Source organism: Aegilops tauschii, chromosome 6, assembly GCF_002575655.3.
Source record: "Aegilops tauschii subsp. strangulata cultivar AL8/78 chromosome 6, Aet v6.0, whole genome shotgun sequence".
NCBI lineage: Eukaryota > Viridiplantae > Streptophyta > Magnoliopsida > Poales > Poaceae > Aegilops > Aegilops tauschii.
The window spans coordinates 227,104,045-227,176,133 of record NC_053040.3 but is presented as its reverse complement, the minus strand read 5'-3'; the positions used below and the strand labels follow the sequence as shown (position 1 = coordinate 227,176,133).

General features: G+C 47.1%; 1 protein-coding gene across 6 annotated transcripts; it reads right to left on the bottom strand.

Moving 5' to 3' along the window:
- Positions 1-12,221: 12,221 nt before the first annotated feature.
- LOC109746133 (cyclic nucleotide-gated ion channel 1) lies at positions 12,222-59,737 on the bottom strand. 6 transcript variants are annotated; one of them, XM_073501337.1, is made up of 8 exons: positions 59,563-59,737; positions 52,338-52,483; positions 51,562-52,090; positions 50,706-50,918; positions 44,069-44,346; positions 43,840-43,951; positions 32,420-32,656; positions 12,222-13,210 (listed from the first exon to the last, which is right to left on the bottom strand). In XM_073501337.1, the coding sequence occupies exons 2-8, from the start codon at positions 52,364-52,366 to the stop codon at positions 12,512-12,514; spliced, it is 2,097 nt and encodes a 698-aa protein (XP_073357438.1). In that variant the 5' UTR covers positions 52,367-52,483; positions 59,563-59,737; the 3' UTR covers positions 12,222-12,511. The 6 variants fall into 6 exon arrangements, with proteins under 6 accessions (XP_073357438.1, XP_073357439.1, XP_020160849.1 ...); XM_073501338.1 differs by having other exon boundaries at positions 52,338-52,451; positions 59,563-59,729; XM_020305260.4 differs by having other exon boundaries at positions 52,338-52,451; positions 59,404-59,691.
- Between the last annotated feature and the right edge of the window lie 12,352 nt (positions 59,738-72,089).

Below are 72,089 nucleotides of genomic sequence, written 5' to 3'. Positions count from 1 at the left end.
TTTCCAACACTTCAAAAGTTGGGACCTAGACCAAAGGACAGGCATTGGTATGTCTTGTGCCTTAATATCAAGGCAAAATGATGTGATGTTCTTGATTCTCTTCGTCCAGAATATAGCCCTTCGCTTATCACAAATGCGACGAAGCTTATGAATGGTATTAAAAAAGCCTAGTTGATTGTGTACAAGGAATCGAGTAACCAGATCCAAGACTATGATCTTGTGTACATCGATGTGTTCAAACAGGACAATGGGTTAGTTTTGTTGGCTAGTACTCCATCGTTTTTTCCATCTAAATCCCCGGTAACTTAGTTGTGTAGCATTTTAAAAGTTCTTTGCATATCTTATTTTCTTTTAACACATTTGTTTTTCCTTACAGCACTGATTGCGGTTTCTTCGCGTTCAAGATCTTGGAGTTCTGGGATGGTAAAATATGTCGGCAATAACTCAGGAGCAGATCCCGGCGTTGAGGAAGATATTGACAAGCATGTGGCTGGACCATCCTCATAACAGATGCACGCAGTGGCGCTATCACTTGTTCAATAAGAAGTAATTGAGGTGAGAAACTTGCACCAATATAAGTTTGAATTTATGCTTAAGAACGATGATAGTTTATTCTCACTCACGTTGGACAAACGTATCCATGCTGAACAATCTGATCGCTTATTTTTCTAGGCTGATTACTATCACTTTTATACCTTTTTGGTGATAACTTATGCTATTCAGTGCTGATAACATATCTTATTTGGTGCTGATAACTTTCTATTTCATGATCTCATAACATTTTGTTTGCAAATAAAGAACGATAACTAATCTCATTCAGTGCTGATAATCCCCATTACATTTGAATGATAACTTGTCTGTTTTCAGTGTTGATAACTTTTCATTACATGGCGTCACGACATCGTCTACACAATAAAAAGGGTAAAAATGATAAGTAGAATTACATAGCAGACTGATAACTTGCACTTTAATGCCCAGATAACTTTTTTGCACTTCAAGTTGGTAAACTTATCCCTTCCGTTCTTCATTTGCTGCAACTTGAAGATAACTTTGTCTAGCATTTACCTGGTAACATATGGAACGCTTGATAATCTTCTCTTTTGGGTCTCACTTGTTTCTCAATGCGGGATGGGTGAGTCACAAGTGCGTTTATCATGTTTTGTTGACCTGCGGACTACATTTCCTCTCTTTTTCGGTTTTGCAATGTCAAATGGGTGCTGGAATCTTTTCTCTTTTGGACGCCCTTTTGTAGTAGACTTTGGTGGGTCTAGTATCACTCTTGTGTTTGATAATTGGGATCCCTTGGCATGTGAGCCCTGGAACAGAAAAGTATTGCCAGAAACATGCTAGACAGGAACGCTTCCTTGTTGCTCTATTGGGACACCTTCAGTGGCACTAGACCCTGGTGGTGAAGAAAACATTTCTGCTTCTTTCCCCTCATCTTTTTACTTTCTTGCTTTCTTTATCTGCCTCTTTTTTAGCGCATCCATGTCGTCTCTGAAAGCATCAACGTGTTTCCTTGCCAATGACATCCCTTCATCAGAAGTGCAAGCGTCCTTTGCTTGTTCCTTAAATCATTCTCCGAGTAGGGTTCCTTTTTAACCATGATCCGATGTTTCACCCTTACTTTCCAGGCGGACAACGCGCTGCTAAACTTGCCCATGGCGCGTTTGTTTATCTTCTTCATTGTCGGGTCTTGCCACGGTCGAGTATATTTGATTTCATCCCGACCCGGGAACAAGAATACATGGTGCAGCTTCCTTAGGAGGGAGTGCTCCATATTTGGTATCTTCTTTAGTTTCTCATCGTTGATGGTGGCGGTTGCCCGTAGGATGTAGCCTATTTGATTGTCGTAGCACGCGCGCGCTTCCGCAGACTCTTTTGGCTCAAAATTGTCGGAGTCCACTCCGTGACCACCAGTCTAGTAGTGTTGAGCTAGTTTGGGCATCGTGTCCTCTTCGGTTTCGGTTCGATACCGGCTTCGCCAGTCTCAGTGTCGGTCTCGGCGCCGGTGTCGGTCTCGGCGCCGGTCTCAGTCTCGGATGTGACAGGTAGGCACTGCAACAACCGTTGCTCCTCGAGAAGGTTCAAATAGGCGGCTGCCGCCTCGTAGACATTGCAATCACCAGAACCCTGTCCTTCATCATCCCTAGCCATGTTTCCTACGATTAAATCTAGTCAATTAACTCTAGACCTAATAAAATGAATAATGACATAAAAAGGCCTATGTTTTACAGGAATGTTGATTCATTCCCGGTGCGGCAAATCCCGGGCACTCGATATGTCCTAGTTTGTAGCACAAGCCATGCTAAAATTCACGGAAAATTTCGGCATGACCTTTGCTACAAAGTGGACAAATCGAGCACCTGAAATTTGCTGGAATGGAAATGAATCAACATTCCGGCAAAACATAGGCAACTCGGCTTCATTCTCTACAAACAACAAAAGGCCACCTGGGCACAATCAAACCATTTCAATGAAAAGATATAACATGACCACTTCAATGAAAGATATAATCAAGAATAATGGAATATGCAAATGAACATCAATGACATATATCATATAACATCAATCTTGTTTTTCGTTTATATAGCAACAATTACTTTAACCAAGTTTTTGAAAAGAAAAACAATTATGTTTTTTGTTTATTGCTAAATGCCATAGCTACTGTTTTTTATTTATAGCTAAATGCTTTTGTTTTTTGTTTAAAGCTAAAAGTCTAGGAAGGGATCATCTTTAAAATAAAACTTGTCTAAATTCTTTTCCTTGAAAAATAGTGGTCTTTTCAAAAACCAAAAACCTTTGCAAAATGACCTCACTAAACACTTCTCTGCCTAGGGCAGAACCCAAATTATGTTCTAACTATTCCTCTCTCACACACACACATTATTTTCTTTTCATCCAAATTGTTTTAGAGCAAATATTCTAACAATACTTGACCTTATTAGAAATTGCAATGGAACTCCATTTTCTCTAACCCTTCTGACCTCACGAAAATTTCCACAACAAGAACTTAGTACCTACACCCAATTTCTTAAAAAATATTCAGGTCCATAGTCCAAATAATTCAAATTTTGTTTCAATGAAATTTGGACCAGATTCAGGTCCATAGTCCAAATAATTTTTTATAGCTAAATGCTACTGTTTTTTTGTTTATAGCCTCTATTAATTTAAAGCTAAATGCTACTATTATTTATATACCCTCTCTTAATTTAAAGCTAAATGGGATTACTGTTTAGGCATTTTCATAAAAACTTTCACGAGCTAATTTCCTAAAAAAATTGCTAATTTTTTTCCTAAATGCTAAAAAAATCCTACTGTCCTAAACAAATCTAGGGTTCATATGAACATCATCACAGCAGCAACATATGAAATTTTCCCTAGCTAGCAGAGAGAGAGAGAGAAAGGAGGGTAGGGGAGAGGAGAGGGAGAGGCTTACGGTCGGCGGCGAGGGCGGGCTCCGGCTCAGGCGACGACGGTCCAGGGAGGGCTCGGGCGGCGGCGGCGAGGTCGAGGGCGGCGGCGGTGGGGTTGCGGGCGGGCTCGGGCGACGGTCGGCGTCGAGAGCGTGCTCGGGCAGGGCGATCGACGGCGGCGACAGATCGAGTGGGGGATAGGGAGAGAGGGGGGAAAATGACTTAGCAAAATTTTGAACGCGTGCGTGGTTAAGTCAAAATAGCAGTAGCACTGGTAGGAAAAAAGCGCTATAGCTAAGTTAGCTATAGTGCTTTTCCACCAAAACACGCTACTGCTATAGGAAGTAGCTATTTATTTTCCTTTTTCTTTTCCTTTTATCTAAGGAACTTAGCTATAGCGCGGGCATACAAAAAGCGCTACTGCTAAAGTAACTATAGGGCTTTGTGTGAACAAGCGCTACTGCTATGCCTTTCTCCTTTATTTTTCTTTTTCTTTTGTTTTTCTTTAAATTTTCTTTTTTTTATTTCTCCTTTTTTCTATTTCTTTCATTTTCATTTACTTTTCTGTTTATTTTTCATTTTTTTTCTTAGCAGTAGCGCTCTACACCAGAAACGCGCTACTACAAGGCACTTAGCGGTAGTGTGCTTTCCACAGGATCGCTACCACTATTCCTAGCCTACCGGCAACAGTGTGGGAATTATAGTAGTAGCACTTTTACCTGCAGACGTGCTACTGCTACAACCATAGCTGTAGCGCGCTTTGTTGACACGCGCTACTACTAAGTAGCAGTAGCGCTTTGTTCTGACCAGCGCTACTGCTATACCTCTGTGGTTACGTGTCCACACATTTTTCCCATGGTAATTGATGTTTTCTAGTGAAGTGCCCCCTGGTAATATAACCTACAAGATCATGGTAACTTGTGTAGACCTAAACATGGTAACTTGTTCTCACACATTTCATATGGCTTTCCAAGTTTGATGCATGGTAATTAAAATGTGTTTACATATTAGGTATGTACCAGTTAAGCTGTTGTTGACACAGTCTTTGAACGCTTTGTTTAGTGGTTTATCATCAGTCGTAAGCTTTCCAAGTTTCTCCTGTGCCTTCTTCATTATATGCCAGCGGCAATTTCTATGTATTATGTTCAAGAAGACCTCGTCGATTGCACTCCTCATTGCAAAGTCTTGATATGTGATGATGTTTTTTGGAGCAACACCGCCCATTGCGTGGAGGAAGGTGTTAAACAGCCACACAAAGTTCTCCTTTGGTTCGTTTCGAACGAAGCCACACCCAAACTGGATGGATTGACCATGGTTATTAATTCCAATGAATGGTGCACATGGCATCTTGTACATGTTTCTCATGTATGTCGTGTCGAATGACAAACGGCCATTATACTTTGCATATGCCTTGCATGATGCGCCATCAATCCAGAACAAGTTCTCAACCATGTCCTCATCATCAAGCTTGATTCTCCAGTAGAAATATGAATCTTTGGCCCTCATGTCTTGGAAGTACGCAATTGTGCTTCCAACGTCCGCGTGGCGGTGCTCTAAGCGGAACTTAGCTCATTGATTAGCAATGTCTTGTGTCGTGTAGGGTACGTCTTCAACACTTTCTTAGAACCATGACATCAGTTGCATCTGCCTCGCAGTCTCAATGTTGCATCCGTGCAGAACCCTCAAGAAGTCATGCTCCTCCTTCGGAACGTACCGATGTGATGATAAGATTTTTGTTAGGGGCTTTTTGATGAGGGGGTGATTGTGGTTGTCCTCGAAACGGGCAACAATCCACCATGCATCGTCGTGGGATAGGTACATGTGCGCTTCACATTCAGTCCTAACAACCTTCTTTTTTTCCTCTTCTTGACAATGTTGACTTGGTTTTCCACATCTTGCAGCCCATCCCTGTCCCTGCGTCGTTTGCCATATTTTGTACAAACTAGGAGCACCTTGCTTATAGTTCTATCAACCCTCTCTTTTTTAAATTGTTGCCTAATAGCAAAGTCAGTCTTGCGCCCGTAGATGTTGTAGCGGTCACATGCGCTCTCCAGAGTGTCAAATTTTGTCCCTTATAAAGGTGGCTTAGGTGTGGAATATGCCTCCATGTTGCTGTCTTCCATATCAGCGTCAATCCCAGCAGATTCCGGAGTTGCAGGTTCGCTTAGTGTTTGCTCTCCAAGGCTCCCAGCTCATGTGCTTGCATTTGTTCCACCACTGGGCAAGCTGTTGTTTGCGCTGATTGTTCGAGCACCTGCAATTTGACCTGGTAGATTAGGGAAATCTAGCATGATAAATAACAGTTTTCCATCATGGTAGTTTTCTGAAGAATCAGTGAATGCATTTTTTCTACCAAGGAACCCTGGTAATTTGCCTATATTGAGCTTCGTAATATATGAACGCCAATGTTGGTAAATTTTCAAACTAGGAGTAACTGGTAACATCGAAACACTTCTGCTGGTATTTTCAAACCAGGTACACTAGTAATACATGAACACCAATGTTGGTAATTTTCAAAACCAATTCACTAGTAAAGTATATAACTGTTTTTTATCCCATGATGATATATAAACACTAATGGTGGTATATTTATCTGTGTCCATGATGTTTGGGTAAGCAGAATTGTTGCTTGCCGTGCGCGCTGCATCGTATGTTCATGCATTCTCCCTCTTCCTGCATGTTCTGCATTATCTTCTTTGCTAGCATCCATTTTCTTTTTTTTGATGCACCTCCTGCTTCATTGTTTTTACGTTTGCACGTTAGTATACGTTTACACGTGTTCACTATTATTTTCGAACTCATTGTTTTGTTTATTCTTTACACAGATTTTTGAAGGCAAGAAACACAGGGGTGATTGGCAAGAACATTAAACAGGATAATTACAGTACAACATGAGCATCTCCATTAAAAGGCACCACTTTTCTTTATCCAATGGTAGTTCTTAACAAAAGTGGATGATAACTTTTACTATGTACAGATTGGGAACTTGTTTTCTTCATGCAATATAGCATTGTAGACAGAAAAATGAACCTATTGTAATGCATTTTCCATCGTAGGACTGTATGATTTTTGTGATCAATGAAGGTTCCTCTTTTCTTTATCTCTATTTACTTTTACATGGTAACACCACTGGTCTTTGTATCTGTAGCAAGGGGGGTATATGGTGGATAATCTGTTATGTTGCATATAGCTGGTAACAAATAGTGCGAGGGGTTGGTAATTTTGCACAGATTTTGATGGTTAGTAACTGTAATAGGCAGAATTATCAGAGGAGTTTGTTGATTCTGTTTCCATCGGGGGAGGGATGGTAATTTTTGCACAGATTTGAGGGGGGGAGGGGTAAGTCTTTGTAGTAAGCAGAATTTTTGAGAGATGTTGGATGATTCTGTTTCTTACCAGGGGGTGGGGTGATGTTGTCTGGTGAGTCGTTCACCGGATCCCTGGTAATTCCCACCGTCTAGCCTCTGGTTTTGATGTATGCAGAGTACTAGGCCTCTAGTGGTTCCTCCAGATCTGAAGGAGTGGTATGTTTTTGGTGTTGATTTGAGCAGCAGGGTAGGGGAGGGGCGGGGGTGGTGGGGAGGGGGGAAAGGTGGGATGTGGTACAGTGCGTCGTGGGGGATGGTTGAGTGCGTTGGGCTTCTTTCTGTTGGGCCTGGTACGGCGCTCGGTCTCGTGGGTGGGAAGGTGCTCGCCTTGTAGGAGGGGGAGGATCGTATGGTAGTTTTGCTATCGGGCACACTGTTGCCAAATATCACTGTCCTATTTTAAAAACTCACATCTAGTCTCGCATACCCCTCAAAAAATAAATCTATAGTCTCATGCAGCTTTCCTTTTAAAAATATTATCGTATCTATTGATTGCACGGGTAGTTACCAATCAAAGGAGATGAAAAATTGATCGTGTGCGCGCTAGAGTTGGATGTGTGGCTCAGTGTGTTCCCTTGATGCTTTATTTTAAGCTAATAAAATTCACCCTTTATTAAAAAAAGATAATTGAGCAACACAATTAATAGCGGAGAAGCTGAGCGTCTACATGCTATTAATATACATGATTAATTGGAGAAAAGGTATGGGCGCCCATTGGCCAAAACCAAGCTTTGAAAATTGCTCCAACTTTATCACAGCACCATTGGTATAATAAATTTAAGGGTTTGCTTAGGTATCAGTCGACTGAGACTTCGCGAAGTCTCCGTTGGCACCTGTTTTTTTTCTTTATTGTCCAGCCCATACCATGTCGCCTCCGGTTGCTTTTTGGGCTGCCATGTTTGTCTTTGCTTTATGTGTTTGTGAGCTGCGTTGGGCCAGAGATTGGGCAGTATTTTTGTTGCGTGCTGCTGCTCCATTGACTACATGTGGTGCATCGGCCGGATGTATTAGTTTGTTGTTCATGCAAAACAATTAACATGCGGTTACTATTAAATTTGTCCGGTTTTACTTTTCATTTTTCTCCTTTCATTCTTATTTATATTTTTTTTCTAGTGGCACTCTTATTTACATTATTTTTGTTGTAAGCATTAGTTCTGATATTTTAAAAAAATATGTTCATGCATTTTCACAAATATTTATCATGTATTTTTTAAAAATTAGAGTGCCATTAGAAAATGTACAATATTATTTAAAAATATTCATCATGAAATTAGAAAAATGTTTAGCACTATTTAAATGATGGTTTTACCTTGCATTTTTTTTCTTAGATTGGGTCTCATCTATTTGTAATTTTGCTATCATCCACACATTGACAATGGTATTACTAACAAAAGAAGAGAGCCCATCATATTCAGTTACACATGCGATGCACAGGTACAACTGATTGGTCTGGCATGTTTAAAAAAAATCAAAACACCTCTCTTCAAAGAAACAGAAAAATAAAAATAAAAAAGATATTAAATATGAAAAACAAAGTAAATAATGGGGTGTGGATACGGTCCAGTCGATTGAGATTTAAATAAGTCTTAATCAGCAGCAGGGCAACATGCATGTGTAGTCCGAGATGACACTTGCAAGTGTAGGCCTAGTGACAGGCATGCAACTATCCTTCTCCCGACAATACGCCACGGAGTTGCAGTTAGTAGCAAAACTTGCAGTTGCATGCTCAGTGTCAGAAATGCAAATGCCCCCTCCCGACAAGACACCACAAAGTTGCCGTCGCGTTGAAGACATGCAGTTGCAACCAGGGGGCAACACTTGCAGTTGCATCCCTAGTGGCAGACATGCAATTGTGCCAAAACAAAGGTCCAGTTGCAACCATGTTGGGTGACATGCAGTTTGCGGTCGGGTGCGGTGCTTGCAGTTACGGGGCTGTTGTCGGGCTTGCAACTGGTCCGCCCCTTCTCCCGGCCCCCCCTCCGACGGAAAAAAGTCCAGTCGCGGTTGGGCTAGAACACATGCAATTGCGGCCGCGTGCAAGAAAAAATATATGCTAATATTCTTGTACGCATAAACAAGTAAAAAATATGAAAATGCCGGTCCTATACAAAACAAAAGTCATGGTTTAAAAACCCGCTAACAACCAACATACCCACTAACATTTATGTCTACATGGTTCAAAAATCCCCACTCATCGAACAAAAAGCATTTCCTACATTATACAAGCATAAAAAACAAAATGCATACATAAATAAATCTACAAATAGAGATCTGGCATAAAAGAGGGGAAAACAAGAAGAAGAAAATGCAACTGAAGAACCCTGAGGGACGAAGACCCCGCCCCTGAGACGAGTACTCCACGGTAGTATGGTGTGTACATGGCAATTGAAAAGTCCAACAAAAACAATGAAAACGCCTCTCACAACCAGCATACCGCGCATCAATACCGAACACGACAAAAGTAAAAAAGAAGAAGAAACGGGCACTAAACAAGTCGGGGTAACACTAGAAAAGCAGTATTGCGTGAATCTTACGGAAACAACGATATATATATATATATATATATATATATATATATATATATATATATGTGTGTACCGGGAGTTCGGTTAAACTCAATCGACTAAATTTTAGCAATCCAGCTAATAAAATTTTAACTATCACAACCAATATTTACTTACAAAGCATCTGATGGATGTGCAACTAAAAATGATTAAGAAAAAAGTTGGTAGACAATTTCGTTGCTAAAATAGGGCTGCTAGAATGTTTGAAAATATGCTAAAATCAAATAGAATAAAACACAACATTAATAAGCAAGGACAAAATGAAAAATGAAAAAATAAATAAAATTAAAAAGTAGAAAAACAAAACAAAAAATATGAAACGGGACAAGCAAATAATAAATAAAAGAAAAGTTAAAGACTTATAAAAAGTAAATGAGAAGTAAAACAATAAAAAGAAGAAAAAGGTAAAGAAAAAAGAAAAATGAAAATGAAAATTTCTTTTGGGAAAAAGAGAAGCCACCGTGACTTCCTCTCTTGTAGGCAAAACTCACTTGTGTAGGGCGAGAAAAAGAAACAAAACTAAGTATTTTTTTGTAGGCTGACAAAAACAACTAAAAAGACACTTTCGGGAAACTTGGGCTGCACAGCAAAGGGAACAAGGCCCAGAAGAAAAATAAAAGAAAGGCTCTCTCATCTTCATCGGCCGGCCCGCAGCGACAAAGAAAAGAGCTCGTTCCAGCCGACATACACGTACACACGGATCTTAGTGCGGTCGACTGAGTCTTTGTTAAATCTCAGTTGACTGAGATTTAGCGTAGCCGTAAATTTAAAATTTAGGCCCCGCAAAAATAGATGGAGGACGGTTTATCTATGGTGTGATCAGAACTGTCGTAGAGAAATCATGCCAAAAATATCATATCTATAGCATGCTTTTTTGGTTTTCTTTTTGTGGAAACTGCAGTATGGTTTTTAATACACTGTTGATATGCATTTTTGCTAGACCTAGGCGTGCGCCTCCCTGCTGCCACTGAATGACACCATTGTGCCACACTGATTGACAGGCACACAATTACCTATCCCGTTGCAACTCACTTGCTAGCCATTAATCTTTTCCCTAATATAATAATTAATAATAAAGAAAGTACGGATTGACTTTGTCAGGTTCACCGTCACGGTGTTTTTCTAAAAAGTCCATGTAATTTTTCATAATAGAACCCGCACTCTTTTTGCCCCATGGAGTAGGTCCCGTCCGTCGCTGGACCGAGACGTGAGTTTGCTCGTCACCATGGCCCGCACTTTTTTTAAACGATTATTAGACGAGTAGCGAAAAATACTATTATTAGAACTCATAAATAGTCCCACCTCGCTCCTTTGCGTATAATTCAATCAATTTATATTCGCCAGCGATTTTGCCGTATCAGAAATCAACAAAAGTATGAAGGGGGCAGAACGAAGGAATTAATCCCACAAGAGGAGAAAGATCTGGGAAATCGGGATCGGGATAAGCACCATCGGCCGCGGGATCAGCTGGAGCAGAGGAGGCCGGACGAGCCAGCGGCGCCGCGCGGCAAAGCGGCGGCATGAGCAGCCAGAGAAAGAGACGCACGGGAGCTAGAGGGTTGAGAGGAAAATGGCAACGGCGGGTGGCGAGAAAAATTAACATAGTAAAAACCTGTTTGCTTTTGAATGTTAACACACACAAAACTATATATAAACAACCCTACTTAGATGCAACACTACACTTGCATTCAAAATAAATCCGTTTGCATTCAAATCTTTTAAAAATTCTAAGAATTTTTTTTGGATTAGTGATTAAACTCTCGAATATAGTATACAATAATTCCACCGTCTGTATATCCTGCTAAAAACACTTATACCATTCCTCTTCCATCCGATTTTAGTTCTAAGCAGTGGCGGAGCTATGGCAATGCCCGATGGGCCATGGCCCGCCCAGCCCATGCCATTTTCTATGTATTTTTGGGCCATGAAACGCAATCCTTATAGTTGTTTTCTACAGCTGGCCCACCCATCTTTCTGGGCCAAGCTCCACCACTGGTGCTAAGATGGAGGAGGAGCCATAAAAGCACATCTCGACGGCTTTCTCAACTTTATACTACATGGTCTAGACACCAACAATCCTTTTTTAAATTGCGGTCACTGAGCATGTGAGATAAAGAGTGTTTCAAATTCTTCTTGCTTTTAAAAAATCATGCTTTTAAAAATGCGTTAAAATACCAATAAATGTTCCAATTTTTTTAACAAAATCATTTAAAATTGATCACAAAATTTTCGAAATTCAAATTTAAAAACACATGTTCAAAAAATGTTGATCTCAAAACATGTTTCAATCTCTCCCTAATAATAAAGCACGGATTGACTTTGTCGGGTTCACCGTCATAATACGCTTCTTCCCATGAATTTACGCTTTCAGTTTTTTTCACCTATATTATTTTCTACATCCAAGGTGGTACTATTGCTTCTTACCAACGAAATTTCGTCCGCTCAAATCAAACACAAGCGACCAACTATTGTTCTCCAAAACTAATCATATTATTTGCTTTCTACAGGTACTATGTAGACTATTCAAAGAGGTCATCTTCATGAAACTAGCAGAGGATAGACATTAGGAAAAATGAGAGATGAGGTGAGTTTTTGTTGTTCACCATCCAATTCAAGCATCACACAAATTAAGCATTACTATTCAAAGGATGCAAAGTTAACCTGTTCATCCTTTCTAGAGGAATTAATAAGTTAAAATTTATGTCCCGTTGCAACACACGGGCTCTTTTGCTAGTAATAATATAACTGGTGGTCTTTCAAAATCGTTGGCTCTTTTACGGTGTACGACCAATTACGAACTTTGGTTCCCAAGCGGACTGTTTGCCCTACAAGCATGTGTGCTGGAACGAAGAAATGACCAGTTACATATGGAGTTTCCAGCCTAAAACATCATTCAAGAGTTTCATGTTTCCAATTCAGGTACGAATAAATGTGGAATGCTTATAGTAGATACCTTCAATATACAAACACAGCACATGTATAGACAACGAAAAGCAATGATACATTGAATTGCATTATATAAATTACAAGGGTGCAGAACAAGCGGTCTATCTATGTACAGCATCCAGTCATAAACTGAGCCGAGCTGGGAGAAGATGAGGGCACAAGAACAAACTTTACCAGTTGGGTTGTGACTTTCTGCTTGTAGCAGGGTATGTCAAAATTACTCTCCAACGGCAAAAAAGTTGGGTTCTGCCGGCTTCTGTAACAACCTTGCAGGCACCCTTTCCTGCAAACGGGCCTTTCGGGTAGCATTTCTCCGTAAGATCCGCATCATGTTGCCAGCAAAACGCGAGGCGTACAGTGCTGCGCCCAGACTGAGCTTGGTAGAGTCGTCACTTACAATAGCTGCTTGTAACCTCTTCTCCTTCTCAAACAAAGAATCCTCTAGCTTCTTTCTGCAATATCTGTGCCAAGCTGCCTGTATAAAACAAGCGGCCCAGGTTCTCCACTGTTGTGAGTAGAATCTAAAGGTATGCTGGAGCTGTTTGCTATGGAGTTTCCTAAACTGGGTGGCTACAAACTTCAAGTCATCAGCCCTCAGAACAAAGGCTTCAACTTCAGACAATGTCTTCACTGTTCTGGTTGAGCTGGGAAGGTTTGAAACTGCAGCGGGGTCAAGAGCCCAAGTGAGGAGCTCTTCACCGCAGAAGTCTCCACCTTTGAGAACATTGGAGTTGAAGAATCCGCTCTGTCCACCATTTGTCGTCATACTCTCGAGATATCCTCTCATAACAAAAAGCATTTCATTCACGGGGTCTCCTTCTCGAATTATGCAGCTGTCCTCAGTGTACAGCATGGGCTTTAGACGATCACACATTGCATCCAAGAGCTGCTCGTCCATGTTTTCAAACATTGGAACCTGCAAACAGGAGGGGAAGGATTAAAGATGAGAGAGCGAAGTAACCAAACTACGGGTGTGTGGCCTACAAAACAGACCACAGAAACATGAACTGTGAAATGTGCACTACACTGCAGATAAGAAACTATGGGGCCTACAAAACAGACTACAGAAATATGAACTGTGAAATGTGCACTACAGGCAGATAAGAAACTATGGGGTCCAGAACAGAACTATAGACATGTGCTGATGAATGCAGATCCAGCAATTCAAAAAAAGGAGGACATGAAGGCACTCCGATCTCGTTTGGCAGAGTTGGAGGCGGTTACCCCTCCTGAGGTTCCTCGACTGGTGCCTGGACTGGATCTTGAGGCCATGGTCGCCAAGCACCACTCTCGACGACCCTCCCATAGGACATAGAGTGGTGCCTGGCGAATGGGACACTTGAGTGTTGCCGTTTCTGGAGTCCCACAACTCCCAAAAAGTGGTTGAGGGTAGTGCCCAACGCACGAGACACCTGAGGTGTCCCACGACCCCCACTGGTCTGAGCCTTACTAGGTTCCTCGGACTTCGAATCTCGGCCTCGCTAGCTCGCCAAAGAGAGCTAGGTGAGGAGTGTGATCCTTCTCTTGAGTTTATTCAAGTAGGGAGTCAAAGATTCATATAGCCTAGGGGTCTTTTGACAAATGACCAAGGCTACCCTTGAGGAGGTGGGAGGGTAGAACAAGATAGTTTGGCGTCCTTTGGGCCATATGCCTCTAGTTGGGCTTGGAGATGTGTGGTAGCGTTGAAGGCTTCCTTGCTTGGGCTTGGGCTTCTTTGCTCCTTTGCCTACGTCTTTGACTTGTTCTTTTACGAGTTTCTTTCTTTGACTTGTTGACCATGATGACTTTGCTTGGACTTTCCTTGACCGGGGTGGCTCGCTTGGACCCATGAGAGCTTGTTTCGACTATGGTTGACCTCCTTGATTTGTGTTGATTGGCCTTGACTATTGTTGACCATCCATGTGGCGTGCCACGTACGATAGAGGGTCGGATCTTGAGTAGGGTCGGAGCCAATTAGATGCGGAGCATCCTTCGGTTATCCCCATAGACCAGACTTCGCCTACTCAAGTGCCAGGTGGACCGGTGACACGAGCACGTGCAAGAGCTCTCGAGACCGAGGTGACATCTCTCCTTAGTAATATTCCGTTATGACACACATGAGACATGGCTACTACCTAAAGTCGGAATGCTATGTGTGATTAGGTATGAAAAACACCCTCTTGGAGATGCTTGTGACAACGGACAAGTCCCCAAGTACATGGACGAAGGAGCACGACAGAAGGAACCGGAGAAGGCCTACAGGCCCCGGACCGGCCCCTGGAGATGTCAACCACAGCAGCAGCTCAATCGAAGACCACCTACAGGCACCGGACATCCGGCTCAGCCCCAGACATCCGGCCCAGCCCCGGAAATCCGGCACCTCCTATACAGAGAGCACCCGAAACCGGCCCCCGCCAGCCCGGACATCCGACCCGACGTGAAGGCCCGGACATCTAGCCCCTCCTGCCTGCGCGCAGTGTATCTGGGCCGAGGCCCACGTACCCCTTCGCCCCCTAGACTATATATACCCTTCCTCTACCTACGTTTTAGGGTTAGCATTGTGATAGCTCAAACTAGAGATAGAGCTTTGCTCATCCACTTGTACCCCTACTCCCATGGAGATCAAGGCCTCCATGTGAGAAGATCCCCCAAGTGGATTCAAGACCCCTTCATGGGAAGATCCTTCATGGATTCAAGACCTTCCCCTAGGATTGAGATGAGCTAGTGCCCCTTTTGTACCCCCCCTTTCTTGGATTTGGACCCTTGTTACCTCTTTGTGTCTGTGGATCTAGCACATGTGTGATTGGATCAAGTCTATCTGAGAGTTCTTGTGTTTCTCTTTGATTTGCCCTCTTTCCCCTTCCAAGCATGAAAAGATCAACCTATTAGGATTCCACCCTACATCATCTTGGATCAGAGCCACGTTGATTTACACCTTGGAATCTTCCCCTTCATTTTCTAGCCCAATTTGTGTGTTCTTGCCCAATTTCGAAAATCCCCACAAAAATAGCCCTACCAATTTTTTTTGTGATTTGTTGGTGTGATGATGTTTTGTTGGATTTGATCCATGGATTAGCTGTGTTACTAGTGGATCTAGCTTCCCTCCACTTTTCACCAATTTCCATCCACAAAATTCCACGAATTTTGCCCCAAATTTTTCTTTTTCCACCTAGTTCATCGAGTTCGTCCACAGATGTGGCGCCCCGGACATCCGGCGCCCGGCAGCAACAAACACCACCACCACACCATTGTTCACTAGATTTCACCATTTTTGACCGAAGTTTCCACCATTACTTCTGCATACCACCACCGCTTTCCACAACCACCACAGCTTTCCGCAACCACCACCGCTTACCCGCTACCACCTCCGACAATTTTGACACCTTTGTTTTGAGAATTTGAGTTGCGATTTCCATTTCCTAACGTATTTGGGCTACTTAGGGACGGTTTGACATCGACATCACCACCACTAATCTTCGCCAAGGATTCATCATCGACAACAACCACTTCACCATCGTGACACCACCAACAGAAAGCAAGGGCGGTAACCTCGACGACACCTTCATATACTCTCCCTTGCCATTGCATTGTTAACCCCGAGCCAAACTTTTGCGTCACTTACTTCTATTGCGTGCATATATCTTATTATCTCTTGTGTCATCATTTGTTCCCGCATACACCATTGCTATCTTGATTCGAACGTTTTGAATAAGTGGCCAAAGGACAATATCAAAAGAGCAAGAAAAGCTTTTAAGCAAAAAGAGAACAACGAAGCCTGTAAGCAAGAGTCGTAGTATCATACCATATTGCATACAAATTGCCATATTCGATCATCTTGGATCATCTTAAGAGAATCACCGGGAATCATACATATAGCATACTTGGGATAGAAGTCAGTTGCATTTTTGCTTTGTAGGTTGTGCACAAGTATCGTATCTCGTCTATTGAGCAATCGTGCTAGCGTCTCTCTAGTGTTGTGCAACAAGAGCATTTTCCGTGGATTCCACATTTTGAGCTCGTTCCTTGGTTGCACGACCCCATTTATCTATCCGTGTGTGTGTTTCCGTGTGCCACGTATTGCTTTGGTCTACTTGTTACACTTGCAAGTTTGTGAATCTCTTTCAACATTATTGAAATCTTGCTAACAATTGCATAAATTTTGTGCCAGCATCCTCACCATGCTACTCCAAAGGCTTTATTTGTGTAGGTGTGAGAATAGACAAGATCCGATACCAATTGTGCTATTTCCATAATACATTATTGAGTGATCATTGATCCATCTTCAACATCGGACAAGGTACATTTGGTCTAGTTCATTCCTTTCTTCCACTCACATATTTGCTTGAGATGATGAATAGGTCAAGTACTTCTACCAACCCACTCATCATCGAACAAGAAGAGGACCCGAACAACTACGTCACCAAGCATCACCTATTCGGTGCGCAAAGAGCTTTGCATTAAGAGAATGAAGCATTGAGCGACCACATCGACCTACTTGCTACCGACTTGCGACCATCTGAGCTACGTACAAGAGACTACTTCGACAATCGAAACTTTCCACCCACATGGAAGAGCTCGACGCTAGGATGTCTACTCAAATGGAAGAGTTTCGTGCTTTGATGGTCAACTGTTCTTCTACGACATCGTCATCATCAAGACGGTGCCACTCAAGCCGACATTCTTCGGAATCTTCTTCGGATGCAAGTCTTCCCCGAGCTCGTCCGCATTGTCGCCAAGACCATGAAGATCATCAAGCTCCACAAAACTCATTTCATGACAATGGTTTACAAGACAGCCTCCGGGAACGTGAGTGACATCGTCGTCAAGCTAATGATCCTACTGTCCAAGAGCCTCCAATACGCCAAGATCACCAAGAAAACCAAGACGGCGACACCCTACAACAAGGACGACAACCGCGAGGAACAAGGCCAAGAAGCTCAACGTGCCCTACGTGAAGCCACACGAGCCGTCAGTGAACACAACCGCTGTGTGCGCGAACAAGAAGAGGCCCTCCGACGAGAGCGACAAGAAAAAGCCGCACGCCTTGAGGAGCACCTAGAGTTGAGGAACCGTTCAAGAATTCCACACCCTCAACGTCAAGCTAATCAAGAGCACGAGGAGCAAGCTCTTGAAGATCATCCACGACAAGAGCGTCATCACCATCGCCACCAACACAATGAAGAGCAACGCTACGGCAAGCTCAAGTTCACCATGCCTAAGTTCTCCGGAAGCAATTATCCCGAAGACTTCCTTTCATGGGCATTGAAGGTTGATAAGGTCTTTCGTTTACACAACTATGAAGAAGAAAAGAAGACTGCCATGGCATCTCTTGAGTTCCAAGACTATATCCTCATTTGGTGGGAGCAAGTCATTGAGCGACGAGAAGCAAAAGGTGACCCACCAATCACAACATGGAATCAAATGAAGGATGTCATGCGAGCGCGCTTTGTAGCCACGTACTATAGCCGCGACCTATTCAAGAAATTGCAACTACTCAAGCAAGGCACCAAGTCCGTTGAAGAGTATTACAAGGAAATGGAGATCGCCATGATCCGAGCCAATGTCATGAAAGATGAGGAGCAAACTATGGCACGATTCTTGAACGGATCAACCATCCTATCAAGACGATTGATGATTTCCAACCGTATTCGAACCTCCTCGAGCTAGTGCACCAAGCTACCAAGGCGGAGCGACAAGTGCAAGATGATTACAAGTACGCCAAGTACTCTTCCAAGACCTACGGTTCATACACTCAAGCTTCAACGACTACGGCGCCTTCTACCCCGATGAAACCTACACCAAGCAACGGCGACAAGTCAAGTTTCAAGAAAGCTTCGACATCTTCAAGTCGTCCTCCTACTACAAGCAACCTCAAGCCGAGAGCTTCATCATCATCTACTCCAACGGATGAGACCATCAAGACAAGTTCCATTAAGTGCTTCACATGCCAAGGCCGAGGCCACAAGACATTTGAGTGCCCCACGCGGCGTACCATGATCACCAATGACGACGGCACCTATGACTCCATGAGCGAGGAAGAAATGGAAGCACTTGAGCACGTGGCCATGCACCGGCGAGTGAATGAAGACGAAGATGACCAAGTCTTTTGTGACAATGATTCTAGCCCCGCTCTTGTTATCTCCAAAGTCTTGACACTTCAACACCAGCAAGACGAAGACCAACGTTGCCACATCTTCCACACCAAAGCGGGCATCAATGGACGTTCTGTGAAGGTCATCATTGACGGAGGAAGTTGCCACAATTTGGTAAGTGAAGAGCTATGTTCCAAGCTACAATTGGTCAAGATGAAGCATCCTCGCCCCTACAAGGTCCAATGGCTTAGCGACTCCGGCACCATTCAAGTGGAGCACACCGTTCAAGTCTCCTTCAAGATTAGAGCATACGAAGACATATTGGAGTGTGATGTGGTTCCCATGTCCGTTTGCCACCTCCTACTTGGACGATCTTGGCAACTCGACCATGGCGTTATCCACAATGGGCGAACCAATCACTATAGTTTTCAAGATGAAGGGAAAGGACTACGTGCTATGACCCATGTCGCCAAGCCAATTGATCGCCGACAAGCAAGCATCCACCCATCACGGAGACTGGAGAGAATAGTGAGAGAGTGAGCCAGCAAAAGAAGAGTGAGTGTCATAAGCCAAAAATGAGTGCCTCCACGATGAGCGACAAGAAAAACTTAGTGCTCTTAGCTACCAAAAGAGACATGAGAGAAGTGTGTGAGAACCCATCTAGTGGCATACACTATGTCCTAGTATGCAAGGATGAAGCGGCACGGACTAACACCTCTCACCCTACCTTTAGTGTTGTCTAATTTATTGCAGGAATTCAAGGACGTATTCCCCGATGAGCTACCTCTGGGTCCACCTCCACTACGAGGCATCGAACACCGCATCTTCCTCATTCCCCACGCACCTTTACCGAACAAGGCACCGTACCGCGTCAACCCCAAAGAAACCAAGGAAATACAACGGCAAGTACAACACCTTATTGACAATGGGCATGTCCGTGAAAGCTTAAGTCCTTGTGCCATTCCGGTTATTCTTGTGCCCAAGAAAGATGGAAGTTTTCGCATGTGTTCCGATTGCCGACCCATAAATGCTATCACTGTTCGCTATAGGCATCTCATTCCACGCCTTAACGATATGCTAGATGAGCTTAGCAGAGCCACAATTTTCTCTAAAATTGATCTTAAAAGTGGCTTTTACCAAATTCGCATTCAAGAGGGTGATGAATGGAAAACCGCTTTCAAAACCAAGTTTGGCTTGTATGAGTGGTTAGTTATGCCTATGGGCTTATCCGAAGCACCCGACACTTTCATGCGTGTGATGCATTACGTTCTTCGCGAATATATTGGCATATTTGTTGTGGTCTACTCTGATGATATACTTGTGTTTAGAGAATCTCTAGAAGATCATGTCACCCATCTTAGAGCTGTTTTGCAGACTCTTAGAAACGAGCGCCTTTATGCTAATATGGAGAAATGCACATTTGGTGTTGCCAAGCTTGTTTTCTTGGGTTTTGTTCCGTCTTCTAAGGGTGTTCATGTAGACGAAGCTAAAATTGATGCTATTAAAACTTGGCCACAACCAACCAACTTGCAACAAGTGTGTAGCTTCCTTGGCTTAGCCGGATTTTATCGTCACGTTGTGAAGGATTTTAGCACCATTGCATCACCATTGCACGCATTGAGTAAGAAGAATGCATCCTTTGTTTGGGGACCATCCCAAGATACCGCATTTCATGGGCTTAAGAATTTGCTTACACATGCTCCATTGCTTGGATTGCCCAATTTTGATAAAACTTTCGAAGTGCATTGCGACGCTAGTGGTAATGGCATAGGAGGTGGGGACAATTCCATTTCTCCCCTTAACTTGAACCCACACCTGGCATTTACCCCTAAATTTCGAGTATGCTCAAAAATACCCCTGCGCTGTTAGGTGGTGTTATAGAAATACCCTTGAGCGCCGTTTCTGTTAGGTCAAAGGGGTTTGACCATGTGATTTGTCCAAAATGCCCCTGGATGGTACTAGTCCACATTTCGGTAAAGAAAAAAAAACTAAGTCAAAGTTAGACTAATCAACGGAGACTGGTCAAATTTGGTTTTGGAGGCCCACATGTCATTCTCTCTTTAAGGTTTTTATAACTATTTTATAGTTAGTAAAGGGCCCATGAGTCAGTGGAACACTTAACTGGAGGGTTAGCCTAAATCGCTTTTTAACGACAGCGGCTAAACGCCGGCGCCCGCGTGAAGGCACAACGGCGACGTACGGGAGGATGCCGGAGAGGTCTATGGGCTTCAGAGCGGTCCTGCGAGGCTGCAGGCATGAAGACGAAGTGGACTGAGTTGGTCGGAGACCGTGCGGTGGCCATGAGGATGGGAAATAGTGAGCTCGAGCGGCGGCGACGGGCGGCGCTCATGGGGAGAGGTTCTCGGCGATGCAGGGAAGCTCGAGGGCGCACCATGACATTCGAGAGGTTACCTTGGAGCTGAGTAACAAGGGGGAATCCTCCTAGATTCATGGCTAGAGGAGATCGGGCAGCGGCCGCAATCCACCGGAGTTGGGGAAGACGATGAGTGAGCCATCGATTTCGGGTGCCTCGGTCTGATTCATCCTACTGGAAAACAGATCGGGAAGTGCTCGATCTAATCGGCCGCAAACCACGCCTGCGAGCCTAAAGCTGGCCACCGCCGTCGGATGTTGGCCGCCGCTGGAGGTGAGCGAGAGAGAGAGACACAGAGAGGTAAGAGAGAATACAGTTTTCTTTTTCTTTTTTGGTTGGTGGGTCCACTTGTAAGTGACAGAGGGGGTGTGGGAGAGAGTTTTTTCTTCTTTTTTCTCGAGTAGGTCCCACCTGTAAGTGTTATATGCGTATAGGGGCAAAACTGGCCAGAAAATGTCCCGTTGCCAGTCAAACGCCTTTTGACCACACGGAAATGGTACGGAAGGGTATTTCTATAAGAAGCTTTGACGGAAGAGGGGCATTTTTTAGCACTCGAAATTTAGGGGTAAATGCCAGGTGTGGGTTCAAGTTAGGGGGAGAAATGGAATTGTCCCTAGGAGGTGTGTTGATGCAAGAGAAGCGTCCAATCGCATACTTTAGCGAGAAACTTTTCGGAGCGCAACTTAACTACCCCATTTATGACAGAGTTATATGCTTTAGTGAGAGTCTTGCATGTGTCGGAGCATTATCTTCGCCCTCGTGAATTTGTCATCCATACGGATCATGAAACGCTTAAATACCTTACAGGTCAAACAAAATTGAATAAGCGACATGCCAAATGGAGTGAGTTCATTGAGTCATTTCCTTATGTTATCAAGTATATCAAAGGTAAGAAAAATGTTGTGGCGAACGCTTTATCCCACATGCTTGTAACTCAACTTGAATTGAATGTCATAGGATTTGAACACATCAAAGACTTGTATGCGCATGATGTTTCATTTGTCCTTTATGCTAAATGCCTAACGCATCTCTCTTGGGACCAATATTATATCAACAATGATTATCTAATGAGAGCTAACAAGCTTTGTATCCCCGAGTCTTCTCTTCGTTTGTTGCTTTTGCAAGAGGCTCGCGGTGGAGGACTAATGGGACACTTTGAACGCGAAAAGACATTTGTTGCGCTTTCCAAGAACTACTTTTGGCCTAAGATGTTTCGTGACGTCTCACGCTACACCGACCGATGCTCTACATGTCGCAAAGCTAAGTCTAAAGCTCAATCCCATGGTCTCTATATGCCACTTCCTATTCTGTATCACCCATGGGAAGATATTAGTATGGATTTTGTGCTTGGTTTGCCTAGAACTCAAAATAGAAAAGATTCGGTATTTGTTGTCATGGACCGTTTCTCTAAGATGGCACACTTTATTCCATGTAACAAGATCGACGATGCTTCACATGTTGCAAATCTCTTCTATAAGGAAATCTTGCGTCTACATGGAGTGCCCAAGACTATTGTATCGGACCGCGACGTCAAGTTCCTTAGCTGCTTTTGGAAGACCCTATGCGCCAAGCTCATAATCAAGTTACTCCTCTCATCCGCATACCATTGCCAAACGAAGGTCACCAACCGGACTCTATCAACTCTCCTCCGCGTGTTGATCAAGAAGAACATCAAGGAGTGGGAAGAGTGCTTACGCATCGCCGAGTACGCCTACAACCGAGCAAGACATTCGACTACCGGCAAGTCCCCCTTTGAGGTCATCTACGGTTTCAATCCGTTGTTCCCATTGGACATTCTACCGCTACCTCTACAAGAGCGCATCAACATGGCCGCGAGCGCACGAGCGAGTTATCTCAAGAAGGTGCATCAAGATACAAGACAAGCAATCGAGCATCAAGTACACCGCCTTGCGACCAAGCTCAACATCAACAAGCAACCCATGATATTCAACCTTGGAGATCTTGTATGGCTACACCTCCGCAAGGACCGCTTCCCCAACGAACACAAGTCTAATCTACTACCTTGAGCCGACGGACTCTTCAAGGTGATCGCACGCTACAACAACAATGCATACAAGATCGACATACCGCGCGAAAAGTACAACGTGAGCGCTCCCTACCATGGTGATGAGGTTTTCGATCCGAGGTCGGATCTTTCCCGGGGGGAAGATGATGCAGAGCATCCTTCGGTCATCCCCATGGACCAACCTTCGCCTACTCAAGTGCCAAGTGGACTGATGACACGAGCACGTGCAAGAGCTCTCGAGACTGAGGTGACATATCTTCTTAGTGATATTCCGTATGACCCACGTGAGACATGGCTACTACCTAATGCCGAAATGCTATGTGTGATAAGGTATGAAGAACACCCTCTCGGAGATGCTCGTGACGACGGACAAATCCCCAAGTACATGGACGAAGGAGCACGACGGAAGGAAACGGAGAAGGCCTACAGGCCCAGGACATTCGGCCCCTGGCCCGGACATCCGGCCCCTGGAGATGTCAACCACAGCAGCAGCTCAGTCAAAGACCACCTACAGGCACCGGACCTCCGGCCCAGCCCCGGAAATCCAGCACCTCCTATACAGAGAGCACCCGAAACCAGCCCCTGTCAGCCCAGACATCCGGCCCGACGTGAAGGCCCGGACATCCGGCCCCTCCTGCCTACGCGCGGTGTATCTGGGCCGAGGCCCATGTACCCCTTTGCCCCCTAGATTATATATACCCTTCCTCTACCTACGTTTTAGGGTTAGCATTGTGATAGCTCATACTAGAGATAGAGCTTTATTCATCCACTTGTACCCCTACTCCCATGGAGATCAAGGCCTCCATGTGAGAAGATCCCCCAAGTGGATTCAAGACCCCTTCATGGGAAGATCCTTCATGGATTCAAGACCTCCTTCCTCCTACGATTGAGATGAACTAGTGCCCCTTTTGTGTCCCCCTTTGTTGGATTTGGACCCTTGTTACCTCTTTCTGTATGTGGATCTAGCACATGTGTGATTGGATCAAGTCTATTTGAGAGTTCTTCTTGTGATTCTCTTTGATTTGCCCTCTTTCCCCCTCCCAAGTGTGAAAAGATCAACCTATTAGGGTTCCACCCTAGATCAAAATTACTACACCAAAGTACATTCAAGATCTTCTTGCTCCTGCTGCTCTTACTATATGAGTGTGTTGTTGAGGCTTCGAGGGATCTCAGTATCCACCTTCCATCTTCATGCTTCTGACGATGAGCCCTCGTCTAATTCCGTCATGCTATCATCATCTTGTTGGGAGTCTTGTCTATCACGTTGTTACTCGTCCGGATATCTCATATGTTGTCCACACTTGAGTCATTTGTTTCTGCTACCACTTCAGTTCACTATAATCACCTCCTTTGTGTTCTACGATATCTTTGTGCGACGCTCACTCTACGTCATTTCTTCCCAAACTCTAGTTCTTTACAGCTTCAGGACTGTTCAGATGCTACTTTGGACTAGTGATCCTTTGGATCGCCATTCCACTTCTGCTTATTGCTTCTTTCTTGGTGGTTCTCTCATTGCCTGGAAAAAAAAACAGATTGCAGTTTCCCGTTCGATTGCAGAGGTTGAATTGTGGGTTATGGATCTTTTGACGGCAAAGGTGACTTGGCTACAATGGTTGCTTGAGGATTTCGGTGTTCTGTCACAAAGCATATTGTTCTTTGATGCTTCCTATGTGCGGTCCCATGTGCGGTCTCTTAATTTGTCGTGTAATATCCCCATTATATAAGGTTTTTTTCATGTTTTACACACATGCACATGTATATGTCTTAGCCTAGGCCCACCTGAAAATACAAGTTGTTATTTCCCTGATTGTGTCAACTTTCTCTCAGTGTGCAGCGACCTTTGCATAAGATCCCAGTAAACACCCTTGCTAACTTTATTTTTCTCGAGCACTAACGACGAGATACTCTCTACTCACCTATTTTTCCACTACAACACGTAATATACACCCCCTCCCCATCTCATATATAAAGGCCAAGGGCGGGATAGTAAATAGAATTAGAATACACAAAAATTCTAACAAGATATCATAGGGATACCCCTCCACCAGCCCACTTGTGGGGTTAGAGAAAGGGCAAGACATTAAGTGTAAAAACTCCCACAAGGGGACTCCCCTTGTAAAATTCCAATCCACCACCTATACACAGAGGACCACCCCTCACTTGAGAGGGGGGGGGGGCAGCACTAGACATGAGCTCTCACTCACCTCTTGAGAGGTGAGAGGAGAGCACGTGACCTGCTAGGGGCGGGACGCAACTTCACCTAGTCAAGCACGGCCTCACTAGTGAGGTACGACCGCCGGAGCGGGGCACAACATCCTGCAACGAGGTGGAATTTGACTTGCCAACAAGAGCACCACAAGCGGTGAGGCACCCCGAGCGAGCGGGTACAACGCAGGTGGCTAAGGCACAATGAGCAGGCGGTGCGATGTAGTTTGCCAAGGCACCCCGAGCGAGTGGTCGCAACACAAGTGGTCGAGGCACCCCGGGCGAGAGGGCCCAACGCTACTACGCAGCCAAGGCATCGCGGACAACAGGGTGCGACACTATGCAACCAAGGCACCACAAGCGAGAGGGTGCAGTTGCGCACCCAAGGCACCATGAATCGACGAATGGGGGTGGGGGCGAAGGAAAGGAGCATGGAGAGGCTATGTGCTAAGGCAAGCTGCATCATCCCCGGAGCAAGGGTAAAAATACAACCTCGGGAGCCATCATGGTTTTCAAGGAAATCCGACGTGATGCCAGGAGCATCACACCATACGAAGGGGGGGTGAATAGAACAGTTTGCACAAACACTTCTCGTGGAACAAGGCAAAGTAAACCTAGGCCTCAACCTCCAACAAGGCACTACCTAGGAAGACCTGATCACTACCCAGGTGCCCCCTAAACTACCATTCAGGTGTACCCGACTATCAGTCGGCCCCCAGCTACCGCTTGCCTCTAGTCTAGCGATCACCGAAACAAAGGGAAAGAGAGGGTTTGGGTTTGGGGACAAAAGCACACGAGATTATTTTTGCGATGTGTACAAGCGCACAGCTTTTCTGTTTCTCGTTGATCCTTCTATTTGCGAATACAAAGTAGTGGCCATAACAGCCGAAGCCAAACACCTGTGGCAATCCTTGAGGCTCGTGCCATCCCACAAGCATAATCATGCGGACATGGACTAAGCTATCCCCACAAGTCTGGCTGACCCGTTCTGTCGCGCCATCCCACAAACAGGCTAACTGAAAACCACCGATGGAAGCAGCTAACCAACTATCTAGGCACATGACAGTCAATGTGCAAACCTCTGCCATGCCACGATTATTGAGCGGAAAACTCTGCCCAACAGAATAACTCTATCATGGCATCTAAACTATATGCTCTGAAGAATGCTAAGTTTACTGCAACATTCACTCCCTAAACTTTGTGTCCAGGGTTTACCTCAACTATGTCGATGCCTGAACGAAGCTAATGAAGTCGAACGTCGCCCAATTGCTAGGTGTGCATGTCTGCGAGTTGGTGTTCAGTCGCCACGAACTCCAGCTCAATTTTCTTTGTCTCCACACAATCCCCGATGAAGTGATACCTCAACTCGATATGCTTCGAGCGGTCATGGAGCATAGGATTCTTGGTGAGGTAGATAGCTGATTTCTTATGCACCTTGAGCACCACACACTTAACCTCCACGTCGCTAATTCACCTTCAGGCGTGCTAGCCAGATACCCTAACAGGCAACAGTGGTGGCTGCGACATACTCAGATTCGCAGCTCGAGAGGGCCACATTTTTCTGCTTCCGGGACTGTCAGGTCACAGGGCTGCTGCCAAGGAAGTGGAGCGTGTCGAACATGCTCTTGAGCGTGTCCACGTCCCCGCCCGTCAGTGTCGTGGTGTCGCTGTAGAAAACAAGGCACGAAGCACCGGTGTTCCTTGCAAACTTGTAGCCAAGGTGTGTTGTACTGGCGATGTAGCGAAGAATCCATTTGACAACTACAAGATGTCCTCCGCCGGCGCCTCCGTGAAGTGAGAGACGAAATCGACCGAATACGTTGGGTCCGGCCTTGTGTGCACTAAGTACGGCAGGGCCCCGACAATGTTGCGGTACACTGCTGCATCTTTCATCGGCGCCATGGAAAGCTTGAAGCACGGCTCCATGGGCACTTGACAGGGATTGGACCCCGCCATGCCACTGTGACGCCCGGATAATTAAGCTACAGTAATCCCACGTTAACGATGCCACGTCACCCCGTTTACTGATAAACTCTTGATAGTTCAGAACCGAAACAAATTCAAAACTTAAATAAAAGCAAATAATAAAAGTTTACAAATATTAAAACTAAAATGTTCGGAGTGAGCCAAATAGTCCATAATAAATATTGGTGAAGAAACCACACTTTTGTAAAGTATTTAACTGCACTATAGTAAGTAAAAACAGCAGCAAAACAATTATTTAAATGCTTTTAAATACTAAACAAATGTTAATCTAGTTTATATAATCACCAAACTTTTTGGAGTAGGTGGCCTATGTTATTATGCTAATTTAGGAGTAGGGGTTGTATTTTTGTAAAACTGTTTTGCTAACTAAAATAAATAAATAAAAAAGAAAATAAGAAAAAGACAGAAAAAAGAGAGAAAGAACCCCCTGGCCAACTGGGCCAAACGGCCCAGCCGGCCAGCAGGCCACTGAGCCAGCCCACCCGCGCCGAACCCCCCTGGGCTACTAACCTGCCCCACCACCGAACCCTAACCCACGACCACTCCCACTCCCCCCCACGTCGCCCGCTCCTCCCCCCCCCCCCCCCGATCTGGATCGAGATCGGGGCAAGGACCAATCGCGCCCGCGCCGCTTGATCCCCTTCGCCGACGCACCTCGCCGGACTGCCTCCTCCTCCCCGATGGTCTGCCTCCTCTCCGTCGCCGTCGTCCCCGTCGACCACCTCGCGCCCCGCTGCCACTCCCCTACCGGCCCCGTGAGCACGCCCCGCGCCCCTCCACTCTCTCCCCTGTCTCCCACGCGCTCGCCGCGGCCCGTGCGCGCCCGCGCACGGATCGCCCCGGCGACCTCCGCTCGCCCGCGCATCCCACTGCCGCTGCTCACCCCGCTCTAGCCTCCTCCGCCGTGCGCACGCGCGCTCACCGCGCCCACTCGTGGTTCGGCCAGCCTTCCTCACTCGTCCCTGCCACCGCCCTGCCTCGTCCTTGCCCGCGTCCGCGTCCCACCGCGCGAGCCGCGCCCGCCGCTACCTCCTGCTCGCCTGGCGACGCCCGCGTGTGCTCTCCCGCGTGTGGCCGCGCCCGTTGTCGCCGGCAGCCAGGCCGCCGCGTCCGCCACACTCATGGCCGCTCACCCGCCCCGCTCCGACCTTCCCCGCGCGCGCCCGCAGGCGCCGCCCCCCCTCTCGCACCTGCCTTTGCTGGCGCCGCCCGCTGCAGCCAACCGCCGCCGTCGCGCCGACCGCCCCCGCCACTGCTGCCCCGCGCCGCTCCTCCCCCGCTTGGCCTCGCCCGCCGGCCACCCGCGGGCCCTGCTACCTTCGCCGCGGCCGGCGCCCTCCCCTATCCGGCGCCTGGTTGGGTTCGGCCACGCCCAGGCACCCGCACCCGTATGCCCGTGCCTGCCCTGATATGCCCCCCTGGGCCTATGACACGGGGCCCCACACCCCCTTTCTAAAAAAGAAAGATAAATAATAATAATAATAAATTTAATTAATTAAGTTAATTAATCCTGTTTAGTTAACCTAATTAATTAGTTAGTTTAATTAGACCATAATTAGGTTAGCTAAATCCTAATTAACTAAACAGTCAATGACGAACGGGACCCACACGTCAGTTGACCAGTCAACTCCTCTGTTGACTGCTGACGTCATGCTGACGTCAGCGTGCACTGTTCTGGATAATGTTGTTTTAAAATAATTAAATAAATCCTAAAAATGATTTAAAATCTTTTAAAATTAATATAAATTAAACCGTAGCTCGGATGGAAAAACTTTGTACATGAAAGTTGCTCAGAACGACGAGACGAATCCGGATACGCAGCCCGTACGCCCGCCACACATCCCTAGCATAGCAAACACGCAACTTTACCCCTCCGGTTCATCTGTCCGAAATCGCGAAACACCGGGAATACTTTCCCGGATGTTTCCCCCCTTTCCCAGTACCACCTCCTACCGTGTTAGGGCACACCTAGCACCGCGCATTGACATGTCTTCCATCGTCATGCTTATGTTTGCATTATATTTATTGTTTCTTCCCCCTCTTCTCCGGTAGACTACGAGACCGACGCCGCTGCTGGTGCCCCGACCGACTACACTGTTGACGACCCCTCCTTGCCAGAGCAACCAGGAAAGCCCCCCCTTGATCACCAGATATCGCCTATTCTTCTCTATACAGCTTGCATTAGAGTAGTGTAGCATGTTACTGCTTTCGGTTAATCCTATTCTGCTGCATAGCCTGTCATTGTTGCTACAGTTGTTACCCTTACCTGCTACCCTACTGCTTAGTATAGGATGCTAGTGTTCCATCAGTGGCCCTACACTCTTGTCCGTCTGCCACGCTATACTATCGGGCCGTGATCACTAGGGAGGTGATCACGGGTATATACTATATACTTTATATACATGACACATGTGGTGACTAAAGTCGGGTCGGCTCGTTGAGTACCCGCAAGTGATTCTAATGAGGGGGCTGAAAGGACAGGTGGCTCCATCCCGGTAGAGGTGGGCCTGGGTTCCTGACGGCCCCCGACTGTTACTTTATGGCGGAGCGACAGGGCAGGTTGAGACCACCTAGGAGAGAGGTGAGCCTGGCCCTGGTCGGCGTTCGCAGATACTTAACACGCTTAACGAGATCTTGGTATTTGATCTGAGTGGCCATTTGGTCTATACGCACTAACCAACTACGCGGAAACAGTTATGGGCACTCGACGTCGTGGTATCAGCTGAAGCTCTTCTTGACGTCAGCGACGGAGCGGCGCGCGCCGGATTGGACTGGAACGCCTGCTAGGCTAGGTCTGCTTCCGGCCGCGTACGCAACGTGCAGGTGTGCAATGGGCGATGGGCCCAGACCCCTGCGCACATAGGATTTAGACCGGCGTGTTGACCTCTCTGTTGAGCCTAGGTGAGGCTGCGACGTGTTGATCTTACGAGGCCGGGCATGACCCAGGAAAGTGTGTCCGGCCAAATGGGATCGGGCGTGTTGGGTTATGTGGTGCACCCCTGCAGGGAAGTTTATCTATTCGAATTGCCGTTTCCCTCGGTAAAAGGACGACCCGGAGTTGTACCTTGACCTTATGACAACTAGAACCGGATACTTAATAAAATACACCCTTCCAAGTGCCAGATACAACCCGGTGATCGCTCTCTAACAGGGCGACGAGGAGGGGATCGCCGGGTAGGATTATGTTATGCGATGCTACTTGGAGGACTTCAATCTACCCTCTTCTACATGCTGCAAGATGGAGGTGGCCAGAAGCGTAGTCTTCGACAGGACTAGCTATCCCCCTCTTATTCTGGCATTCTGCAGTTCAGTCCACTGATATGGCCCTTTACACATATACCCATGCATATGTAGTGTAGTTCCTTGCTTGCGAGTACTTTGGATGAGTACTCACGGTTGCCTCTCTCCCTCTTTTCCCCCTTTCCCTTCTACCTGGTTGTCGCAACCAGATGCTGGAGTCCAGGAGCCAGACGCCACCGTCGACGACGACTCCTACGACACTGGAGGTGCCTACTACTACGTGCAGCCCGCTGACGACGACCAGGAGTAGTTAGCAGGATCCCAGGCAGGAGGCCTGCGCCTCTTTCGATCTGTATCCCAGTTTGTGCTAGCCTTCTTAAGGCAAACTTGTTTAACTTATGTCTGTACTCAGGTATTGTTGCTTCCGCTGACTCGTCTATGACCGAGCACTTGTATTCGAGCCCTCGAGGCCCCTGGCTTGTATTATGATGCTTGTATGACTTATTTATGATTTAGAGTTGTGTTGTGATATCTTCCCGTGAGTCCCTGATCTTAATCGTACACATTTGCGTGCATGATTAGTGTATGGTCGAATCGGGGGAGTCACAGCCACTCTTTTTGAGAAGGTTATGGGCATAGGCAAAAAGAGAGATGGTGATCCTGACAGTGCCCTGCTGCACCTCCATCCCAAGGTAAAAACTCAGCAGATTGACGTAAGACATTCTAAACAAGTTCTGCATCTCGCCAGCTTTGGACACAGTGATCACCAGATCGCCCACTTAGATGCTGATGAAGAGTCGTGTCCATGCCTCAAACAGTGTCTTGTCATCTAGGCTCTTCATTGCCGACATGTTCAACGGTTCAAGATGAACACCGTTGTCGTGACCGCTTCGCCCTAGAACTCACCGGCAACACACTTGGCCTCGAGAAGACAGCAGGCCATGCTCACCACCATCTGATTGCAACGCCCGATGACGCTGTTTAGATGCGGTGGTAGGGTGCAGTGAGTTGACGCTAAACTCCAAGATCGGCGCAATACGCGGTGAAGGAGTCGGATGTGAACTCGCCACCTCGACCCGTCCGTAAAACACATAGCTTGCTGCCAGAATCGGACTCTGCTTCAGCCTGGATGCACTGGATTGCCATTGGGCCTCGTCCTTAGAGGCAAGAAGCGCGATCCATATGTACCACGTGGCGTCGACAAGCAGAAGTAAGTATTTCTTCCCGCTTGGTGTCGCCGGTGAGATCAGCCCGCAAAGGTCGCCATGGACCACCTCAAGGCAGTTCTCAACGCGGAACTTGGCGTGCTGCGTGGAGGGCACACGCCTCTGTTTTCCAGCCAAGCAAGCATCACAGATCTGATCTGCTTGCTCGCACCATGTCTTGCCTCACAAGCTTGCGCAAGTTCAAATGGCTGAAACGGGCGTGTCCAGGCAACGTAGAGTTGGCTCCTCGCTGTTCTCCCTTTAACACCAACGGTAGATAGGAACCGAACTATCTCACAATGTTCGAAACCCATCGATTATGTGGTCAATCCGCCTGAATCACGCAAGACGCGCTGCACCACGAGCGTGCCACTGCCATTGTCTTTCCCGTCGGTGATCTTAGCATGAGGGGCATCGGGCTTCGACCTTGGACTGCTCGGACCTCCAGTCATCTTCACAGAACCACGAGCAACGAGGCTCTGATACAAAATATCAGCAGGCCTTCGACGGTCATTGGGTTTGGGGACGAAAGCACACAGGATTATTTTTTTGTGCTGCGTACAATCACACAACTTTTTGTTTCTCATTTATCCTTTTATTTGGGAATACATAGTGGCCATAACGGCCGGAGCTAAACACCCATGGAGATCCTTAGGGCTCGTGCCATCCCACCAGCCAAATACGTGCGGGCATGGACTAAGTTATCCCCACTAGCACAACTGACCCGTTCTATTACACCAACCCACGACCAGGCTAACTGAGAACCACCGACGAAAGCAACTAACCAACTGTCTAGGCACATGAGCAGTCAGTGTGCAAACCTCAACATTGAACGGAAAACTCTGCCATGGCAACAACATCCGATATCATTTTTAGAACTTTAAACTTTGCATTGGCATGTTTCTACATTTCCATTGAAACAGTGTATGACCACTACGTTAAGTGTGATCTCGAGACAGGCATACTTGAGACGAGGATTTGCAAATATAGTATAACCATGTAAAGATGGAGAAAATACCCTCATGAGAAGTGATAGACAAAGATGTCGTTTTATCTCCCTCCTAAGATCCTTGGGAAGATTCATAAGAAGGCCCTCTTCATCAACCCCTCTTGTTTCTTGCCATCTGTATTGCTCATGACGCAATATTCGCCCCTTGAGGTTCTCAGGAAGTAATCGATGTGCCATCCATTGCTCTGTGTCACGTCTTTTCACTCTCATTTCTTCTATCCGCACAGAGGCTGATTGTAAATATGTCTAGAAAATTCAAGTCAAAATAGAAAATTAGGAGAAGTATGGTTCCCTTGCACAACATAGCTGGTTACTGATTAGATAACTAAAATGGCTATTCTGGTTACACCTTAAAAAAACTAGGATACTGTTTTCACATATGAAACCAATACATTTAACAGCCTAACGAGCAAATACTCAAGAGCCGCTATAAGGAGAAATCAGAAATGACTATATATAAATATGGATCAGCTAGAACATTTAAATTATGGAATTTACTGAAACAGTTACTTGAATAGCTTCCAAAATTACTCCAATAAAATGTTAAAAGTTTATGTTATAGTTGTCCTTTGATATATTTTGAGAATAACCAAGTTCCTGTTGTACCAGCTCTTGTTAGCAGCTAAGATGATCATGGTGTCCACCGTGGGGCTACTAGTCTAGATTCTTCTACAGGGCTAAGAGCATGGACGTGCACCTAGTACTTAGATATATAAAACTTATGTCTAGAACTTGAAGAATATCGAAGCTGAAAATGCAGAATGTGTATTCTGCAGCGGACAGGTTGTAGAGAATGGCTTCATATTATATATTTCAGTATTTGGTGCTGGAACTCAACTAATCTCCTGGAACTATAGCGTATATAATCTATGGCATGTTAACCTTTGTCCATTCTAAATCTCTGGATGCAAAGCTTTTTCTTCAAGGAGCTAGGTAACTTGGGATCTTGGAACATTTGTGTATACAAATGTAACTATAGCATTGTGATAGCTCCTCCAAATAAGTACAGATGAATGAGATTGTTATTGTCATGTGAAAAAGGATATGGTCAATGTGGTTTAGATTCGACTATCACTGAATGCAAATTCATTTTCACTGACTCCATGCATGGAAATGGATTAATACAAGCTAGACATTCATTAGTTCATAAAGAGTATGCTGTTGCATAGTGTAGAGAAAGAAAATATGTGAATCTCTGAGGCAGAATGTATGCTGGATCTAGGGTGTAAACTACACACGCGGGGTAGCAAATCCAGATTATTGCAAAATGCAATAAGATTGTGAGTCGATCGACTAGTCTAGTCTAGACTAGTCAAGAGAGTAGTATACGAGTCGTAACTTCACTGTTGACTAGGCTGAAAAACTTGACTAATTTGTGCAGTCGAGCAGTAGTGAGACTAATTGCTGAGTACTCCAGACTACTCGTTTATTTTGAATCAAGAGACTAGAAATTGGGAGGGAAAAGTGAGCTGCTCAGCCCACGCAACTGGAGATTTGGAAAGATGCGCGACGCGAAAAGCTTTGACACAGGAAAGAAGCAAAAAGGGAGAGAGATGAAGAACAGAGGAGCGGGAGAAAGAAGCAAATGTAGAGATATGGGGAGAGATAGAGAGCAGGGAACCTTGCTGCAGCACTTCCTTCCGCCACCACGGTTCTGCCGGTCTCCACTTCCAACTATCTCATCAACACTCCGCTTCTTCAGCTCGGCAGAGCGGGAGAAAGAAGCAAATGTAGAGATAGGGAGAGAATGAGAGCAGGGAACCTTGCTGCAGCACCTCCTTCCGCCACAGCGGTTCTACCTGTCTCCACTTCCAACTGTCTCATCAACACTCTGCCTTCTTCTGCTCTGCAGGGTGGCATCCCTCTTGAGCATCTTTTTGGTTGTTCTCCTGACTACTCGGTGCTTTGTTTGCTTGGTTGTGTTTGTTTCATTCTTCTTGGCCCCCATGAATGCACCAACCCGACGGCTCCATTTAGTGTCTTCTTTGTCTTTTGCCCTTGTCCACCCATCCCATTGTGTCTGCACATACTCCTATGTGGACCCCTCGCCGCAGTCCCCACCTCGTTCATCCCCTGAGACTACTCATGTTGTGGACCCCTCGCAGCAATCCTCACCTCATTCGTCACCTGAGACTCCACTGATGGTTCCTTGTATTTGACTCTACTTTCCCTTCTAATACGCTTGTCGTCCGCTTACCGAGAATTCCTCCGTTGTGCCTACTCCAAACGTGCCGCCTTCTCCTGAGGCGCCATCTTCGACTGATGAGCCATCTTCATCGACTACTACGTCCCCTTCTGTTGGCGATGCACAGCCTCCTCCTGAGCCTACTTATGGCTTTTGTGCTCATCCACTTCTGGTTGTTGACCGCTATAGCTTTGTTAGCGTTGCTCTTCTCGAGACGACTTCTTATCGTGATGCTATATTATTCATCCCAAATGGCAGCATGCCATGGCATAGGAGCTCGCTGCCCTTGATCGCATTGGCACGTCAATCTTGTTTATTTCCTCCCTGTGTTCGTCCCATCACTTGTAATGGGTTTACAAGGTTCGTCTTGTGGCCCATCAGCCCATGGCTTTAAGGGACACGATCATGACTACAATGGGAATTTGCACATGTGGCCCACATGACCATTGTCTGCACCCCTACTCAGTGTGGCATCTGTTCGCCATTGATTTGTATCTCAACCTGATGTCACTTATTAATGTTGAGCTGCGTGAGGCATTTTGTTCCTCGCGGTATGGTATTATGTCTTCCCCGCTCTCTATATGGCCTTAAGCAAGCCCCTTGTGCCTGGTTTTAGCGCCCCACCTCAATTTTCACTACTGTTGTTTTACGGCAAGTGATCATGATCATGCACTATTTGTCCACCACTATGTCAATGACATGATCATCATGGGTGATGACTCTGAGTAGATTGCCTTTGTTGGAGTTGTGTTGAATATTGTGTACAAGGTAGGTTACAATTGGACTTGTAGTTGTATTGTGTTTATATAGGATATGGAGTCGTGTCCTAATAGGACACTTGTATCCTAGGCCTCTCATATATAGCGGGGGTAGACACACGATGTAACCTATGCCAACATAATAGCACAGGCGTGCAAGGGGGAGCCGGCGCCCGGGTGGCCGGTGTGCGGTATTGTGACGGTGTCACGGGGAGGAGCACCCGTAGTCAGGCCCCGGGGATGTAGCCATATCAGTGAACCTCGTTAACAAATGTCGGTGTCGTGCTCGTGTGTGCTTGGTCCTCGGATGATCGACGGTATGCCTCGGATTTATTCTAACAAGTGGTCTCATGAGCTAGATTATTCGGAGATCGTGGATTGTTGATTTAGAGGAAGGATCAAATCTGAGATGCAGCAGGCCATCGTCGTGGTTCTCAGCGTGATCGGAAAAAGGCAATCAGAAGAGTTACGATCTCGGCGAGTTGCGGCGATCAACAACATGCGAGTATACGTGTGGCCGTGGCTGCGGGGCGTGGCAATGGAACGCATGCGCACGCGGGATGTGCGGTGATCGATCAGATGGATCGCGGTCGATCGGGCGAGCATCAGGGGGCGCAAGTACGTGCTCGTGGGATCGTCTGGCAGTTGGGAGGCTGTCCTTGTGCAGGCCAAGGCCCACGTGTGGGCGCTGTGGACCAGATGGGCCAGCTGGATGGAGAGTACAAAGCCAGGCAACAAGACCCAGGCAGGGCTGGCGTTGCTGCAGGTGCGTGCAGTCGGATTGAGATTTGTTTTGGACAAAAAGAGGACCGAGTCCTCGTTATGAGAGCACAAGGCAGCAGATCGATTCAGCGGAAGAAAAGATCCATCGTTCTATTCCATCGGGTAGCAGGAGGTTTTGGCAAAGCAATTACTAGCATTGGAATTTGTGCCTGGGAGCTAATGCACGTGAGTAGAAGAAGGATTTTTGGTACGAATTTGCTACTGGTGCATCTTGTGTACTTGAGCACGTGTTGGAAGCTCGGTTATTTTTTCACAAGGTCAACTATACGAAGAATCATGACGCCCACGGGCATCAGGTTTGAGGTGAAGAAGTTTACGGAACTGGAAGCCTTGGGTTATGGCAGACAAGATTGAAAGATTCGTTGGCACAACATGGATGCTTGAAGGTGTTGCAGAAAGTCATGACAGCTATGATGGTGTTATCATGTGATGGATGGAAATTCGTGGAATGATCTGGGAGCCTGGGTCGGACTAGATAGTCTGAAGGATTGACGCAAGTCGGTTGGTACAGAAGACGGTGGTGGGATCAGCGATGACGACATAGGAGCGTGATGCTGATGGTGACCGACTTCTGGGGTGTGGAAACACGTGGCGCATGCCCGAGGGCTTGTGCAGCTTCGACAAGACTATGGCGCGGGGTTGATTCAAGGTGATGTATACACGGAGCTTGAAGTTGACGGGGCGCATGGGTGGACTGATTATCTATCATGGAATCATGTTGAAGGTGGAGCTGGAGTCTGGAGGACTTCACTTGGTGCTGATTGAGAAGCTACGGCGTAAGAGCTCAGAGAGTCGAAGCCTATTTAGCGGGGAAAAAGCGAGTGGCACGTAGTTCGAACTGGAGCCCAATGGTCTGATGAAAGCGTGAAACTCGTCATCGGTCGGTGATGATCGGTGGTACTCTGCAGTGGGGGTTGAGTGGTGTGGGTTTGTGACCCTTGAGACTCGATCGGGACAGCGGAGGCTCGACTCGACGCGGTAATAGCGGCGAGGCGTGCGGTACGCACGAGACATGGAGACGGGAAAGGGCTCTGGTGGTCATACATGTGGTGAGACAACTGCGAATTTGACTCGGGATGGCTACAAGCAACGGTGAAATTCCTTCATGTTTCAGACAGGCGGTCAAGAAAGGAGCGGTGATGTTGAGTTCGGGTAACTCTTATGTGTGACACCCAATATGTGAGTTGTTCACTTGCACGCAGGTCAATGATCAGTGTGTGATGGCATTGGACGGATACTCTGGAAGTTGGGAGCACAAATTGACTAACAAGGAACTTAATTTTGCTCGAGTATTGCCTGTGGTCAAGGAATAAAAAAGGGACTACAAGTTGCAGGTGGAGTCATATGGAGTCTTTGGAGTAGCAGCGGTACTCATGGGATAAGCTCAAGTCCAATGTACATGGAAGTTTGACGCATTGACGAATTCAAGGTGGTGGAGAATATTCGCCAAGGTGGAGTTTGTTGGAGTTGTGTCGAATATTGTGTACAAGGTAGGTTACAGTTGGACTTGTAATTGTATTGTGTTTATATAGGATATGGAGTCGTGTCCTAATAGGACACTTGTATCCTAGGCCTCTCATATATAGCGGGGGTAGACACACGATGTAACCTATGCCAACATAATAGCACAGGCGCGCAAGGGGGAGCCGGCGGCATGTGCCGGCGCCCGAGTGGTCGGTGTGCGGTATTGTGACGGTGTCACGGGGAGGAGCACCCGTAGTCAGGCCCCGGGGATGTAGTCATATCGGTGAACCTCGTTAACAAATCTCGGTGTCGTGCTCGTGTGATTACTTGGTCCTCGGATGATCGACGGTACGCCTCGGATTTTATTCTAACAGCCTTTGCGATTTGCTTTGATAGCTTAATACATTAAAATGATGTTTTAATACTTTTAACTAATATATGTGGATAATGAATGCTCATTTCAAGTTATATCTGATTTCCATGGAAAACTAATTCAAGGAGATCCAAACAAGAATTACAAGGGATATCAACACTTCAAGAACCACTCGATATCTAACTTCGAGAGAGTAAATTACGAAAATATAGATGTTCTGCTTGTGTTTACCAATCACTATATCAAGAATTTTGGAATAAAAAAAGTCAAACCCTACAACTGCAGTTTGTTGGTTTAATTTCACATTTCCCCAAGCATTTAACTTGTTATCAAACTTTTATTAATACCTTCATAGTTACACATACAAATGAGTACGCCTACAAAATACCCATATCATATTGCTAACTGTCAATATATATATTACCAGCCACCTAGGTGTACGTATTACCAGCCACTTGTCGTTGTTTAATAGCACTGTTAGGTTCTAGCATTCAATACCTGTTTAGCATCAAATTATTTAATCCAAGTAAATCCCATGGAAGGGATCACGTGGATTTTGGAAAGTAGTTCCAAATTGTTAGGGGTGAAAATACGAATAGTTTCAAGTCTTGATGGCTTCCCTCGTCTATTAGGTTATTTCATCTTTCGGAACCAAAGAAGACATGCACTGGGGTTCTAATTCTACACATATCCATCACGTCCCCACGTACATAACTTGGTGAGCAGTGGTTGTGGTGGCGGCGGGGACGAGAAGCGGCTGCGTCGTTTGATCAGCTATCTGCAGTGGCAACAATGGCGTCAACAACCATCCTTTCTTATATCATCGCATCCTTTCACGTTTCATCATCGAGGTATCAGTCCAGGTACAAATCCACTATTTATTAGTTTATTTGAGTTCTTGTGTTCTATGCATTCGGTATGATCAAAACTCAAAGAAAAATGATCTATAATAGTATCATCTGCTAATTCTTTGGCTATCTGCCCATCAAGATGGAGACGTGAGCCCAGCTAGCTGCTCCATCAAACACACAACAGCGTATGTCAGTCTAGCACATATGCAGGCAGCAGCGCACAAGAACCCAGCTTGAACTTATATGGGACACTCATGGTTCATGCCGGCGTCTAGGACGCACTCGCATGGCCGCTTGTGAGCCTATGGTTCAGAGGAATTGACTCTACAACATGCAAGGAGGCTGTGTTCTTCTCAGTATGGTGATCATGACAAACTGGAAGCAGTGTTCTTCTCAGTGTGGTGATTAGTTAATTAGTTCGAGATATTAGTCCTGGCCTCCTGGGTAGTGGTGATTAGAAACTAACTTGATCTATATGGTCCTGGGTAGTGTTGATTAGTAACTAGCTTGATCTGTATGGTCTTGGGTAGAGGTTAATCACCTGCACATGAGTTCAGATTTACAAGCCAAAAGGACTCCAAGGCAAAATAAAATTTAAGGAACATTAGGTTGTTCTCTGTTTGTAATTGGAATTAATTTTCAGAAATAATACAATAGCTGTCACTGTTGTAGCTAGAAGAGTCATGTAAAGTCTTGCTATCCCCTCAATATCCAATTGAAACAAGTATCATGCTGTAGCGCTGTTGTAAATTAAGCACCATTTACCATGTTATGCATGTTAAAAGAATTCGTGTCACCTGTTATTTAAAATTTACCAGACTCTAGTGTCTATCCATTGTCATTCTGGATTTGGTTCCCTCGTGTGATCTCTACTGCTTTCTCTTTTTTGTGCCACGCGATTGTTGAAGATATCATGAAAATACAGTGTTCTGGTCACCTATTTGCAGTAAAAGGTTCTTGCATCCGCTGAAACTTACTCCCTCCGTCTGGAAATACTTCTCATCAAAATGGATAAAAAGGGGTGTATCTAGAACTAAAATATGTCTAGATACATCCCTTTTTCTTCATTTTAATGACAAGTATTTTCGAACGGAGGGAGTATTATATAATACTTCCTCTGTCCGGAGGGAGTATGTGATGAACTTATTTCTTTTTGAAGAATTTCCGTGTTGGCAACATCTTCAGTATAGTCGTTGATTGCTTTTCTTTACTACTACCTCCATCCATGTTTAATGCCCCCCAGACCAAAACGCAGGTACCAAGACGTCTCAGCGCATAGTAACCCACAAGAGTCTAACCAACCATGGCATGTAAAATCCCTCTCCGTGTCCCATTAATTCTCTGTTTGCTCCTCCTCTTAATGCGCTGCGGCCGCTCGCTAAACAAAAAGCATGCGTTGGCTGCATGCAAATGACTATCCGCTCACCTTGCTGCATGCCGCCGTTGGCAATAACTACCGAGAGCACCGACCAATAGAAAAGAACGAGTGTTTTGCATGTGGCCTTTTAAATCAGGACGTGCCTAACCTGCTCACGGGACTAAAAAATCCGGACGGAAGTAGTATCAGTTAAAAGAAACGTCTTTCATACACTTATTTTTTTAAACAATTCATTACGTTGACGTGTGTATCACTACCTTTGTTCAGGTGCACGAGCTGGTCCAGCCCTTAAATAATTAATTGGCAAAATTATGAACTTGTCTTGCATTAGTTTGTGGCATGCTCTGTTGTGTTGGGAGTATTGTTGCTCTCAACATTGCTGTTCTCATGTCAAAGGACATGCGGTGCCCCCATGTATGGTTTTGGTAATTGATGACATTCTCTATGGACTAATGGGTGCATTGAGTTATATTTGAAGGATTTGTCCATAGGCATTTCTTGAAGTCCATGTGTTGGTTTTAAGAAGTTTATGTCTTGACCAAGGTGCTATTAAGAAATTATCCAAAGATTGGTCATGTGAGTGTTGAGCTTCATGTCTTGAAGAAAAAGATTGTGTGATCATTCATGTTTACCTTCAAGACATCATCAAAACGAAGAGAGTTGGAAAGATTCAAGGTTGATCAAGACTAAGTCAAGAGTGAATCAAGTTGATCAACTCACAAAGCGTAAAGGATGTACCGAGAGGGATCAAGTGATCCCATGATATGATAAGCATTGTCCATTGCACTTTGTGTACTAACCCATGGTCTATGTGAGAGTTCTATGTGGGGTTAGGTACGTGTCCATGGGCTTGCGTCAAGAGGAAGATATCATACAACCCATGAAAAGGATGACATCAAGTGATGATCGTCATCAAGATTGCCGTGTGCAAGTTCAGATGGAGCATCACGAAGAGATCAAGTGCTTGAAGCTTCCATCCATTGTGGTGTCAATGGACTTGTGAAGATGTGGAAGCTTCAAGCACTTGATCTCTTCGTGATGCTCCATCTGAACTTGCACACGGTGGCTCACCCATAGTGGAGTATGGGGGAGCATCATCTAGTCTCCATCGACCCAACGCAATCAAGAAAGGTGGTCCATCTTGAGGAGGACAAGATCGTCATCATCTAGCTCAAGTGGATCATGTGCAAGGCAAAGGTTTGCCCTTGATAGGTTTTCTATTTTACCGGTCTCATGGTGGTAGTTGGGAGACCGGGTTATAGGATCGTTCGCCGTACTATCAAGGGGGGCTCTCAAGTTGGTAGCTTGATCGTATTGTTAGTAGAGAGTTCAAACCATTGCATCCTTGCATCATGTTTCTTGGTTCATGTTTAGTTCTCTTTGTGAGTCTTAGAGCTTATGGTCATCTTGATGACAAGCTCGAGTTCATCGAAAAAGGAGTTCACATGCCTCTTCTTTTGCGTTTTCGGTGTTGTAGTTTTTACCGGTCTTATTCGAGGAAGGGTTCTCATCATTTTCTCTTGGGCCTTTTCTAATTTGCTTCTTATTGTTATTTCTATCAAGATTGTGTTAGCCCTTGTCGCTACATTTCCAACAAACTTGGTTTCGTCGAATTCGGAGTCCGTTTGCAGAAGTTGTGGTAGTTTTGGTGTTCTGAAAAGGCTGCAGCGGTACTACCGCGGACAGGAGCGGATGTAATTTTTTACTACCGCTCTTGGGAGCGGTACTACCGCGGCTACTTCCGTGGCTACTTCCGCTCCGGACCAAAAACTCGTCACAAGTCCAGCAGTGGTAGGCACGAATGTATTTTTTTAGTACCGCTCGCAAGCAGTAGTACCGCTACCTTTAGCGGTAGTACCGCTACCCCTAGCGGTAGTACCGTGAGAACGAGCGGTAGTACCGCTCTGTGCGGGCTGTGAGCATAACGGTTGAATTTTTCCCCACCTATAAAAGGGGGTCTTCTTCCCCATGAATTTTATCTCTTGAGCTCGTGTTCTTTCCCCATTGTTGACCTTCTTCGAGCTTGCTAACTCTCAATCCCTCCACGGATTCTTGCTAGTTTTTGAGGAAAAAGAGAGAGGAGATCTAGATCCACACTTCCACCAATCACTTTCTCCTCTATGTGAGGGAAACCCCTTGGATCTAGATCTTGGAGTTCTTGGTGTTCTCCTTCTTGTTCTTCCTCTCATTTTCCTCCCTACCATTAGTTGCTTCGGTGGGATTTGAGAGAGAAGGACTTGGGCACTCCGTGTGCCCTTGCCATTACATTTGATGCATCGGTTTGAGTTCTCCACGGTGATACGTGGAAGTTACAAGTTGAGAAGCTTATTACTCTTAGGTGCTTGGTGCCCTTGAGCTTGTTCCTCTTGAGTGCTTGGGCGTCCTAGACGGTTGGTAGTGTTCGGAGCTCAATCATTGTGGTGTAAAGCTTCGGGCAAGCGTCGGGGTCTCCAATTAGGTTGTGGAGATCGCCCCGAGCAATTTGACGGGTACCGGTGACCGCCCCAAGGGTTGCCAAAGTGTACGGGTTCGGTGAACGCCCCCAAGGGTTGCCATTTGTACGGGTTCGGTGACCGCCCTCAAGGGTCCCTTAGTGGAATCACGACATCTTGCATTGTGCGAGGGCGTGAGGAGATTACGGTGATCCTAGTGGCTTCTTGGGAAGCATTGTGCCTCCACACCGCTCCAAACGGAGATTAGCATCCGCAAGGGTGTGAACTTGGGATACATCGTCGTCTCCGCGTGCCTCGGTTATCTCTCACCCGAGCTCTTTACTTATGCACTTTACTTTGTGATAGCTATATTGTTTCTTGTCATATATCTTGCTATCACCTGGTAGTTTATCTTGCTTAGCTTAAGCTGTTGGTGCACATAGGTGAGCCTAGTTGTTGTAGGTTTTGTGCTTGACAAATTAACCGCTAGGTTTATTCCGCATTTGTTCAAGCCTAAACCGTAATTATTTTAAAACGCCTATTCACACCCCCCCCCCCCCCTCTAGGCGACATCCACGATCTTTCATCATGAAAGCAAGTTAGAATTGATATAACTTCGCATTATTGTTCTCTCTATCTTTCTTGTGCTGGTCTTGTTGCTTATGTACTTGTCAACTTCTTGTGCATGAATAATTTGTGGTAGTTGGCACAAAATCTTGATCCATGTAGATAACATTTGATAGTTAAACTTGGTTTACCAATGCAAATGGTACATAGGGTTTAACCGAATGGGAGATGTTAGCAGGAATCTCATAGTGGCAGGGATTCAACCCCCCAGAAACCGAATTGGTCGGGTGGCCAAGTGGGGATCACCCAATCCCTTAGTGGAACTAATCCCCTGCAACCGAACATTAGCCTAAGGGTGGGAGTACGTACTCCCAGGAGTACAAAAGAGGAGCTCTAGGACAGAACGAAATCATATACTCTGGGTACATGGCACAGTGAGATAAGGACTAGGACGGAGCGAAGCTGGGGTGCAAGGAAAAGCGACCTAGATTTCATAATTGTGATTTTAGCATGCCAGAGAAACACATCAACATGAACAAAAAAAAATAGCTAAAAGGGGTTATGAGTATTGCAGCCATTACCACTTAATCCAACAATAAACATAACAACAAAAGTTGGCATCCATAGTAAATACATACCTGCACATTACCAATAAGAAGGGCAAATAAGACTAAACCCGATATCGAGACAAAAACAGCAAACAAATTCTCCCATGTGTAAGTGCTTGTTTTCAGATTTTGACCAAGAGAGCTGCGATAGGTAAACCAATACATAAATACAATATCGAATTCAACATTCCTTGATGGAGTACAAACTCTAAGTTGATAGCAAGAAAAATGTGATAAATAGTTAGGGGAGGGGCTAAACCTTAGACTTTGCAGACCCCACCAAAAGCAATAGAAAAATTTCTCAAAGAAACTCGTCGATTGTGAAACAGTTCGGAGAGCCGGTAGGTAAATTCCAAAGGTTGGGTCTATATCGTCGCTGCCATTTGTCAGACAGACATTTTGCAGGAAAATAGTGTCTCTAGCTGTATTACTCCCGCAATATAAAGATGCAAAGTTACAGTTTATCTTGCCACATTCTTTTCTCCAGCAGGTATCTTCTCGCTGAATGGAAAGAAGGTACCAAAGGGCTCCAAACACCTACAAGCAGTTACAGTATCAGCCCTTCTTAGTATCTTGAGTATGGCTATCAGCTAACCAAATATATGCAAATAATTGCAAGTCATCTAGAGATTAACCCTCTTGTGAAGAAATTAATCATCATAGTATACAGGCTGATTTAAAATCATTAAGTTATTCGGTAAGATATTGCTTAGTGAACTAGTATTTGCTTGGGAGTGGAGGTACAACCCCACCACCTGGGTTCAAATCCTCACGGGCTAATAATTGGGTTTTTATTTATAGTTTTATACTACAGGGGCTTCTCCTACAGTTTTTTTTTAGGGAAAGGATAGCAAATTATATAATCTTAGGAGAATCAGAAATACAGTCCAGTTGCACACACAAGTGCTGCTAAGTCAGCTGGGAGAGGATTGTGCCACATAATCTCCATTCTGCAGTTCTCTTTCGAGAAAAAACAGTATTTGATTGGATAAGATGTTCAGCGCCTCAACGTTTCCAAATCACCATCAAACCAGATCAGATATTCCAGGTATATGATCCAAAAGTGTGAGCGATACGGGAAACAGGGTCCCCCAGGCTCGCTAAAGATGGGCCTAACACAGCACCACGAAGCTCAAGGAAAGGGAGGGAAACCTTGCTGTGGGCTCCCCAAGCACAAAGGCATCCGGCGTGCAAGAAGCCCGGGAAGGTGGTTGGGGTCCTTTCCGACCACCCGAACTCCCCCGAGTACCAGCTCTGCTCTTGTGGGCCCTTCAGGGGACCCACCAACTGGTGAAGTATCAATACAGGTCTGACTGGCTCTCTTCGGGTTTTGGTTCGAACCCAAGGGCCGACCGGCACATTAAATGTTACCTGCATACCTATTCTGTAGGGTATGACGATGACGATGAACAGTAAGCCAGTTCGCATCATTCTGAGGCGATACAGCCTGCCATGTATCAGAAAAGTGACAGGCGCAACCCACCTTTCTGACTACAAACCCAATTGGGGGCGGCACGTCTCTCCACCACTGATGGGTGGGGCCCTGCGAGCTGTGGGCGGATGGACGACTTGTTTTTGTCAAACACCACCTGTGCACGCCAATCTATTTTCTGACGGACCCGCATGGGCTGTGCAGACTACACTGTTCAGTTTGTTTGTGACATATTTTGTAGCAGGCCATTGTGGTGCCCCCTGTCTTTTTATAAGGGGGGGACCAAAGCCATGCAAAGGGTTCACATTTTGGAGAAGCATAGCTCTACAGTAGACTAGCGCTCAACACTTCAGAGGAAGAAAGAGAGGAAGAGTTCATCCTGTAATCATACATATCAACATCAACAGATCAAGAACACAAGCAGGACGTAGGGTGTTACACCTCGCGGTGGCCTGAACCTGGGTTAAAAAAAACATGTTCTTTGCTGAAGTGATTTGAAGTGCTTTAGCCCCTGGCCGAACAAAGAAAAGAGGGATCTCCCAGGTCTTCGATATCGACGAATTCCCCGTCGACATCTGCCGCGCCAACTAGGGGGCTAAGGCTTCAGGTCTCTTCAGATCATCTTCATCAACCATGTCCTCATCCGCGCAAAGACCGAAGCACTCTGGCGCAGCTGGCGAAGCCCCCTCAGACGGCGTTGCGCCATCCGGCAGCCAGCTCCCTTTGGGCACTCACTGGTCGGCACGTCGCTGGCAGAGTTCGAATACGGGACCCAAGCGTCCGCGCTACATAACGCGTGTGTCCTTCAGCACTTTCCCGTTCCGATGGAGGAGACTCCTAGGAGTTTTTGGCTCCAGAAAATTGTCGGGTTGGTGAGCATCGCCCGTCGCCAAGAGGCCCCGCGTTCAAACAAGACTTGTGTCCTCCCGCCCCGGCACCAACAAGGGTCTTCCATCGCTTTGCCCGCCAAGCCTCGCTTGACGAGACCAAGAACACCGCTCCAGGCCCCATCTCACGATCACTGCTTCCGTTCCTGTACGTGCCGAGGATCTTCGTGACACCCCCTACAGCAAGAGGAAGGCCGATGCCCCCCAAAAATGGACTAACGAGTGGTGCCCTGCGCACCTCTCCGATAGACATGCCCTCTTGGACTGGCGAGACACCAAGGCATTCGCCGGTAATCGACGCTGAGCACGCCGTGACATGAAACGCGGCACAGGGTTGTACGAACAAGCGCCATCTCCGCCACGTACACGGCGAGGATGATGCTCGCCATGGCCAAGACGACTTCTTTAGCTCCCACGGATCCAAGGTTGTGGCGTGCATCCATGGGGGCGCCTGCATGCCCACTTCACGTCAGACAACTCAAGCTGTTGGCACGGGCGGTTAACCCAGTACTCCCAAGCGTCGAAGCATCCCAACCTCGGGCAGCGAGGCCTCTCCATCTTCAAGCTCCTCAAGAAGTCAGATCCCTTCGAGTGGACCCCCGAGGCTGATCGGGTGCTCCAGAACCTCAAGCGGTATCTCACTTCTCAACAACAGCGGTTCCTCAGGTCTTGGTGCCACCAAGACCTGAGGAACCGCTGTTGTTGTACATCGCCGCCACCCCTCCCCCCCCCCCCCCATGCCGTAAGCGTCGTCCTGGTGGTGAAGCGGGAGGAGACGTTGAGGCCCAAACATGTGTCAGGACCCCCGGCTTAATCGGCATCAACTCTTAGCGCCGGATCCAGGCTACCAGTGCATCCAAAGGAGACAACCATCATCAAGCAAACCTCTAAGCCTAGGCTCCCCTCCAGCCTAGAGCCAATGGCTGGGCCCAACCTCCCTTCCAGCCCCAAACTAATGGTTGAGCCCGAGCTCTCATCCGCATTGGCGCATGAGCCCGAGCTTCCACCCACCCATGCTCCTTTCCAACCAAAAACAGGCGACCAAGCCCAAGCAAGCTCTCATCTAGGCTGGTGTCTGAGCCCGAGCTCTCATTCGACCTCGAGCAAACCAAAGAGCTCGAGGAAGCGTCTCCGACTCTGGGACGGGTTGTACAACGTCCTGTCTACTTTATCAGTGAAGTCCTGCGTGATACCAAGTCACGGAATCCAAAGATCCAGAAGCTGCTCTACGCGATCTTGGTCGCATCAAGAAAGCTGCAGCATTATTTCCAAGCCCATAAGGTGTCCGTCGCCACATCCTTCCCGCTCGATCGCACCTTTCACGACCATGAGACCATCGGCCGCATTGTAGAATGGGTGATCGAGCTCGGGGAGTTTGACCTTCATTTGATCAGCTCCCATGCCATCAAAAGTTGTGCCCTTGCCGACTTTGTGGTGGAATGGACTCGTGTGCCCAAAGACAAGGTGGAAGAACTATTCGCGGCCCCAGGGCACGAGAATCACGAGCACTGGACAATGCATTTCGGTGGATCCTTCACGCTCCTAGGCACGGGGGCTACAGTTGTTCTCACCTCTCCAACGAGCGAACAACTCTAATACGTAACACAACTCCTTTTCAAGGATGCTACCAATAACATGGCCGAATACAAGGGACTGCTTGCCAGCCTCCGGGCGGCAGTCTCCCTCGGAATCCGTTGCCTACTCGTCAAAGCTGACTCGCAACTACTCATCAACCAGGTGTCCAAGGAGTACCACAACTACTCATCAACCATACGTCCAAGCAGTAGCAATGCTTAGACCCACGGATTGCAGCATCCAAGCCCAGGTCAAGAAACTGGAGCGGCATTTCGACAGCCTGCAAATGCAGCACGTGAAGCGCCACGAGAACCGAATCGTTGACCACTTGTCGTGACTGGTTTCCCGTCAGGAGCCGATCCCAGTTGGAACCTTTAAAGAAAGGCTCTTCCGACCGTCTGTCTTGACCGCCGATCAAGACAAAGGAGCTTCCTCTTGCTTCGGCGAGGCTGCAGAGGTGTCGCCTTCTGCAGGGAATCAATAGATCAAGAACACAAAGCAGGCGTAGGGTGTTACACGTCGCGGTGACCTAAACCTGAGTAAAAAAAACTGGGTTGTCGGCTGAAGTAATTTGAAGTGTTTTAGCCCTGGCCGAACAAAGAAACACCGTCGACAAAAAGGTCACGATGCCATGCGAACCATTGTGCTTAGGAATAAACTTGCTAATATTTTGAACATTTTACATATTTTATCTTAGAAAGTTTTGGCAGGTTAAAAAAATAGATTCATCTCACAAGTTGGGACATGTTCTGCTTTGAAGTTTGAAGAACAAGTTTACATGATAAAAACTGAGTGAAAAACAAGGACTGATTTGCACATAGTAGTGACCTTTAATCTACCAAGACATCGGCTTAAGACAAGATGTTTCTCACTACCACAATTTCATTGTTTGTGCATATGGTTTAGCATGTGATAATCATAAAATGTATTGTGTGTTCCATAAAGAAAAAGAAAAAACAATATCCCATGTGCATTGGTATGTGACATTGTTGTTTGCACTACCTCGAGGAATCAAAGTTCACAAACATAAATTTCGAATGCTCACTAGGAGAATATTTTTCGAAAACAAATCCTTATGGGCGTGTTTGGTTGCCTGCATTCGGTCCAACCAGGCCCACGCGGGAAGAATCCGGCCTGTTTGGTTGCCCGCATACACTATTGGGCCTGCATCGCACGAACTTTAAAGCACCTCTGGGCTTGTCTCGCTGGGAACGCTCAGATCGGCAGTTTCTCCAGAGCCAGGCCCGCTCGATGCACGTGAGCGGCAGGGACTGCACGCGCGGAGCCATGCTCGAGAAGCCGCGTTGCTTCCCGAAGCGCCGGCAGTTATTACCCTCACCGCCCCCTCACCACTTCGTATCCCCTCTGCCCACTCTCACCGACGGCGGCAGTAGCGACGGCGTGCAGCAGATCGGAGAAGAGCAAGGCGACCACCGGCTTCCGCATCATCACCTCCGGCACAGCAATGGCGGTAAGCACTTTTTTCACCTCCTCACGTACTCATTCGCACTCAATCCGCGTTTAGGTTCGATCCGCATTAGGGGAATGGGGAATCGAGGTAAATAGCCATAGGATTGATCATAACATCGTCATGAGTTTGTGGTACCGATGGATTTGAGGTTACCGATCGGGATTGAGTACAAGGGTAATGTGGATTGGGGGGAAATCTTACACGGTAGTTCTAGATCTTAGCCTCGGCTACCCTAGAGGCGTTTGGAGCGGCGGTTACCCTTGCCCTTGTTCTTCTCCTCGAGCTGCACCACCGTCTCTTCTTGCTCGCCGGAGTCCAGATCAATTGGCATGCTTCGGTGTCCTGGCTCCGGCGCCCTTGCAACCATCGCCACCGCAACTTCTTCTTCCACCTCCATCGCCACCACTTCTTGTTCCTCCTTCACCACCACCACAGTCCCTATCGTGAAGTACATTGCGGCACGATGGTCATGTGGACGCCTGTACTCTCTGTACTTGGCCCCCTTGACCTCTGCCGGGCGTCGCCGGAGTCGGCCTGATTCATGGCCCAGCGAAGATGTCGATGACATAGCGCCCTTCGCTAGGTCAGGAATCAGCGTCTTCAACTCCTGCAAGGTGATCCTTGCCCCTCAGCTTGAGTGCATCCCGATGCCCCTGGACTTCACCAAGCACTTCCCGGCGGTGCCGCAAGAGTTCAAGCTCAGGGCCAACACCGGTTGCTCATGGAGGGTGACGTTCAAGCTGCTCACTCCGAACATGCTCAAGGTCATCGTCTTCAACGACGAAGGCATTGAAGTGGTCACCAAGTGCAGCAAGCATGACGAGGCCTTCACCGTCAACGTCTAGGACTGCCCTTCCTATGCTCCATCTGGTTTAGTTTCTTATCGTACTGCTTTGCATCCAAACTGATATGTTTAAGTGTGGCACTTTATTTAAACTGCGGCTAGCTATGGTTTAAACTATCTTCTGTTGTGAGTGTATGATTGTTTCTTCACGCCGTTGTGTGTTGGTAACCCCGCCAACAAGTTGAAGAGGTTACCAGACAATAGTTGTTGCATTGAACCAAACACCGAGTAGTTGCGTGAGCCGAGCCAATGCAGGCAACCAAACGGTATGCCAAAATTGCTAGCCTAATGCGAGAGGCCTAAATGCGGGCAACCAAACAATGTGCAGATGTCGACTTTTGGCCTGTTTTCCTTCAACCAGGCTGGGTTGAGCCAGGCTGAGCTAGCCAGGCCCGGCTCCTACGGCAACCAAACACGCCCTATCTGTATCTACTAATTTATCCGTATTGATGTGAGATTGCATGATAAAATTCATTCGAGAATTATCTTCAGTCACAAATAGAGGAGTTTTATCAAGCAATAATTATTGGGTTACCACTTAGGCTCTTACCATCAAGAAAAAACTATATACAATGAACTCAAATCAGCATGGATTCAGAATTCGAATTTATTAATTAAGTTTAGAGACAGAAAAGGGAAATAAATTAACTTGCATTCTTCTTACTAATTAGTGAGCGGAGCACTTACATGGCTAGCGAGCATATAAATTAAAAGGTTAAAAGCAGCACCAGCCCATGCGGTCTCTGTAATTATGCCAGCCGACCTTGTGATTTGAAGGTAGAGTGGTATTATTCGAACGAGCCGAGGCACGTACTGACATGTAACAATAACCATCAGTATATCTTTTGCCTCCATAACCTTGGAATCTTTGAGATGGGGTAGCACTAACAATACAAAAACCTGGTTATTGAAATGATGTCGTTATTGTTACATATTTGTGACAAAACAGATTCTAAAAACGCAATATTCCGCATTTGTTTCATTCAAATTTAAGAATAGTATCACCCAGTTAAGAACAGTGACTGCATTCAACCTCTTTTTTATGTCATAGGTGGAAAGTATCTGCCCTTTTTGGCATGTTCTATAAGTATCCCAAAGCTTCAATCATACCAAGTAAATGAATAGTACAGCATTAGCTTATAACTCAGCATGTTAAATACAGAATGCCCCAAGTAATTATTGTCTCTTATAATTCCCAGAGGACAACATTCCCTTGGTTGATGTTCTCTTATCAGCAGTTATAATTACTGTGCATAACCACACTAAACATCTCATCTCATTGATGCGCTTGATTGCATAGATGCTCCATAAGTCCATATCTTTGTGCATTCTGGGCCATTAGGCCCCATAAATTTTAGGTACACTAAAATAGCTAACGGCAACAGTTCCTACTGCCTTCCTAATAAATCATACATGAGGAAACTAGTACAAAAGTGCATGCATACAACTAGTCTTATTGGATCCTAACAAAACCATCAGAACTACAAGAAGCACATGATGTTCAACTGTTGCAGGTTAATGCAGAAAATGGCATACGAAGTACCTGAGGGAGGGGCATAACAGCTAAAAAATCAATCAGAAAGTATGTAGTTAGATAACGCTTTGCTATTGCAAAGGTGTCTTCAACCAAGACACCACGACCAAATACTCTGGAAGGAGCAACAAATCCTGTTCTGAACTGAAATATTATATGGAGCAAATAGAAGATGTCTGTGAAGAAGCGCAGGATACTTGCAATGGTTGCCAACTTTTTGTCCAGATATAGGCAGTTCTTGACACCATCGATCACTGGGATATAAAAGAATAGTGGGTCCACAGAAACTGCAATTAGACATGATATCACAAATATCTTGTTCCATCTTTGCAAAAATGGCCCTTGAGGATCAAGAACTCTTGTTTTGGCCTTCCTTTCCTCTGGTGTTGATTTGTTCAGGGTTTCAGGGTGTGAACTGTTCCCTAAGAATGAGAAGGCTCCTAGAGTCTTATCCTTTAGTGAGTCAAATGCAGTATGCCTTCCTTCTGAAACTATCTTATCTGACCCGACAGAATACTCTGACCTCCAGTCATGAAACCTGACACACACACACACAAACAGCTAAGGCTACTTGTCAGAATAATGCGCAGGTATGGATTCTTATTTTGGCAGCTCTTTAGATATAATAACTTCGGAATCTGTCAAACATGAACTTTTTGTAAACCATAATGAAGCTGACCTCATATGTTCCCAGTGGAGTAGGTTTTCCTTCGAAATATGAAATTTTCTATTTCTATTTTAAGACACCAAACACTCTTCAGTACAAGGGGGGCATAGAAACTAACCTCACATATCTCTCCTCTCGGAAAGCCATTCAGTCTGCCTAGCACCAGCAGATAGAACAGGACTAGGACCACGATGGGTCAAATCTTCAAGTGCAGCACTGAAGTATCATATCTCTGATGATCACAGCAAGAGATGAGTAAGCGACCTAGAAAGGCATCAACAGCAGGTCGTTATAAATTCTTTATAACATAAAAGTACAGTAAAGGGGAGAAAAAAATCTTAGGGCTGAAGAATCAACGAAAGAAATTTAAACTGATCAACATGACCTTGTGTAGCCTGAGAAAATCCAACTGTTCAATTCATTATTTAAAGGGCTTGCTGTGAATACAAAAAAAATGCTAAGTCATCCTTTTTTTTCTCGAATACGCAGGAGTGTGCGTACTATATATTAAAGGAAGAGGATGGGGACAAGAACCCCTCCACGTTGGCGTTTACATGTTACAAAGATACATGAGAACCAACTCCACTGACACAGCCGAACACTAATCTAGCCTAATTCCTCCCCTCAGCCCACCGAACTAGCCCTCCGAGGATAGGCTCCACATCTCCTTTTAGGATGCCCGCTTGCTTCCATGCCCGTCCTTCGGTGTCAATTCTGTTTGCAAGTGCTCTAAAGGAGAGGGGGGCGCCCTCGAAGACAATCGCGTTTCGGTGCTTCCAAATTTCCCAGAGCACAAGAAGTAAGATGGCGCGTGCTTCCTTTGCACCTTGGCCTTGAGTAGTAGTGACGGCACACCAGTCTCGCAGCCTCGAGCCCTGACTCGGCATCCACTGTGGCCTATGGAGAGCTCCACACATGATAGCCCATACTTCTCTGACGAAGACGCAGCCCAGAAGGAGATGATCAATGGTTTCCTCGTGCTGATCACAAAAGGGGCACGCGTCCTAATGATCCAGCCCGCACCTAGCAAGTCTGTCCGAGGTCCAACATCTATTGTGCATCGCGAGCCAAAGGAAGAAGCGGCACCGTAGTGGGGCCTTGGATTGCCATGTGAATTGTGCTGTCGGCTCCACTTCACGTCCTGCGAACCTGGCATCATATGCAGAGGTCACTGAGTATTGCCCATTCGCCTCCCAGCTCCAAGTGATGCGATCATCCTCATGCGGCATGAGCACTGTCCTGGTAACCCGGTCCCAAAGGAGCATATATTCGTTTAGCTGCTGTCCAGTGAGATCGGGCCCGATGTCTAAGGCCCAATGGCCCGTTGAAACCGCGTGGTGAACTGTCTGTGCTGCTCACGCGCTAGGTGCAACGATGGCGTATATGGACGGGGCCACGTCCTGAACTGTAAAGCCATCGAGCCACCGGTCTTCCCAGAAGCAAGCCCTCAAGCCATTGCCAACCACCGTTTTTGCCACGGCCCTGAAGAGCTGCCTGGACTCCTCCGGGACTGCTATCTGGAATTCAGCCCACGGTCTAGATTGATCAATATGCTGGAGCCATAGCCATCTAGATTGAATGGCAATGTTCAGCCATCGGAGGTTGGGCAGGCCCAGGCCTCCCGCCCACTTAGGCGCACACACAGCCTCCCAGGCCACTCTACAATGGCCACCATTCGCGCTCTCTCGTGCACACCAAAGGAACCCTCTGCAGATTTTCACCATGGCCTTGATCACTTTCTGAGGGATGTCAAGCACCATCATCGCATGAATCGGTGTGGCACAAAGGACCGATTTGATTAACAATAAGCGTCCGCTCTTAGGCATAGAGGCAGCCCTCCAAGTTGGTAACTTGCGCGCAAGGCGGTCCACAAGACCCATAAGCTGAGTCGACGTTTGCTTCCTTATTGATAGCGGGAGGCCAAGGTACTTGCAAGGATATGTGCCCGTCGGGCAGCCCAGGAATCGCTCCACCCTCTCCATATCAGCTGTAGTGCATCTGATCGGCAATGATGTACTCTTGGTGAGGTTCACTCTAAGGCCCGATGCGTCGCCAAAGCACTGAAGGATCCAGGCACTGTACGAAGATCCGCTTCGAGCGGTTTGATAAAAAGCATCACATCGTCAGCAAACAGCGATAGCCGCTGTTGCATCCCCGATCTGGCCAGCGGAATCAGGAGAGCACGGGATGCCGCCAGTTGGAACATTTTGTGCAGCGGCTCCATAGCCAAGATGAAGAGCATCGGCGAGAGAGGCGCGCCTTGCCTCATGGCCCTTGCATTGTATATGGGCCTGCCAGGGTATCCATTTACCATAACTCGCGTAGAGGATGTAGCCAGGAGTCCACAAACCCACTCGATCCACCGCGCACCAAAACCCATCGCCCGCATCACCTCCAGGAGAAAAGGCCATTGGACCGTGTCGAATGCTTTCGTGATGTCAAGTTTAAGCATGATCGTGGGCTCCCGAAGGGCGTGGAGCCGGCGTGCCATGCATTGGACCAGCATGAAGTTGTCGTGGATCGACCGTCCCCTGATGAAAGCACTCTGGTGTATGCCAACAAGCGTGGGCAGATCGGAGGCCAACCTGACAGCCATTGCCCTGTCGAAGACCTTTATCGCCCCGTGCATGAGGCTGACCGGCCGGAAGTCCTTTAGATCCACCGCTGCATCGATCTTGGGAAGTAGAGTAACAATGGCTTTGTTGATCGCCGGCAGTCCCCGCATGTCACCTTGGTGGAAGAGGCCCATGGCGCGCATGATGTCGCCTTTGATTATGTGCCGGCAGGAAGCATAGAACCTACCGGTGAAGCCGTCCGGCCCCGGCGCCTTGTCCATGGGCATAGATTTGATTACTTGCTCAATCTCCTCCTCCGTGAAGGGCACCTCAAGGTGTGTCAGGTCTCTATGAGGCAGGTTCAGGACGTCCAGGTTAAGAGCCTGCGCCCGCAGCGGGGTCTCACCCAACAAGCGATTGTAGAAATCATCCACCATGCATGAAAGCTCGTCCTGGCCCATGGCGACAGCCTCTCCCTACTTGAGAACGGTGATCATGTTACGCCGCTGGCGGTGACGGGCGTGCCTGTGGAAGAACTTGGTGTTCGCGTCCCTATCGCGAAGAAAGAGGAGGCGGGAACGCAATCTGGCAATCGTGCGCTCGAGGGAGGATAGTCCCAGCAGCTTCCTTTTCAAAACCTTGCGCTGTTCCCGCTCCTGAGAGGAGAGAGCTCTTGTGTCCATGGCAGTACATTGACGCACAACCGCACGTACACTCATTCACATAGCGCCCACAAAAGACCAGATGCACAGAGAAGTCACCACAGGAGCCTCACTGTCGAAGAAAATTTCGCCTCCTGCTGCAGAATATTCCTGTGACACACAGGGTGTCAAACCCAGGGTTTGATCCCTGGTGGGATAGGGGTACAACCACCCTCCTAACCATACAACCACAGGTTGGTTCTCCACTAAGTCTTTTCTCAGCACTTAGCAGACGATCAAACGCAGGTACATAAAGAACATACTATTAAGTAATTTTTAGTGTGACACCGCTGAACGAGAGCGGAAACTACTCCCAATTCCTCCTGGACGGGTTAATGGCGACCCCATTGCTCACCGTCGGGGCTTGGGGCGACCAGCTATCCCTGTTCCTGTTAATCCTTGCCATCGACCCCATTGCTCACCGTCGGGGCTTGGGGCGACCAGCTATCCCCGTTCCTATTCATCCTTGCCATCGACCCGCTTCAACGTATACCTGATGCTGCTGCCGCCTTGGGGGCTCTTTCCCCTCTACCAGGGAGGGACATGATGTTGTGGGTCAGACTCTATGCTGGTGATGCCATCATTTTCCCAAACCCTTACCGTGGCGACATCAACAACCTTCTCCAAATCCTCGAGCAGTTTGGGCGTGCTACTAGACTTTGCATCAACCCATCCGTTGCCAGGGCATTGACCTTGATGGTATCCTTAAGGGGTTTGGCGGCAGCAGGGTAGGTTTCCTGATCACCTACCTTGGGCTGCCGATCACTCTATCAAGGACAAGGCGCGTGCATCTCCAGTTCGTCCTTGGTCGGATCAAGGCCAAGATGGCAAGATGGAAGCTCATGAACCATGCGGGCTGGCGGGCTCTCGTGCGCTCCCCATCTTTGCCCTGCACTCCCCGTCTTCGCCCTGACAGCAATCCGTGCTCCCCCGGGATTTTCCAAAGAAATCGACAAAATTTGCAGAGAATTCCTCTGGGTGCACGAGGAGAAGCTTGCTAGTTGAAAGTGCAAGGTCAAGTGGACCTCTGTCTGCTCGCCAATTGCCCTGGGAGGTTTGGGCATCCACGACCTCGACAAGTTTGCGCACGAGCTATAATTGCGATGGCTCTGGCTTAGCTGGCAGGCGCCCTCATGTCCATGGGTGGGCTCTGACTTGCCGTGCGACCAACAGGACCGAGACTCTTCATTGCAGCCACCTCAGTCAATATCAGGAAGGGCAAGCCCACCTATTTCTGGGAGTCAACCTAGCTATGCTCTACCCCCCTTTGCCTGATGGGGCCAAGGCTCTACGTGCGGTCTAGAAGAAAAGCTAGATCGGTGCGTGAGGCCCTGCTGAATAACAAATGGACTCAGGCATCAGAAACCAACACCTGACGGAAGAAAACATCGCTAAGTTCCTTCTGATTTGGAACATGCTCAGAGCGTCCGCCATTGTCCTTCACCCGGACATACCAAACGAAATTTTTTTGAAGGTCTCGAGCTCGGGCTCATACAACGCTGCCCCGGCATATAAGTTACAATTCTTGGGAGGAACTAGATCGCCCTTCCGTAGCCTGTTCTAGAAGGCTTGGGCTTCGCGCTGCAAGTTTTTCGTATGGCTTCTGCTCCAAGACAGAACTTGGTGTGCTGATCAGCTGCTACGTCGTGGCTGGCCGAATGAATACTTCTGCCCTCTCTGGACCCGGAATCTTGAGACCTCCATGCACCTATTCTGGCAATGCCCAGGGGCAAAGGAAATTTGTAGGCGGGCCTCGCTCTGGCTGGGGTGTTGGGCGCTGAACCCCCAAGCATGGCCGGAGGTTAAAAATTCACTAGGGTTTTGGGAAGCGATCTCAAGCTCAACGACAGCAGACAATGCTAAAGGTGCCAAATCCCTCATGATCATGATCACTTGGGAGATATGGCTGGAAAGGAACAAACACATTTTCCGAGACGAGATTTCTTCCGTAAACACAATCATGACACTCTTTGGATTCTCGGAGAATCGCAAGAGCAATCTGCATGCAGCACCCCTTCGGTGATCCGCCCTGAAAAGATCAGCATGCTGAGCAACCACTTCTCTTTTTTTTGGGTTGCTACCCCCGTCTCTGGATTCTTGGAGAATCGTCAGAGCAATCTGCATGCAGCACCCCTTCGATGATCCGCCCTGAAAAGATCAGCATGTCAAGCAACCACTTCTCTTTTTTTTGGGGGGGGGAGGGGTTGGTACACCCACCTTTTCTCCTTTTATCGCTTCTCCAACTATGATGATGTAAATACTGCTCCCTACATATCAAGCTGCACACTACTAAAACTAGGTAGAGGCGTGAACTGACTCGCATGAAAAGTGGATCGTCCAGTGCCGCTCCCACGAGCGACGCGGGCGAGCCCTTGTGCCGACAAAACTCAGCCGCCTCCCATCCTCTCCTCTCCTACGCCACCGCCAGAGGGCAAAGCCGGCGGCAGCGAGGTTGCTTGTCCTCTCAAGGGATTGACTGGCAGCACAGGACATCTAGGCTTCGCGTGGGCGTGGGCCTCTTCATGGCATGCGGCGGCGCGGCCGCGGGCTTCCAGCGGTGGCTTTGATGTCAGGCTGCGGCGTGACGACACCTCGACTGCAAGCATCCTGCAATTGCACAAGTGCGAGGCGGTGGCACGACAGCTTGGAGGCCCGACAACGAGCATGCTTGGGGCGCACACGGTGCTCCGGTCGGGAGGCGTGGCGCCGATCTGGCGGTTGTGCGCTCCTGATCTAGTGTCGGTTGCGCTCCGCGTGAGCACGCGCTGGCAATGTTGATTTGTCTTTCGTGCTCCAGTTTCGGCCATGTTGGACCCTATGTCGACGAGCCTAGGCAGGGCTCTCTTCTGCGAGGTTGTAGTTGGTGGTGTGTTCTGTCATCGATGTGATGACCACTCCAGCCTACGGCGGCGACCTCGCTGCGGATTGTGGTGGCCACCAAAACGTCTTCATGAGGGTTCCTCTCTCCAGATCAGGTGGCTTACTTTGGCGATGAGATGCAAACAATGGACGATAGCATGACACGGAGGGATGGTTGTGCAATGGCGGCGGTCACACATCGCATGTAGCTACTGGGATCGCTAAAAAGTGGTGGCGACAACACATAAGTGAAATCGATGGTGGTGCACAACGGCGGCGGTCACACATCGCATGTAGCTGCTGGGATCGCTGAAAAGTGGTGGCGACAACGCATAAGTGAAATCGATGGTGGTGCTACTCGAGCACCCGGTCTGGAGCTCCAGGGTGAAAGCCTAGGTCTGACCCGAGTTGGTTATATTTCACAATGGTGATGTTTTTACATTGTTACCTTGTTGAAGGCATTGCTCGGATATGCTCGGACTGGTTCTAGCCTTGGGTGGTTGGATCCGGTGACATTGGCGCTTGAGCGTCACTCCCTTTCTGAAAGTTGCTGCTAAAGAACATCTTCGTCCATGTGATGTCATGAGATAGTTGGTGCAGATATGGTCATTGTTATACTTTGTCGCAGATCTGATCGCTTGGGGGGGAGGGGGGCAGGGGAGGGGTTTCCTCACCTACTCATAGCTTTGGTGTTATATCGTGTTTTTGTGTGCATACCCTTGGTGTTGGCTATGTGCATCTTAGTTATGCAAGGACTGGGTGTATGCTCATTGTGTTTGTATTCTCTTGATGCTTCATTTTAAGCCAATAAAATTCACCATTTGTCCAAAAACCTATCACAATAAAAAGCCAGCGGTTGCTGGATCTTTCAAAAAAGAAACAAAAAACTAAAAACTACTCTCAATTCCACAGCGACAAAGCAATTTCTGCACCTAACCACTCTATGCCGGCGAACCAAGTCGGCACTCCAGTGACTCCCTTTCACAACAACAAGGTGCCACCACGGGAGATCACAATTCGCAGCACGCTCTTGACCCGCCCGCACAGAGAAAAAGCAACGCACACGCACCGGGCAGCTCGGCGGCGAGATCGCGGCACCGGCAAAGCAGCACGCTAGGCACCTGATGGATCTGAAATAAGCGGCGAGCAGAAATAACAGATCGGAGCGACGCGGGGACGGGGGCAGCAGGATACGCCACTGTAGCAGCAGCAGCACCACGAGGCTTACCCGGACGGAGGGTCTGGGGAGGTGAAGCGTCGCCGAAGAGGGGGCGAGGTGGTGATGCAGTTTAACCAGTGGGGTGGGTATCGACGACGGGGACTAGACCGGGGTAGCCGGACGCGCTCGCGAGGGAACGAAGCAGTCAGAGTCGGACGACGTTTGGCCGCCCTGGATTATCCCCGTTTGCTATATATATATATATATATATATATATATATATATATATATATATATATATATATATATGTATTAATATTAAATTGTACCGGAAATCCACTTTGCCTCCCGGGTCTAGATGCCCCCGCTATCTGGACCTCATACTCTGTACACGATCCGCGCCATGAAAAGTATCCCTCGTCCACACCTGGCCCAGGCAAATCAGCGACCCATGTAGCTTTTTTTACCTGTGCTAAAAGGCACAAAAAGAAGTGCCAGCGATAGGACTCGAACTCGGGATCCCTTCGCTCCTAGGTGACAGCGCAAACAACTATGCCAGAAGCCAGAGAACTTGTGCAATGTACATTTTACTTTCTTTTATTATTAGGATGACGATAACTGCCACACGTGTAGTATATTCGACATGCACCCACACACCGTGTGTGGTGTGAGCAGGAGGCAGCCCACACGGGCTGTGTGTGGGCGGACATTAGAATTGCCTACACGTGTGGGCGCGGTTACTTCGTTGTGACGCCCCCAATTCGACCGTACACTAATCATGCACGCAAATGTGTACGATCAAGATCAGGAACTCACAGGAAGATATCACAACACAACTCTACAACATAAATAAGTCATACAAGCATCATAATACAAGCCAGGGGCCTCGAGGGCTCAAATACAAGTGTTCGATCATAGACGAGTCAGCGGAAGCAACAATATCTGAGTACAGACATAAGTTAAATAAGTTTGCCTTAAGAAGGCTAGCACAAAAGTAGCAACGATCGAAAAGGCAAGGCCTCCTGCCTGGGACCTCCTAACTACTCCTCGAAGCCGAACTCCATGCAGAATCATTCTCGGGATCTCTAGCTCCTGGACTCCAGCGCCTGGTTGCGACAACCAGGTATAGAAAGGGGAAAAGAGGGAGAAAAGCAACCGTGAGTACTCATCCAAGTACTCGCAAGCAAGGAGCTACACTACATATGCATGGGTATATGTGTAAAGGGCCATATCAGTGGACTGAACTGCAGAATGCCAGAATAAGAGGGGGATAGCTAATCATGTCAAAGACTACGCTTCTGGCCACCTCCATCTTGCAGCATGTAGAAGAGAGTAGGTGGTAAGTTCACCAAGTAGCATCGCATAGCATAATCCTACCCGGCGATCCCCTCCTCGTCGCCCTATTAGAGAGCGATCACCGGGTTATATCTGGCACTTGGAAGGGTGTGTTTTATTAAGTATCCAGTTCTAGTTGTCATAAGGTCAAGGTACAACTCCGGGTCGTCCTTTTACCGAGGGACACGACTATTCGAATAGATAAACTTCCCTGCAGGGGTGCACCACATAACCCAACACGCTTGATCCTATTTGGCCGGACACACTTTCCTGGGTCATGCCCGGCCTCGTAAGATCAACACGTCGCAGCCCCACCTAGGCTCAACAGAGAGGTTAGCACGCCGGTCTAAACCCTATGCGCGCAGGGGTCTGGGCCCATCGCCCATTGCACACCTGCACGTTGCGTACGCGGCCGGAAGCAGACCTAGCCCCCTTAATACAAGCGCGAGCTTACGGTCCAATGCGGCGCGCGCCACTCAGTCACTGACGTCAAAAAGAGCTTCGGCTGATACCACGACGTCGAGTGCCCATAACTGTTCCCGCGTAGTTGGTTAGTGCGTATAGACCAAATGGCCAGACTCAGATCAAATACCAAGCTCTCGTTAAGCGTGTTAAGTATCCGCGAACGCCGACCAGGGCCAGATCCACCTCTCTCCTAGGTGGTCTCAACCTGCCCTGTCGCTCCGCCACAAAGTAACAGTCGGGGGCCGTCAGGAACCCAGGCCCACCTCTACCGGGATGGAGCCACCTGTCCTTTCAGCCCCCTCATCAGAATCACTTGCGGGTACTCCTCGAGCCGACCCGACTTTAGTCACCACATGTATCATGTATAAAGTACATAGTATATACCCGTGATCACCTCCCGAAGTGATCACGGCCCAGTAGTATAGCATGGCAGACGGACAAGAGCATAGGGCCACTGATGGAACGCTAGCATCCTATACTAAGCAGTAGGATAGCAGGTAAGGGTAACAACTGTAGCAACAATGACAGGCTATGCATCAGTATAGGATTAACCGAAAGCAGTAACATGCTACACTACTCTAATGCAAGCAGTATAGAGAAGGAATAGGCGATATCTGGTGATCAAGGGGGGGCTTGCCTGGTTGCTTTGGCAAGGAAGGGTCGTCAACTCCGTAGTAGAACTGGGGTTGCCGGCAGTCTCGGGGTCTACCGAAAAGAAGTAACGGAGGGGGAACACAATAAATAACAAAGCAATCAAAGCATCACAAAGCGTAACATGGCAATACGCGGTGCTAGCTGTGCCCTAACGCGGTAGTAGGTGATACCGACGAAGGGGGGAAACATCCGGGAAAGTATCCCCGGCGTTTCGCGTTTTCGAACAGATGAACCGGAGGGGGAAAGTTGCGTGTTTGCTATGCTAGGGATGTGTGGTGAACGAACGGGCTGCGTATCCAGATTCGTCTCGTCGTTCTGAGCAACTTTCATGTAGAAAGTATTTTCATCCTAGGTACAGATTAAAAGATATGATTTTCAAAAGGATTTATTAATTTCTGGAATTTAATTAATTATTTAATTTAGTTCGAAACTGGATTTATGACATCAGCATGATGTCATGCTGATGTCAGCAGTCAACATGGGTTGACTGGTCAACCTGACGTGTGGGTCCCGCATGTCATTGACACATTGCCCTAACTAACAGATTAGTTAGTTCAATTAGATATTTAGGTTAATTAAGTTTAATTAGTTTAACTAAGCGGGATTAATTAAGTTAATTAATTAGTTAACTAATTAATTAATTTAATTATTAATTAATTTTTTATCTTTTTTTATCTTTTCCTTTTTTAACGTTCAGGGGGCTGGGGCCCCGTTTGTCATAGGCCCCAGGGGCCTTAGCGGGTCGGGCGCGGTTCTCGGGCAGCGGGTGATGCTGGGCGTCGGGCACTAGCCCGCCCGGCAGGCCACGGCGGGGCTTGCGCGCGCGGTCGCTCACGGAGGAGCGCTGGCGAGCACGCAGGGGAGCAAGAGGTGGAGGCGGCAGGAGCACGGCCACGGGCAGCCGCGGGCGCAGGCAGCGGCGCGTACGCAGGCGGCGACGGTCAGAGGCAGAGGCCGTGGCGGAGTGCGAGCTCGGGCGCGGGACAGGCGGCGTGCAATAGAGAGGGGGAGAAGGGGAGGCGCTCACGGACGGTGTAGGGGAACGGCAGCGGGTTTGGGGAGGAGCCGGGGACGACGTGGGCGGCATGGAGGCAGACCGGTGGGGAGGCGACGCCGGCGAGGTAGCGGGCGATCCGATGGCGGCGGCGTCGAGCGGCGACGGGGTGGGGGCGCCGAGCGCTGGGCGCCAGTCGGGAGGAGGTGAGGACGGGGACGAATCGGTCCCGCGGGGAGGCGGTCCAGCGAGGGCGGGTCCGAGCGGCGCCGCGGGGTGACAGCGACAAGGTGGCCGTGGCGGCGGCCGGCAGGGTTCGTCGAGGGGTCGGGGCGACGTGGGGTTCCTTCCCCCCGATCCCGATCTGGATCGGGGATGGGGGGGAGAGACGAGAGAGTGGGGGTGGGGATCGTGCGGGGGGGGAGTGGTGCGCTAGGAGTTAGGGTTTCGGGGTAGTGGGGGGGTTAGGTAGGCCCTAGGATGGGCCAGCCTGGTTGGCCCGATGGCCAGCTGGGCCGAGGCCTAGTGGGGGGGTCCTCCTCTTTTATTTCTGTTTTCTGATTTGTTCTTTTCTTTTTAGTTATTATTCCTTTCCATTTATTTTTAGTTTCCTCTAAGTTTCTGTTTTATAAAAATTATCACTAGTACCTAAACTTGCATTTATAATTATACTACTGCCATAGTAATTATTAACCCAAAACAAAATAGTTTAATATTTAATAAAATCCAACATGTATTTATTTAATTGTTTTAACTACTGTTTTAATTACCTAAGTGCATTTAAACCTTTTATAACAATGTGGTTTCTCCACCATTACTACTTATGCATTATTTGACTCACTCCGAACATTTTAGTTTTAATATTTGAAAACTTTTATTGCTTGCTTGGTTTTTTTTGTAATTTGAATTCGAATCGGTTTTGAACTAACGCGATATTAACAACAGTAATCGAGGTGACGTGGCATCATTAGCAGAGGGTTAGTGTAGCTTAATTATCCGGGCGTCACAATTCTCCTCCACTACAAGAAATCTCGTCCCGAGATTTAAGAGGGGAGTACGGGGGAAAGTTCTGGTTACGGAATTCTAACGAATCTTCTCGGTCCTGGTTGCTCTTCTCGAAGAAGTTGATCTATTACGTTGATGTCTTCATTTTTCCTGCTCAAGGTCATCATGATGAAGCTGGCATCCTTTCTTCGGGAACTCCATCGTACTTATGAAGGACAAGGGGTAACTTCGGAATAACAGACCTCTGAACGGTTGACTATCTGGTTGATAACATCGGGGAAGGTGGCGGAAAGTAACTCTCAAATGGAAATTTAAGACAATATCGAGAGCAAAGTAAGGAGGTATCGTGGGGAAGTTTCGAGCGGGCAGGCAATCGTTCGATGCTTGAAGGGTTCAGAGCAACGGGAATAAGTATTGTGTCTGATACCAAAATTGATGATCTCACGAAAGGTGGCACGTGAATTACGTACGAAGCCAAGCGTGAGGAATAACCTTGGGAACAGGGGTGTACAAGAGAGTCAGGTTTCGATCCTGTGGAACTGTGGGTTGTGGGCCCACCATGTGATTTTTTTTATAGGAGCAGTGACATCTTGCACGGTCATGATAGCAAGGCATGTCAGAGAGTACCCTGTCAGTTATGTCGGCAACACGTTGGTACCAAGGGCGAGGGACGAAGAGAACCATTTTCCTGCTCGTTGAAACGAGGCGGACCAATAGGCAAAGTTCTCATCCATCCGTGGCTACCGGAATGTCATCAACAAAAGTAACATGGTCTACTGAGAGAGTGGTACAACGAGGTGCTCAACTAAGCAGGGAATTATCTCTGCTCAGCTAAGTCAGATTACAAGAAAGGTTAAACAAAACAATGGAAAGGAAAATATGATTATCAGAGTAAACAGAACAATGGAAAGGAAAATGTGTTTAAACACATATTTCAAGGGTATATTCTTCCCAAGGACAAGCAGAGCATGATATCCATGACAGGATATAATGTAGAAAACCCTTTAGGTAAGGGGAGAGAAATTTCATGACATTACCCATACAACGGTGTTTGGATAATTGAGCAGGAAACAATTAGCTTTGGGCTTCAAATGTTCCTGTTGAAAATCGGAGTACCATAGACATGCTTCGAGATAGCATTGACAAGATCTTCAGGCAAAGGACAGACTCTAGATACACAAAGGACTTATTAGGAACAACTTATAGAATAAGTCTTACAATTTCCTCATGGAAGAATGGTTAACCTTGCTAACGAGGAAACTATAATAATAGGTCCTCCGGCCAGGTGTGCTAGGCATGACATAACCTTACCGGGTCATATAAAGACCAACATTATAACTCTTGGAAATATGTTCCAACCATCACATCTGACCGAGATTCAGATCTGATTGGTGTCATGATACCTCAGACTCAAGATGCCTGAGAAGAAAAGGTGCAAAAAAAATTGACGAGACGACATTGTAAGATTCTCGGGAAATTTACTGCGGAAGCGAGTTCCGAAACAAGAGTTCATCATTAAACCAAGGAGAGGATGAGGGGGTGGCTGATGAACTAAACGACAATTCATCGAGATTTCCAAAAGATGGATTTCCACATTCATGTGAACAAAGAGATAACATTTGTCAGATCAAATGATATAATGAGGTATGCTCGAGGAAAATATACCCAATTAAACATTGGTGGAAAGCTGCACCCAAAATATGGGCTTAGGTAGCATGATCAATGTTGGAACGGTGATTCGATAACCAATAGTCTAAGAATGAACTATCGACCATTAACTCCAAAGCAATAGGATTGCTAGAAGTTTTGAATTCACGCATCATAGTTCAATTGTCAGTATTCATGTTAGAAACAACACGGGGATCAGAAAACAAATGGAGATGGCGAGAAGTATTACTATATCAAGAATTCTCAAGAGGTGGAGAAATTCTCACAATATCCTTGACATAAAAGATGGTAATACTCCAAGGTAGAACATAACATAAGCTGGTTAGCAAGGAGCTCCATAACATGATCAAGTTTGTGATGAAAGGAATGTAAGGATGTTGTCGATGGTAACTCAAATTACCAAGGAATGAGGATGGCACTTATCATCAAGAATTCCATTGATATCCTAGAAGGAGTCAAAATGTTGATGATGATCACGACATTTTGTTGTCGAGGGGTCCACGAAGAAGCAATTGATCAGCGACTGCATCAAGCAAAAGGACTGATGCAACAAAAGATTATTGGAGCCACAGATACTACACAAACTCGGGGTCAAGTTTGTTGTTCGAGGTGAAACGATATGACGAGGAAAATTGACGTAAGCTTAGCTCATCGTCGAAAGTGGTGCTCCGGGAATAAGGACCAGGTAGCACAGTTAAAATCATCAAGATAATGATATAGCCAAACAGGCTAGGAATGGCGTGATCGGGTACAAACTCGTACTTAAAGAAGATTACTAAGAGTTGTTGAACCGTAGTGCGGACTCGGTTCAGTTAGCGGTGTCTTTGCGTGATTAATAACTCAGAGCCCATGAAAAATTGTAATCAGTGAGAATGTAGTACTTGATGAAGAACTCATAGGAAGTTATGCAGTTCCAAGATAATCTCGAGATACCAGGGGGTAATACTCGACGACAGATCAAAGTAGAGGTTGGACCGGGGTATTGATCCACATAAGAGAAGTGCTTAAACTAGCGCAAGAAATGGGATCAAAGAAGAACATACGGTCGGAAGCACGATTGCAAAGGATCAATTCACCGATACCAAAGCATATTATATCAAGGAAATAGTTATTATTACAAGAAGCTTTCATGATAGGATCTACATCGTGTCCATGGGCATGAACACAAAGTTCAAGGTCGACTCCCACTTCTCTAATGCATAACCTTTCATTCACTTCTCGCCTTCAACGAAGTTGTGTTGAAACTTTATCTGACATATCAACAGTAGAGTATGACCCGTAGTAGTTTCCGGGTTCACACAGATTAGAAAAAGGCATAGGTTCAACCCATCAGGGTCTCTTAGGAACATATACCACAAACTTCAGGAGTAAATAACACAAGCTCGAAAGCAGAGCATGGTTGGTCAATTAGAGGATAGGATTTACCAATGGAAAAAGAACTTCCAAAGTGATTGGATATGAAGGACGCTATCGGATAAAATCCCACAAAGGATCCGGTGGTCCTCAAGGGATCTGATGTGAGCATCGGTACTCAATCAGAGGAAGATACAATGCAAGGAGATCAAATTATAGAAACAACCGACTAATTCAATCAAATGTAAAGGAATTATGTTTTCCAAATCAAGAGATCAGAAGCAATGTTCTGATTAGGGATGGATAAGTTGAATAGCCTTAGGGGTACAATCGACGGCAATTGGATTGGTTGAGAACCAGCTCATGTTTAAAATGACGTCTGAGCCGGAAGATAATTTAAAAGGATCAACTGATGATTGCATGCATTCACACTCATGTTGAATCAAAAAGATCAAAATGACGGCGCCTAAGGATACTAATGAATATTGCCAGACATATGGAAAGCATCCATCATGTAAGCAGACAAGTATTGCAGAGCAATAAGCTACTAAGGATTTTTGGAGGATCGAATAGTATTTCGAAGTCCATGGTGAAACACATGAACACTGGGGGGATGAGCGGATACTCGATAAGTGCGAGAATTATCCGTAGGGGTATTCAGGTGACAAAGAACAACAAGGCAGTAAGCTCAAAGGATTCTCGGAACAACAGAGAGAATTTCGGGGTATCTTGTAATAACAAGATCAACTGGTAAACATTGTATGAATGGCGAGTATACGTGGTTATCCATAGGAGTTTATCGATGAAAGGGAATTGCAAAAGCGATGAACACAAGTTCTCGGGTTATCAGCGGAGAGTATCTTCAGGGTCTTCACGTGCAGCAGACGATCATCAGTAATAAGGGGCCCTCCGGGTGAAAGTGATAACGAGATCCTAATGTTAGATTTTAGCAAAATTCACTTAACCCGAATAGAAGAGAGATCAGAGTCCCAGAGTATAGACAAGGAGTAAAAGATCCTAATACCACCCAATGGCGACGTGGGCCCGTAAGCCACACAACCATGTCAGTAAAAGTTTTTCAATGACTAGACTCGACTTCGGCCAAGGAGGGTGGAAAGGGGATTCCTACAGGCAGTTGGCTCTGATACCAACTTGTGACGCCCCCAATTCGACCGTACACTAATCATGCACGCAAATGTGTACGATCAAGATCAGGGACTCACGGGAAGATATCACAACACAACTCTACAACATAAATAAGTCATAAAAGCATCATAATACAAGCCAGGGGCCTCGAGGGCTCGAATACAAGTGCTCGATCATAGACGAGTCAGCGGAAGCAACAATATCTGAGTACAGACATAAGTTAAATAAGTTTGCCTTAAGAAGGCTAGCACAAAAGTAGCAACGATCGAAAAGGCAAGGCCTCCTGCCTGGGACCTCCTAACTACTCCTCGAAGCCGAACTCCATGTAGAATCATCCTCAGGATCTCTAGCTCCTGGACTCCAGCGCCTGGTTGCGACAACCAGGTATAGAAAGGGGAAAAGAGGGAGAAAAGCAACCGTGAGTACTCATCCAAGTACTCGCAAGCAAGGAGCTACACTACATATGCATGGGTATATGTGTAAAGGGCCATATCAGTGGACTGAACTGCAGAATGCCAGAATAAGAGGGGGATAGGTAATCCTGTCAAAGACTACGCTTCTGGCCACCTCCATCTTGCAGCATGTAGAAGAGAGTAGGTGGTAAGTTCACCAAGTAGCATCGCATAGCATAATCCTACCCGGCGATCCCCTCCTCGTCGCCCTGTTAGAGAGCGATCACCGGGTTATATCTGGCACTTGGAAGGGTGTGTTTTATTAAGTATCCAGTTCTAGTTGTCATAAGGTCAAGGTACAACTCCGGGTCGTCCTTTTACCGAGGGACACGACTATTCGAATAGATAAACTTCCCTGCAGGGGTGCACCACATAACCCAACACGCTTGATCCCATTTGGCCGGACACACTTTCCTGGGTCATGCCCGGCCTCGTAAGATCAACACGTCGCAGCCCCACCTAGGCTCAACGGAGAGGTCAGCACGCCGGTCTAAACCCTATGCGCGCAGGGGTCTGGGCCCATCGCCCATTGCACACCTGCACGTTGCGTACGCGGCCGGAAGCAGACCTAGCCCCCTTAATACAAGCGCGAGCTTACGGTCCAATGCGGCGCGCGCCATTCAGTCGCTGACGTCAAAAAGAGCTTCGGCTGATACCACGACGTCGAGTGCCCATAACTGTTCCCGCGTAGTTGGTTAGTGCGTATAGACCAAATGGCCAGACTCAGATCAAATACCAAGATCTCGTTAAGCGTGTTAAGTATCCGCAAACGCCGACCAGGGCCAGGCCCACCTCTCTCCTAGGTGGTCTCAACCTGCCCTGTCGCTCCGCCACAAAGTAACAGTCGGGGGCCATCAGGAACCCAGGCCCACCTCTACCGGGATGGAGCCACCTGTCCTTTCAGCCCCCTCATCAGAATCACTTGCGGGTACTCCTCGAGCCGACCTGACTTTAGTCACCACATGTATCATGTATAAAGCACATAGTATATACCCGTGATCACCTCCCGAAGTGATCACGGCCCAGTAGTATAGCATGGCAGACGGACAAGAGCATAGGGCCACTGATGGAACGCTAGCATCCTATACTAAGCTGTAGGATAGCAGGTAAGGGTAACAACTGTAGCAACAATGACATGCTATGCATCAGTATAGGATTAACCGAAAGCAGTAACATGCTACACTACTCTAATGCAAGCAGTATAGAGAAGGAATAGGCGATATCTGGTGATCAAGGGGGGGGGGGCTTCCCTGGTTGCTTTGGCAAGGAAGGGTTGTCAACTCCGTAGTCGAACTGGGGTCGCCGGCAGTCTCGGGGTCTACCGGAAAGAAGTAACGGAGGGGGAACACAATAAATAACAAAGCAATCAAAGCATCACAAAGCGTAAAATGGCAATATGCGGTGCTAGGTGTGCCCTAACGCGGTAGTAGGTGATACCGACGAAGGGGGGAAACATCCGGGAAAGTATCCCTGGCGTTTCGCGTTTTCGAATAGATGAACCGGAGGGGGAAAGTTGCGTGTTTGCTATGCTAGGGATGTGTGGTGAACGAACGGGCTGCGTATCCAGATTCGTCTCGTCGTTCTGAGCAACTTTCATGTAGAAAGTATTTTCATCCAAGGTACGGATTAAAAGATATGATTTTCAAAAGGATTTATTAATTTCTGGAATTTAATTAATTATTTAATTTAGTTCGAAACTGGATTTATGACATCAGCATGATGTCATGCTGACGTCAGCAGTCAACATGGGTTGACTGGTCAACCTGATGTGTGGGTCCCGCATGACATTGACACATTGCCCTAACTAACAGATTAGTTAGTTCAATTAGATATTTTGGTTAATTGAGTTTAATTAGTTTAACTAAGCGGGATTAATTAAGTTAATTAATTAGTTAATTAATTAATTAATTAATTAATTAATTTATTAATTAATTTTTTTATCTTTTTTTATCTTTTCCTTTTTTAACGTTCAGGGGGCTGGGGCCCCGTTTGTCATAGGCCCCAGGGGCCTTAGCGGGTCGGGCGCGGTTCTCGGGCAGCGGGTGATGCTGGGCGTCGGGCACCAGCCCGCCCGGCAGGCCACGGCGGGGCTTGCGCGCGCGGTCGCTCACGGAGGAGCGCCGGCGAGCACGCAGGGGAGCAAGAGGTGGAGGCGGCAGGAGCACGGCCACGGGCAGCCGCGGGCGCAGGCAGCGGCGCGTACGCAGGCGGCGACGGTCAGAGGCAGAGGCCGTGGCGAAGTGCGAGCTCGGGCGCGGGACAGGCGGCGTGCAATAGAGAGGGGGAGAAGGGGAGGCGCTCACGGACGGTGTAGGGGAACGGCAGCGGGTTTGGGGAGGAGCCGGGGACGACGTGGGCGGCATGGAGGCAGACCGGTGGGGAGGCGACGCCGGCGAGGTAGCGGGCGATCCGATGGCGGCGGCGTCGAGCGGCGACGGGGTGGGGGCACCGAGCGCGGGGCGCCAGTCGGGAGGAGGTGAGGACGGGGACGAATCGGTCCCGCGGGGAGGCGGACCAGCGAGGGCGGGTCCGAGCGGCGCCGCGGGGTGACGGCGACAAGGTGGCCGTGGCGGCGGCCGGCAAGGTTCGTCGAGGGGTCGGGGCGACGTGGGGTTCCTTCCCCCCGATCCTGATCTGGATCGGGGATGGGGGAGATAGACGAGAGAGTGGGGGTGGGGATCGTGCGGGGGGGGGGGGGGAGTGGTGCGCTAGGAGTTAGGGTTTCGGGGTAGTGGGGGGTAGGTAGGCCCTAGGATGGGCCAGTCTGGTTGGCCCGATGGCCAGCTGGGCCGAGGCCTAGTAGGGGGGGGGTCCTCCTCTTTTATTTTTGTTTTATGATTTGTTCTTTTCTTTTTAGTTATTATTCCTTTCCATTTATTTTTAGTTTCCTCTTAGTTTCTGTTTTATAAAAATTATCACTAGTACCTAAACTTGCATTTATAATTATACTACTGCCATAGTAATTATTAACCCAAAACAAAATAGTTTAATATTTAATAAAATCTAACATGTATTTATTTAATTGTTTTAACTACTGTTTTAATTACCTAAGTGCATTTAAACCTTTTATAACAATGTGGTTTCTCCACCATTACTACTTATGCATTATTTGACTCACTCCGAACATTTTAGTTTTAATATTTGAAAACTTTTATTGTTTGCTTGGTTTTTTTTTGTAATTTGAATTCGAATCGGTTCTGAACTAACGCGATATTAACAACAGTAATCGAGGTGACGTGGCATCATTAGCAGAGGGTTACTGTAGCTTAATTATCCGGGCGTCACATTCGTGCCACACACCCAACAAGTACTACTCATCTTCACCCCGTGCGTGTGGCACGAAGCAAAAATGCCCACACGTCCTGGCGCAGCTACGTTAGGTACCCCGCGGAATGACTATTTAGTTGCCATCCTGGTTGGCAGATGTAGTTATCCGGGATGGCAAGTGTAGTTGTAAAAGCATGGCAACTCTATCTGTTTTGGTTAACTATAGTTGCCATGTCTAATTTATGGTAATTGCCGCA

Excerpts from the sequence above, each read along its gene's own strand:
- LOC109746133 (XM_073501337.1), bottom strand. The coding sequence starts at position 52,366 with ATGGCTTTCCGAGAGGAGAGATATGTGAG. Across the intron at positions 44,347-50,705 it reads TTTATATGCTCGCTAGCCAT|GTGTTTGGAGCCCTTTGGTA; the intron begins GTAAGTGCTCCG and ends AACTGCTTGTAG. Across the intron at positions 43,952-44,068 it reads TGGGGTCTGCAAAGTCTAAG|CTCTCTTGGTCAAAATCTGA; the intron begins GTTTAGCCCCTC and ends TACCTATCGCAG.